At 46.6% G+C, this 72089-nt stretch overlaps 1 protein-coding gene across 1 annotated transcript; it reads right to left on the bottom strand.

Moving 5' to 3' along the window:
- Positions 1–30767: 30767 nt before the first annotated feature.
- On the bottom strand, positions 30768–65078 carry LOC146798770 (uncharacterized). The gene is made up of 4 exons (XM_085626064.1): positions 63988–65078; positions 48164–48479; positions 43652–43915; positions 30768–33733 (listed from the first exon to the last, which is right to left on the bottom strand). Exons 1-4 carry the CDS (start codon positions 64297–64299, stop codon positions 32355–32357), a joined length of 2271 nt encoding a protein of 756 aa, XP_085482190.1. The 5' UTR covers positions 64300–65078; the 3' UTR covers positions 30768–32354.
- Between the last annotated feature and the right edge of the window lie 7011 nt (positions 65079–72089).

Here is a 72089-nt window from a genome sequence, read left to right as displayed (position 1 = left end):
AGTTCTACACCCCTTCGCTCTACGACACTCTGTTCCACCCTACGTCCCTCCACAACAGTGTACTCCAAAATATGCCCCTCCATGACACTCAACTCCACTCTGACACTTGCCTCAACACCCCTTCATCCACAACATTCTACGCCACTCTACTCTAAAGACACTTTACTCCACTCTATGCCACTCCAATCCACAACACTCAACACATCCCTCTCTACAACATCCCACTCTACTCCACTCTGTTACCCTCCACTACACGATACTCTACAACCCAACATTCTGCTCCACCAAAACCCCACTCTGACACTCTACTCTAGGCTCTCTACTCTATACCCATCCACTCTAAGCTCCTCCATTCTAAGCCACTCCATGACACTCTATGCAACTCCTTCTACGCCACACCACTTTACTTCACAACACACTACTATATGCCACCCCAGTCTATGCCACTCTATGCTCATCTAATCTGTGCCACTCTACACCACTCCACACCACTCTACGACTCTCCACTCTGCTACACACCACCCCTCTCTACAACACTGCATGACACACTTATCCAATCTAAGCCACTCCGTCCTCCCGTTTATGACACTTCTCCACTCCATTCCACTCAATTCTACACCACTCCACTCTCCTCTAAGCCACTGAGTTGTATCTATGCTGAGCAGCATCCACGCTGGTGTACAATATGGCTAAAACACATTGCCAATGCCAATAGCTCTTGAATAGGTGAGACCTATTGGCTTTGCCAATGCGTGTTCCTCATGGAGTCAGCTCTACATTTTTCTCATAGCTGTACCCTGCTTTTGTGTAGCATGTTTGGATTATCTGTACTATCCATCATGCAGTGGTTACCTTGTTCACTGGTGAGCCCCTCCTTGCTGGTGCAAAGGAAACAAAGAACTGGCTTCCTCCCTGATTTGTTTAGTTCTGTCCATGTAGTACATACCTGCCCAGCGCATGTCTAGTATATGGACACTCCTTTCCGCATGTGTCTTTGGTTGTTTGGAAGAACCCTGGCAGCTGTATGATCTGGTTAACGTTGAAGTATGAAATAACCTTGCAAAGGACCTGTGGGTTTGTTTGCATGGCCACTCTGTCTTTGTGGATTTGCAAGTAATGTTCTTCTGTCATGAGCACTTGTTGCTTGCTGACCCTGTGCCACGAAATGATAGCTATTAAAAATGCAGTTTTAGTGTTCCAAATTTTAGTCCTGCTTTATGCATTTGCATCAATTTCAATTTTATTCAATTTTTATTTTTTTATGATTCGGAACTCTAATGAGTTCCACATAAAAGATATACAAGTAAAAGGAAGAAATTTCAATATAACAAATCATCCTCATGTTAATACCAGAATAAAATACAAGCAAAAGTACAGCGATTATAATTTCATTATACAATAAAATTAAGGGACACTATTTAGAAAAAGGCAAAGGCGGGTCCATTAAATCACATCATTTAATACATAAAGTGCAAGTACACATAAATAAGGACACTACTCAATCACTTATAAAATAATAAAAAACTACAGTATATCATATGCTAAAAAGAAAGTGTGCAATACTACTAATATCACCTATTCAGAACTACACATATAGTATAGTGGGGGGCAAACAAGTATTACATAGTATACATCTTGGCCTACACTCGTTTCGTAATGTGCAAGATACACTACCCATCTTGTAGACAGGTATATTTAATTTAACGGAGATGAAAATCGCATTATACTAATAATTAGAAAATGTTTTTAAAAAACTGAAGACTTTAAAACACACCAATTCAGACGGCGGGGCTAAAAGACAATTACGGGCCTCCTCTGCTGTTGTGATGATCTTCTTTAGAAATACAGGTCTTAATGAACGACGACGTGAGTGTTGTAATGGGGGACAAACAAATAAGACATGATTTAGATCTTGAACCCAGCTTCCACATAGATCACAAAGTCTTCTCTCTCTAGCTAGTCCCTCTCACACCCCTGTTATCATTCTTAATGGGAGGAGATTCATCCTTAATAACAAAATGGTTCTACGTACTCCATGGGGGAGATTCCATAAAAGATATGGTTGGGGTTTTTTCTCCATACAACTCACCACTGTTATATTGTTTCTCGATTGTCCTGCACACAGTATTATATCTCTCTTGCGACTAACTTTATATATTGTTTTTTTAATTTGAGTTTTCAGTACAGATTTTGGGTGAGGGCCACTACGACCAGTTACAAATAAATCTTGGGCTTTCTCATAATTCCTGAAAACAACGCTTTTCCCCTTTAGGCTAACAAAAATGTCATGCCTTAACGCAACCAAAATTGGATTTGCGTAATTTTCCAATTATACATTACCCCATCTTAAACACGCAGCCATGGCAAACACACAAGTTGAGAGAAGCCAAAATTCCAGGTGAAGGGCTGCTATGCTGGCTCCACTGTTCAAATTACATATTTGGCGCCAAATGCACCCTTCTACCTTCTCAAATAAATCCCACTGCTGTGCATCCACCGATTCCCATGCATAGCTCAGAGATGGCGGGATTTTAATTTTATAAGCAAATAAAACGTGCAAAATGCCTTTGCCTGCAACATTTATATAGCCTACCAAGTGCAGATGCCTGGGATATTGCTTTACTTCTGCACTGGTAAGTGTGGTCACTACTAGACCACTTGCTCGAGAAGATTACCGGTACTGCTTCACAACCTCAAGTTTACTTTTCCCCAGAAACCAGTGTAGATTTTTCCTAACCTTGCATCCCCGAGACCTGAAAACCATGATTTTACTTTTTACAATATTTATTTTAGTGATCATCAGAGAAATGAACTAACTCATTAAGTCGCCTTTGCAAGCCTATTGGAGTCCAATCCAGAATGATAGCGTCTTCCTCATAAAGAAGACAACCCAATTCCAAGGGGCCTAATTTAGGCAAATCTCCTTCGCACTGCCCTATCCTGCCTGGCAGATCACTGATGTACAAAGAAAAAATGAAGAGGTGCCAAAAGGCACCCTTGCTTCAGCCCGTTATGAGTTACCACTTTACTTGACAGGCCGTTGTTACCTTCCATCAACACCTGTGTCCATGTAGCGGTATGTAGTGCGATGTTCAGTCTTAGTAATTGACCCGGGATCCACAGTTCATCCAGTTTCCTGGTCAAAACGGTCGAAGGCTGTGGAGAAATCTATAAAGGCTGCATATAAGGTCATCCCTTTACCTATTGGATATTTTTCGATCAAAGTTTGGAAAACAGTGATATTATCCAAGGGACCACTGTGCTTACGGAATCCGCTTGTTCTGCAGGTACAAGATCATAACCAAATGCCCAATCCTGCAGGTGAAGAAGTACACTCTTAGCAAACAGTTTTCCGGTTGCATCCAATAGGGAAATCTGCCTAAAACTGGCAGGAGAAACCTTAGGGCCCTTTTTATATAATGGGACCACACCACTTCCTCTCCAGGAGGGCGGAATAATTCCATAAGAACAGCAGTAAGAAAACGCCGGAAAAAAAAAATGAGCCCATGACTGGCTGTCTTGTTTAATAATAGTTATCAGTATGTCATCCTGGCCCATTGCACCAGAGTACTGTGTCCCTTTAATAAAACTCTTTATTTCCCGACAGTAGGGAGGACCGTAAATATTCCGCAAAGAGTGCTCTCGGATTGACTCCAAATTAAAACTCCCCCCAGTATTTAGAGCATATAGCTGTGAAATATATTGGGTCCATTCTGCGTCAGCTATCAAGATGGCTTCTGCCTAAGTTCTAGTATCGCAGAATTCAGCGATAAGGGTCCAATATTTACGTGAGTCCCCAGAGCATGCAACCTCTCTGTTTAATCAATTTAGAGCCCTCTACCCCCCTACGTTCAGCAGCCTTGAGTCTAGCTCTAATCCTTTTTAACCTATTAATTTCCCTTTGGTTGTAATATGGCCTGCTTAAATTGGTCCCTTATTAAAGCATTCAATTCCTGATTTAGCATTTTTACCTTTCGTGAAGTAACCGCCAGTTTAACAATACCATTGCCTATTTTTTTACTTCCACATAATCTAAATTGGGCCAGATGCTTCTCATACCAATCGATTGGATTTTCCTGCTCAGGGCCAGAGCGCGCATTTTTAATATACCTCCCTAGACTTATAAAAATTTTATTATCCCAAAAGTTATGCACATTTGTTCTATTAAACTTTTTTATTGTATCATTTCTCGAATTCCAACAATCAGACAACTTAAACTCCAGATTAACATCTACAGGTAAAATACTGTGGTAACTCAGATCAGTACCCAGAATTCTAAACTGAGTACATGACTCAATTTTTTCTTTTGTGCATAGAATCAGTATTTCTGAAGATTGCACCCAGATAATTTTGGTGGGTGATTTTAATGCCAAAATCTCAAACTGTTCCTCTTGGGCCTTCAGTAACCAAGATCTGGAAGATGCATGGTCCATCCCTGAAATTTTGTTGTCCACTCAGATCCGATCAGATAAGAGAGGATTGAGGTTGCTGGACTGTTTAAGAACTAACGATTTGGTTATATTAAATGGGAGATTTCCAGAGGACTATCCTGCATCTTATACATTCCACGCTGCCCGGGGAAGTCATTATTAGACTATATGGTGGTATCATATAAACTCTTTGGAGCATGTACTCAGTTTTGAATTCTGGGTACTGATCTGAGTGACCACAGTATTTTACCTGTAGATGTTAATCTGGAGTTTAAGTTGTCTGATTGTTGGAATTCGAGAAATGATACAATAAAAAAGTTTAATAGAACAAATGTGCGAAACTTTTGGGATAATAAAAATCTTATAAGTCTAGGGAGGTATATTAAAAATGCGCGCTCTGGCCCTGGTCAGGAAAATCCAATCAATGGGCTCCACCTCCTCCCCCTGGGATGACTCCCGGTGGCCCGCAGTGCTCAGAAACCCCCCCAAACACCCACAGACCATGCACAAAATCTTGGCATCATCCTGGGCTCCTTGCTTTCAATAAACCGCCAAATCAACGCTGTGTCGTCCTCCTGCTTCCACACACTCTGCCTGCTTCAGAAGATTTTTAAGTAGATCCCCATGCACTCATCAGCAGCAGACTCAACTACGGCAACACACCCTACACCAGTACCACCCAAAAACTCCTAAAGAAACTGCAGAACATCAGAACACCTCAGTCAGACTCATCCTGAACATCCCCCGCTGCAGCCACATCACTGGGCACCTGAGAGACCTCCACTGGCTCCCGATCAACAAAAGAATCACCTGCACATCACTTAAGATCCTTCTGGCAGTCATAGTGGCGTACAGAAGGAGATACATAGGGAGAAGTTTTATCAACACACCGGTCATCAAGACATTCCTGAAAGGTGCGAAGAGGATTGCATCACCCAGATCTTCACTAACTTTAGTTACCCTTTGCTCCCCAAGCCCTGCAATATTAATGACACTTTCACCTGAATTGCCTCTAACCGAAATTCTGATAATCTCTTTCATATTTGTGGGGCCCCTACTATTCAATGTCGTTCTGCATAAGACCTGATGAGCACTTTCAACAGATTCATTCTGTGGTGTTAATGGCTTCTCATGCAAGAATACATCAATCCCATTTTTCCTAAACTGATCAACATTCGCCAGGAATATCCCTGCAATTATCCCAGAGCTAAAAATAACTTTGGAGTTCGGGAGCCCATTTCGATAGCCCAATAAAACCTGATCGATATCTCTACTTGTAATCAATCTCAAATCCTCAATTTCGGATAGAAGCTGCAAAAGGAAGCTTCTATTTAACGGGACTGGTTCTCTGTCAAACAGGGAGGCAAAAGTCAGGGTTTTAGATGCCTATCCTGGCTTACACCTTCTTAATACCTTATCACTATGTTTGCTCTGCCCCCTGTTCCACTATATTTGCTACTAGAGGAAGAGGCGCCGTAAGAGAGGACACAGAAGGACAACCCACCCCACCTTCATTCTCTCCTCCAAGACTAGAGTCTATCCCTTCATTGTGAGTATTAGTACGGGAACAATTTTGGCGAGCACTAACCACCCTTCGCCCTACATCAGACGTTGTGTTATTAATTTTATTTTTACCACTATGTTCTCCTTAACATCCGAGTCAGACCCTGGAGTTTGGTTCTCCCATTCATATCCCAATCTTTCATTATAGCTTCCTATTCTCAAATCTGAGTTTCCATCACTTTGTCCAGATCCCCCCCATAAAGGCACCTCTATCATACTTGAAGGGGGATGGGAAGGATTATTATCCGGGCATTCCGGTTCTAGACCACCATGGAGGCCAGCAACCTTATGCTCTTTCCCAGTTTTGGGCAAAATGGCATTATCGGGTACTTCTGAAGCCTGAAGAAACCTCACCTTTTTTGGTTTATGTTTTGTGGTATACCGGTTCTTTTTTTCTATCCCTACTGTGTTTTTACCCCATTATATTCAAGTTCGGAGGCACCTTCCCCTGGAGGATCCAGTGCAGTTTCAACCTTAGACTGTTTATTAAGAGAGGGAGCAGATGTAATTTCTGGATCGCCCTATGTGCGTAAATTCCCTTTTTAAATTTTTGAATAAATAGACAAGAAGTTTTTAAGAACTTGACCCTTCGTGTTTTCGCTTGCAACAACACCTGATAGTATATCCTCAGGCAGCTGGATTGGAGGGGCAGCATGACCCATATTGCTTAATGTTGTGGTTTCTACGTTCTGCCCACCTGAAGCAACTCCTGTATCCCCACAAGCTCCCACTTGGATTCTTTCCCTTACCACTATATTAGTCTGGGAAGCCTGAATATTCAAATCATTACCTGTTTTCACTTTTTCTAGATGGCAACCGGTAGTTGTAAGGTGCTGTACACTTACCCAAATTGACATCAGTACATCCAACAAATGGTCAGAGTTAATAGTGCATTTTTCTAATAAAGTTAAAATTGAAGAGAAAATCCTCTCTAAGGTGTTTAAGATTTCAAAATTATCCCTCCCTCCTCATTCATTAACTGCCATATGTCCTGTGCCCCCTTGCTTAGGGTCCCCTCAGAGTTCAATGTCTCCGATATACGAGAAAGACCAACACTTGAAGAAGTACTGCTATACATAGCTGGTATTCGCGGACAGCTAGCTGGACAGTCTGTTGACAATTCTCAATACTGCCTCTTGAGCGATCGGAGATTTTAATTTGGCCTCCAACTCTTGATTTTTCACCAAGGGTAAAGCTATATCTGGCAAAGTGATGTCCTCTAAGTCCCCAGGGGCCAAACTACATTCAGCGACGTGGTGATCGTCCTGACGCATCTGAGATGACCCCCTAAATGAAGACAATCCTACATTTAAGCATTTGCAGTGCCAGTTATAGCCACAAGCTCCTTGTCTTCAGCGAGGCAGCAATTTCAGGCGACGGCATTTTACCAGCTTCTACTATTTCAAAATTACCCTTCGCATCAGACATGTCCATTTCTATGTCTTCAACCAATGCGTTCAACGAGGGTTGCTCAATAAAATGGGTAGGTTGAGTAAAAATGGGAGATTCCACCAACTTCTGCGCAATGGACTTACTCTGGTGCGGAACTAATAACTGGGAGATGACCATATCAGTACTTGACTCTTCCACACTAGCCATACTAGGGGACATCCCCTCTTTGGTGATCCGCGATTACTTATTTCTCAACCCCATAGTGAACATTGCTAACACCGTAAGCTGAGATTTCAGTGACAGATGATCTTGTGGCTTCTTACACTTGGTGGTTTTGTGTAATTTAAGAGAGCTAGGGCAATTGATCTCGCTTTCAACTGGTCCAGAAGAAGGCTCAGCACCTACCTCTGTAGATACAATTGACCAAGCAGAGCGCAGGCATCTAGATGGTATCTTCCCGCCTATTTGAGCCCTACTTACTTGCCCCAGCAGCCCCATACCCCTGCGTCTCACCGTCTTACAAGTAGGAGATGCAAGGGTGCGGTTTTCCCGGCTTTCTCGCCTCCCGTCTGGAGATACAGGAGGGATCTTCGCGGCTTTTTGGCTCGGCCCAGCTTCCGGTGTGCGGCTTTGTGGTAGCAGGCACTCTGCTCTGTGCCGGTGCTCCGGCACTCTGTGCCACGCTGTGCTGATGAGCTGCACTTCTGTCTCAGCTGCACTTCCGCCTCCGTCCGCCTGTTGTTGCACCGTCAAAATAGTATGTGTTGAGGAGTTTGTTAGCAGTCTTTCCTGCACAACTCAAATTAGTAAGAGAGGTAGTCACAACAGCATATTGTTATGCCCAGTGAACCCGTAATCCCCTCTGAGACAGACATCAGGAAAGCTGCTGACTTCTGGTGCTCCTCCAATAGTCCCTCTGCAGTTCCCGGGCTATTAAGGAGCCAGCCCGAATTATGGGAGAGTAAACGAGGGGGAGTCGGTCTGGCTACAACCCCTTCAGCTCCTCAGCTTCTCGCTACTCCTCTGGTCTCGCCCCAGTCCTGCACTGCGGGGGGAGGGGTCTGGCTGATTTGGCGGGAATCAGCAGGGGCAGGAACACAGTGCCTCCACATGCATCCAGATGGTGCGTGGGGCAAGGAGGGAAGTGCAGGCAGGGGCCCACACCGACTCGCAAGCCGCACCAGCCTAGCACCGGCCGCCTCCGCAAAGTTGGGTGCAGCCGAGGCTCTAGCCACTAGGACACCCACAGGCTGCAATTCCTGCAGTTGTGCCGCGCAACACCGATGTCACCTGCTAACTGCCGGGGGTGGTGTTCCCCCTGCTGCGGCTACTGCTGTCATCAAGAGCGGGGGCTGGCTGCGGCGGTTCCTTCCTTCGCTCGCGCCTCCCTCACAGTCCCTGCACGCCCGGACTCCAAGCTCCGCACCATACTCGGCTCCTCGGGCTCGTGAACAGCATTTGCTTCAAGAATTCCTTCATTAATTGTGTCAGCACCAAGTTTAGATTCCACACAGGGAGCAGTGCTGATCTGGGTGATGCTGTCCTCTTCGCACCTTTCAGGAATGTCTTGATGACCGGTGTGTTGATAAAACTTCTCCCTATGTATCTCCTTCTGTACCCCACTATGACTGCCAGAAGGATCTTAAGTGATGTGCAGGTGATTCTTTTGTTGATCGGGAGCCAGTGGAGGTCTCTCAGGTGCCCAGTGATGTGGCTGCGGCGGGGGATGTTTAGGATGAGTCTGACGGAGGCGTTCTGATGTTCTGCAGTTTCTTTAGGAGTTTTTGGGTGGTACTGGTGTAGAGTGTGTTGCCGTAGTTGAGTCTGCTGCTGATGAGCGCATGGGTGACCATTTTCATGGACTCGTGGGGATCTACTTAAAAATCTTCTGAAGCAGGCAGAGTGTGTGGAAGCAGGAGGACGACAGAGCGTTGATTTGGCGGTTTATTGAAAGCAAGGAGCCCAGGATGATGCCAAGATTTTGTGCATGGTCTGTGGGTGTTTGGGGGGGTTTCCGACCACTGCGGGCCACCGGGAGTCATCCCAGGGGGAGGAGGTGGAGCCCAGGATGAGGACTTTAATCTTGTCTGAGTTGAGCTTGAGGCAGCTGTCCTTGATCCAGGTGGCAACTGCTTTGATCCTGTTGTGGAAGTAGCTCTTGCCAGCTATGGGTTCATCGGTGAGGAAGAGAATCAGCTGGGTTTCGTCAGCATAGGAGACGATGTTGATTCCGTGGTTTCTGACGATGGCTGCAAGCGGGCCATGTAGATGTTAAGAGGGTGGGGCTCAGGGAGGAGACCTGTGCATTCCACAGCTGATCTCTGTGGGTTCAAAGTAGAACAGTGGAAGTCTGACTCTGTGTTTGGCCGGTGAGTAAGGAGCAAATCCATTCTAGGGCTTTGTCGTGGATACCGTCGTCGTGAAGTCTTGGGTGTGGTGGGAGATGGTGTCAAAGGCAGCTGAAGGGTCCAAGAGAATGAAGGCTGCAGTTTCACCTCGGTCCAGGAGGGTGCAGATGTCTGCAGTGGCGAGTAGTGCAGTCTTGGTGTTGTGGTTATTTCTGAAGCCCGATTAGGAGAGATCCAGGATGTTGTTTGTTTCAATGAACTTGGAATGTTTGGCGTTGATGGCATTCTCAATGACTTTGGCTGGGAAGGAAGCAGAGAGATGGGTCTGTAGTTCTTGAGGTCCGTCAGGTCAGCAGAGGGTTTCTTCAGCAGGGGGTTGATCTCTGCGTGTTTCCAGTCTTCAGGGAAGGTGGTGGACTCAATGAAGCAGTTGATGGTGTGACAGAGTTCGAGGGCTATGAAGGTACCGGCTCTGTTGTGATGTGGGGAGGGCAGGGATCCGAGGGGGCTCCGGAGTGAATGCTCTTCATGATCCTGAGGGTGTCATCAGAGGTGACGGTGGTCCAGTTGGGTACGGTTCACTGGGGTCTGGAGCCACTGGGTGTGGTGGTTGTGGTGGGGTAAGTGGGTCTTGGGTTGTGCAGCTGTCGTAGATCTCCTTGATCTTGCGGTGGAGTAAGGTGGCAAGGTTGACGCAGAGGTCTTGGAAGGGGGGAATATTTGTTTTCTCAGTGCTGGGTTTGGCAAATTCTTTGACCACGGTGAATAGTTCTTTGCTGTTGTGTGCATTGACGTTGATGAGTTCCTGTATGGCTTCTTTCTTTGTTGTTCTGATGAGGTGGTGGTATGTGGTGACTGCTGTTTTGGAGGCTGCATAGTCTACCAAGATCTTGCTGCTCCTCCATTTTTGGACAGGAGAGTACTAGCTGGCTTTCTTGGAGGGCAGCTTGCCCGAGGGTTTCCTGAGGAGAGCCAGTGTGTTGGTGCAGTGGGTGATCCATAGGTGGAGGTTGCGTGCTGAGGCGTTGGCATCCGTGGATGTCAGCGGTGTGGTTTTGCTGAGGGAGGTGGTGAGCTGGTCTTATGTGACCTTGTTCCAGCTTCTGCGAGGATAGCGGTTGGTGTGGTGATGTATGGTGGATTTGGTGAAGACGTGGACGCATTGGTGGTCAGTCCAATGTAGCTTGGAGATGTGACTGACGGAGATGTTATTGCTTGTGGAGAAGATGGGGATGAGTGTGTGTCCTGCTGATTGGGTTGAAGAAGTGACCAGCAATTTGAGTCCGATGGTGGCGAGATTCTCCAGTAGGTATGAGGTGTTTCAGTCATTAAAGTTCTCCAGGTGGAAATTATAGTCAGCGAGGAGGATGTAATCCGTGGAAGCAAGAGCGTGGTGTGGGATGAAGTCGACTATGGATTCACTGAAAGGGGAGCGGGGTCTAGAAATAAGGGTGCCGCAGAGGGTGGTGTTCAGGTTGGTCTGGACTTGGAAGTGGAGGTGCTCCACGTTGGTTGAGTGGTAATCCGAGCTAGTTGTGAGGCTGAGGGTGCTTTTGGTAAGATGGAGTTGCCTCCTCCTGGTCAGATGGTGCGGTCCTTGTAGATGATTTTGTAGCGGTCGGGGATTGCCGTGGCGATGTCTGGGGCTGTGGTGGGGTTCATCCAGGTTTCCGTGAAGAAGGCAATGTTGGGAAGATGGAGGCAAGCCGGCCCCATATCTCCATGGCTTCCTTGTGGCGGGAATGTGTGTTGAGCAGGATGCAGCTGAGGCAGTCAGGTCCTGTTCATGTAGGTCATGCAGTTGGTTGGTCTGGTGTGCGGAGGCAGGCGAAGGTGCATTTGCAGTTGTGGCAGGTGAATGAGTCCTGGGTGCCATTCAGCAACGCGAGGTTGCAGGCAGTGGGACGTCGAATAGGACACGTTGCAACGCAAACTTTAACAACGCATGCCTTTACAACGCCGTTTTTACATCGCAACATCCATTACAACACATGATTTTATAACGCATGCCAGCACAACGCATTTTTAGAAACTACACTTACAACGCAGTCCATTACAACGCATAATACTTTCAGGGCAACAGTAGTGTAAGTGCTGGATAGTATAGGGGTACAAATTACTATTCCCATTCCAGTGAGTGCAACAGTAGGGTAAGTGTTGGATAGTGTAGGGGTAAAAGTTACTATTTCCCATCACTTACCTTATAATGCGTTGTAATGGCATGCGTTGTAGTGCCATGCGTTGTAATGGCATGAGATGTAAAGGATGTTGCTTTGTAATGAATGCGTTGTAAAGGTAGTGCGTTGTAATGGTTCTTTGCCGGGATGTCTGGTGTTGAGGGCAAGGAGGGTGCTCGCGTTGTAGTGGTGGGAAATCCGGAAAACAGGGTCTGTTGCGCTAGGCGCGGTCCAGGCGCAGATGGGCTTACCTTTGGCGTTCCTTCGGGATGCCAGTAGCACCCCCACTGCGTGGCCACCATTACGTAGTGTTGGGGAGGGAAAGGGCTGGGAGGCGGTACTAGAGGGGCGCGGGCCACGGGGGACGAGCAGTGACCAGGGCGGAAAGCAGAGGCACAGATTAAGAGGAAAAATAGAGGAAAATAGACAAAGTGCAAAAAATAGCAAAAAGGAAAGTAGAAAAAGATCAGAAGGCAAAAAGGCAGAAACAGGAGGAAAACAGGAACACAGATATACTCACCAGTGGACCACCAGAGATGAGGTGCAGGCGGGTGCCTGTGGGTGGAGGAGGGCCTCGAACACGAGACCTCAAAGCGCAAGGATCAACAGCTACCAGCTGGAGCTGTGTAGTAGAGGGAGCAATGCACTGACAAGGTCACAACCACTAGATACCCCCAATTTCCAATTGCCTGTGACCATTCTTGCAATTGGGATTAATAAGATGCATGAGGCCATTGTACCTATCAGATTCCCAACAGTCCTCACTTTCTGAGATTGCCCTTTGTGGTAATGACAAATTTGCTTTGTCAGTGCCAGGATCCTTCTGGTTGAGGTTTCTTTGGCATCTCTGAAATTGAGCCTTGCTGCTAGAAATGCCTTTTCGTTCTCTCGTACTAGGGACAATTTCTCGAAGTTTGATGAAAATCCCAGACTCTGTAGGGCAGTGATACTCGAAGTACGGCCTGGAGGCTGCATGCGGCCCTCCTGACCTTGAGATGCGGCCCCCTGGTCAACAGCAGCACTGGGCTACTGTTAACCCGAATCGGTCCTAACATTAAAAAGCTGTTAAATGAACAGGAAAGCATTTGTTTTCAGGTTACTTGAGGTTATAGAAAGGAAGTAACTAAGGGGCATATCAGCAAGGCGAGGCGATGGAATTATCGCCGCTTTTGCGGCCGTTTTCGGCCTAAAAGCGGCGATAATTTTATCACCTGATTAGCAAGTTCACGCTAACGCGCCAAAACTTGCGTTAGCGTAGGAATTCCTAACGCCCAGCTTTGCATCTCTAATGAGATGCAAAGTGGGCGTTCCTGACATGACAGGAGAAATGTCGCTAAGCGACATTTCTCCTATCATCAAGCCCCACGCTATGAAGCATAGCGGCTGGAAAAGTAGCTACTTTCCTTACGCCTGCTTCAGGACTGACTTAGCCATGATATCCTATGGAAGGTGGATATCATGGCTAAGTATGCGAGGCCCTATCATCAAGCTAACGCCACACTGCATGAGATCATCGCTGGGTATCCAGCGATAATCTCACGTTAGGCAGTTAACGTGAGGATTTTTATCGCTTTTGAGATAAGCGTTGCTAATAGCACGCTATCTCAGCGATTAAAATCCACGCTAGCCGGCGATAATTATCCTAGCGCTAAGTGCGCTTAGCGATAATTATCGCCGGTTGTTGCTGATATGCCCCTAAGTTTCCTGCACCACTTAACTTTATGAACACTTTCATTTTTAAATACCACTTGCATCAAATGTATGAAAATATGATCACGTCTCTTCAGAATTCTAAGTGTATTTCATTAACATGCATTACTATTTCACCGTAGAACATCGGATTATTTCAGTGCATTGAGAAGTAAATTTTTTTAAAGTAATATTTTTCTAACAAATTCAAGAAACATTCTTGCTTCCTTCCACCCACACTGACAACTATCGCAATAGTGAACTAAGGGACAAGTCAATTGTTATGTGCGCTCTTTGGGGGGCCTGGGTTGCTATTCTGTATGGACAACATTATAGTTTATTAAAGCATACACAGGAGAAGGCTTCGCACAGTGCACATCCTGAACGTATGTGTTTCAAGGTCATCTTATATGTGATAATGAAGAAAAGGGAGGGAAAATGAAATAAACCAATTGCTTAGAATCACACAATGTGGTCAAGTGGGGAAGCCAGGATTGATCACAGGTTTTCTGGTGTCACGTTGTGCAATTCAGCCACTAGATGTACATGCTTCACTTCCCCTACACACACCTTACAGTGCCCGTCCAGTACCCCTCCCGCCCCCACCTACCACTACCCTGCTGGCATCTACGCGGCCTCGGTAACATCACAGCCCAAACTTTTTGGCCCTGGGAACATTTTTATGAGTACCCATGCTGTTGGGTGTTCCTTACAGTGTTTATGCACATTTGGCATTGTTTGAAGGAGCTTGCCTTTACCAGCCAACTGTCTAGGTAGGAGTAAACATGTATCCCCTGCCTTCTCAAGTGGCTGCCACCAGAGTAAAACATTTCATAAACAGCCTAAGCGCTGAGTTTATCTGTAAAGGAAGTGCCTTGAACTGATAGAATATCTAGTTCATGGTGAACCGGAGGAATTTCTTGTGCTTGCTGTACCGGCAAGTGCACATAGGCGTTCTTGAAGACTATGGTCATCGCCATGTAGTACTCCATCCACAGCCGCAGAAAGACCCCTCCTACCCCCAGGCCATTGTCATCTTGGACTTCTGGATCTTTATGAATTGGTTCAAGAACTGGAGATCCAGAATTGTTATTTGTATACATTGCAGTGCCAAACCAACCTAACAGGGAGTAGATTCCTTGGTACTTCTCTTTCTTTGGTATCTTTTCTATTGCCAATATTTGTAGGAATTCCTCCACCTCCTGTTGCAAACGATTTTGGGCCCTATTTATGAGGCCTTGTGATGCGTTTTGTTACGCACCGGCGGCGTAAAAAATGCACCACATTGCACCCTATTTACAAAGTGATGCATCTAAGCAGACGCGTCACTTTGTAAAGCCCTGCACTACATTATACCTGTGTCAGGTATAATGTATGCAAGGTGGGCATTTACCAGCAAAAAGCCTTGTAGAAGTGGTGCAGTGAAGTCTATCAGATTTCACTGCACCACTTCTAGGACTCTATTGTGTCAATATCTTACGCCTGCCTCACAGCAGGTGCAAGACTGATGCAGGCACGGTCACACAGGGCAAGACCCATGTGAAAGGACACATTGCTGGAGTTGCGTCTGTTTTGTTCCACATATGTGGGACACTTTTTCCTTTCAGTGCCCAGGCCTAATTTTTTTCCCAACCTAACCCTGCCGATACCTACGGGGTTCTCTTTGTTTTGACTTCCCTTCTCTCATTGAGAGTTTCAGAGTCAAGGGTGTCTTCAGGTTCCTCATGTCTAAATGATTTGGCTCAGGCCTGATGTATTTCTAAGGCACCTTGGTACCCCCTTGTGATATCCTTCTCTTAATGTCTTCTTCGATACGGCTTCCCTCACAAGTGCGATGTCCCACTTTGATTTCAGACCCCTCCCCTTGGACCACCTTGGTTTGCTCTGTGTTTTCTTCATCATCAGCAGACAGGTCTTCTATTGGAACTCAGGCCCGGTTCTAGCAGGGGGGCCGAGAGGGCCAGGCCCACCCAAACATTACCTTTGGCCCACCCAGTCACGGCAGAAGAGGTCGTGGAGAAGGCACCTCTTAAGTGCTTCCTCAATTTCAATGTCGGAACCTGGAAATGTTTTTTCCACTGTCTTTAAAACTGAAATTGAGCTGTGTGTTTTGGGGGTAAGAGGTGGACAAGAAAACAAATTAATAGGTTAGAGCCGAGCTAAGGCTCTAGCTTGGCCCTTACAGCCCATGCACAAGCTGAGCCCTGAAAATGTTTGCTCTGTGAAACATACAACAAATAGCATGTCAAATATGATACAGTCTCTTCAAAATTCAAAAAATTGTATTTCTTTAAAACATGGAAGCTTTGACATTAATGTCACAATATGGAACTGCACTGAGAAGTGCTATTAAGTGAGCTTACAGTCATCCCTAACCCATCCTCACACTGGTAACAGTGCCATTAGGGAACCAAGAGGCAAGGCAGTTGTCATGTGGACCTTGTGTGTGGCCCAGGTTATTATAGAGCAACATTAGTCTATTAACTCAAACACAATAGGTTTTTGTAAAGTTGGTTTTCTGATTCAAGTATTTATGAATGTGCTTTCATGCGCAAATATGAAGAAAAACGAGTTTTGGTGAAATAAAATATTTGCCCAGGCTCTCACAAGTTGAGTGGGGAAGCTCCAATTTATCCAGGTTTTATTTTTTCACTTCGTACAAATCACCCACTAAATGGCTATCTATTTGTTTCTCCTTTTTATGTTAATGCTTTGTTTTTACTACTTTGTGCAGTTTTCTGCTGTTTTTATATAGTGTGAACTCTACCTGGCGATATTGAAGCACTTTACATGAACACCAGTTACATTATACATGGTCACATTCATTGCTTTTAGGCACTGGAGATTTTGCCCAGAATCACAGGATGTTGAGCCAACGCCGAGACTAGAACCTAGCTTGTTCAGTTCCAAAGTTGGAAGCTCTCGCCCTAATGCCACATCCTGGGTAGATTGAGGGTGGCAGACAGAAGGTACATGAAAACTCGGCTTGTTATGGGCTTGAAGTTCCAACAGGAGCTAAAGCTGAGCCAGGGCCAGACTTCAGGCTCAAGCCTTGATCAAGCTTTCAGTGGCAGTCTTCCTAGTGCAAAATGTCAAGGCTTCAGTGTGGTGACAGGGACCTCCTTAACCTTGAACTACCATTACACAAGCACGGAGATACCCCTTTGGGGGTGATTCCAGCGCTTTATAAATTCCATCATTCATTCATTCACTCTGCTGGGAATCCTAGTGCTGGTGCTAAATGCTAGCCTACTTGAAATTTTTAAGAGTTGGGCTGTTGAGTATAGACATCACCTCTTACTCTCAAATAACTCTCTAGACACTCTGCCTGTTTGGAAGAAGATATAATGAAAATCTTGGGTTTGTAGGCTACCTACAGAATTGACAAAAATTGGGCCCGCATTGGCCCACCCAAACAAACCCTTGGCCCATCCAGATGAAAATTCCTAGAACCGGGCCTACACTTCACAGCCTTCGGCACTGCAGTCTATGAGCAGATAGAGGTTACCGACAATGTGACTGTCTTTTTCTGCAAACTTATGGTGGCACTTGGGGTAGAACCCAAAGGGAGATTTCTCCATCTCCCTTGAAGGTTCCATCCCGAAGATGCACATTCTTTGATCCATGCCGGCACCCTTGTATCTACTTCTTTGGTGATGTTCGGTGGATATCCGTTATCCGGCACTATATACTAAAATACAACAATGTGACTCGCATGTTACAAGCTGTACTTCACAGCAGGCACATTATCCTTCTATGCTATTTTATGATGAGTCAAACGTGTGACTGAACTGCACACAGAGCTCTCCAGACAGTGCATTAACCACCTGAGTTATCTTACCAGATCGCTGAAGCAGGCGCTCCAAACCTGTAATATATTCTGAAATGCAGTGCCTGTGAAAAATTACGTATTCTAGAGCAGATTTACTATTTCATTTTGTCCTTGTCAATTTTTTTCGGGGCCTTTAAGAAATATATATATATATAAACGTACAAGTTGATTATCAGACTCCACTCCTCGTGACTCTGGTTATTATGACTCCGCCCCCTTTCTAATGCCACCTTCCGCTTTACCCCCAAATGTATGGGCTCTCTTATATTTTTTCCGTTTCCAACACGGATAGGAAGAGCAATACGCTAGACAACGTAATGCACTGCACGGTAAACTAGAACTTGAAAAATAAAAACAAAAACGTGCCTGAATGCAAAGTGCCATTAGCAAAACAATCCACTCCCGGATTACGGAGTCACGCACGACACTGGGACCTTTTGACAGCGCGAGTAGATTCTGCACGTGAAACAAGCAGACAGACACTCGTTGGTTTTGAAATGGAAAGACCACCTACTTGGAGTCCATCAGAGTTGAATCTCGGTAGAGCGAGCAGTGAAGAGATGGCTTACAGGCGCTTAAGGCCACATCTAAATGATAGTGGGACAACATGTAATTATACACTGAGACAAGGGGCTTGCTAACAAGCCTTATTGCGCAGCACAAATAAAAAGCCCATAGGGCTTGGGCACCACGCGCCCCCCTGCAGCCCCACGCAGAGCTAATTTGTAAATGTGAGGGGGAAAAAGTGCCAGGGCTCTCCTTGGGAGGCCACTGCAGCTTGCACCACGCATTGGCCAAACCATGCTGCCAATGTTACTACTAACCACCACACTCCTTCAAGTGTGACATTCGTACTATTTAAGCCCCCCCCCCCCGCCCACCCCCCAAGCTAAAAGAATGGATTGGGCGGCAGGTGATAGTGCTTTTAAATATATAAAGAATTAATAATTAATTGTTGTTGTGGTCATCTAAATTAGCCAGACAGCGCCACCTTGTGGCAGATTATCACAAGCGATTTAACAATTAAGAGCTGGCACCACCGCCTCAAATTAAGCACCCACCCCTTCAGTGATTATGTCTACAACAGAAGCGGGTTGTGATTGATCCTTTGTGCTGGTACAACTTTCCGGGTTCAGCGCAACCTTTGTAGGTAATTCACGAGCTGCAGGGACAATTACTTTTGACGAAATATAAGAAACGATATGTGATAGAAGAAGGCGCAAGAAAACCGAGCCCTGGATCTCCGCCCATTTCGACCTTTGATCGTCTGCATCTATAACACCTTTCTGTCCACCATAGTGCATTCTTTGTTATGTCATAACAAGTTCATTCGATGTTATGTTTCCCAAGGTCCTTTGCTGGTTTCTTCGTGTGACGCGAGATTACAATAACTCAGTGCTTTAATGCGCTATTCACAATAAAAATACATCCAATTAAAGCAGAGATGGCGGTAAGGATGTCTGTGCGACCTGTTCAGCTTAATTAATGGCCCCTTCAATATCTGTAGCTTGAGGGTGGTGTAGGCGTGCGTTTGGTGGTGCCTTTGTAAGAGGAGGTGGCCAAAACACGTCAAGAAAAAAAAAACACAGCCAGCAGCAGTGAAATAATGGTACACTCGGTGTAAAATGAGGTAAGCATGCCCACGCCTCCTGGGCAGGAGTGAAGCATGCATTCTCCCCTTCCAAGGGCTGTAATTAACCCCCCACCACCTGCCGCGCAGCTCAGTAAACAGCAATTAAGATAATCTCATCTTCCTGATTTAAACACCGGGCGCACCTTGGTAACCGACGGCTGGCACGGGGCGTGCCAGGGATCTGTGCCAGTTCACGCCGTGTGCACGACGGATCAGTGACATGAGGGGGCGTGGAAGGACTGTACGACAGAAGTGTGACCCGAGCTGGCCAAGGTTTGCGCGAGGAATTTGTGAAACAAAGGAGCATTGCACAGAAACGGAAATGACGACAGGGAATGGTTTGCTCTGAGCGCACAAGACTAACTCCATTAACTAACTGTAACCGATAACAATGGACTAACCACTAACTTTGGGTTCTGGAGCGGCGTGCTGGCCAGTGTAAAGCGCTTTGACGCCTCATTAGGGGTAATAAGCACTACATAAATACAATTACTATGTGAGATTCAGCATGCAGTGGCTGTGCGAGGACTTGTGACACCAGGACCATGCACTGAGAGTGAATTGAGATCACTGCCTTGGGGTGGGTGCCACTAGGATAGGGTGACCAGAATTGTAAAGCCAAAAACCGGGACATTTCACGAAAATAGAAGAAGGACTACAGTTGTACTTCAAGCGAGCGCACAGAAGGACAGCGCTCCTCAGCAGAGAAATACAGAACAAGCAGTTAGAACATACATAAAAATGCAATTTATAAACCCAGAAGTTGCCAGTTAATTAAATTGCTTTCTTGAAACAACTGCTAACTACCCCTGCTTTGTAAAACATATAAAAGAACCTCCCACCATTTTCAGTCGACCCTCTCTAAAAACTGGGAGCTAAACTTCCTGAAATCTGCCGGAACAGCTGGTGAAAACCTTGACCATCTGGGCAAATCCAGGACGCCTGGTCACCCTACACCAGGACCAGAGACCCTTGTGGAGCCCCTCTTTCCCGTGCTCTCGTTGGCACATGGCAGGGTAAGACAGGGATTGGGTCGCAAAGCATTTCCTGTTCCCAGTAATGCGAGGCCGGGGGCAGGAAACAGGAAGGTGAGAGCAAGAATTACTTAAAATCAAAGGGGGAAAGGAAGAGCAAAATGTTTTTATGAGGTCCTACACCCAAGCTCCTCCAGGGAACAGATGTTTGGGCTGTTGAGGCACGAAACATGTTGACCACTCTGCATTCAAAGCTATCCTGGTACATCAAGACCACATGATAGCACCACTGCTTTTATCTAGACAGAGTATCCTTCCTCTAAAACATTTCGTTTATAGGATACCTGAACCTATTTTATCTACCACCCACGTACATCACTAGTTACACTGTTAGTTAGCCCCCTTACATGCATTAATCTACACAGCAGTTTTGGATCAAAAGATCTCCGACAAAGAGCCCCCAGGCCAGTCAGGCATTGCAGCGCGGGCTTGATGCGGCGCGCCCAATTATGAAGCATGACGCCTTAACAGGTGTGTGAGGGCACCAAGATCTGACCAATAGGTTTTCCTGCGACAGGACATTCAGCCAGGTGGATCAACTTTTAGTGACCATCTTGGCCAAAGGGGTGCAAGAATTACACATCACATCTGCCCCAGTCATCGCAGTGGTGGGGCCAGGTTGCTATTTTAGGCCCAATTTGGCTGGGTTTCAGTGTTGCCAGATTGGGGTATTTCCCACACAAATGGGAGACATTTTTGCCAATTTGTGAGGGAAATAGCTCACCTAGCGGGTTGTACAAATTTGGGCTTTATTTGCCCATTTGTGCGCAATTCTTTTGGGATGCAGCGCCTCCTCCAGGGAAAATGTTCCTCAGGCCACTGTACGCAGCTTGGTAGGTCCTTCAATCATTGGCAGCGCAGCAAAAGCGCTACCTATGATGGCCCTACTTCATGCTGCTATCCTGCATCCAAAGTGTGTGGACCAATGTGATCATGAGGGGCGGGCCCATTATTCATTTTTTTGTTCTGATTGGGCCGCCCATGAGGAACGCTAACTTCGCTTGGGAACGAAAGGAAGCTGGGCAAGGGGACTGCTGACGATGGGAGAACAGCAAGATGGGAAGTGCAGCAGACGTGGGATATGAAGCAGACATAGCTGCCAAGTTTTTAATTTATGTATGACATTTACATGTTTTAGTAGGTGTATTTGTGACATTTTATCGAGGGTAAAACAAAGCAGTCATTTCCATATTTCCTTCTTATATGCAAGATTGTGGACCAGAAAGTTCCTTATAACAGCGGCAATAATCCATTTCCATGCTGGGTACATAGTCTTTGCACCTTTCATTTGAGACAGTGTGAATATGTGGAGGATAAAATTGACCAGTCGTTAAACTGTGTGTTAGCTGCGGAATGTATGTGCCATCTCCAAATTTGGGGATTCACAATCCCATAATGTTACTGGCGGGAGGGGCAACTGCTGACAAGAATGACTTTAGACTCCAGAATCGTCAATGCCTCATCTTTGACAGTTACTGTTACTAATAAACAAGCTTATAGCTCCTCGAGGTGTTTGGAAATAGTGTGTGAAGAGCATGCTATGCTATCTGTATCTGTGGTGTAACAGAGTTTGACCACACATTTATTTAGTAATATGTATTAAGACATAAAGGACTTGCATTGAACCACACCCGTTACCCCCACAGCCCACCCATCTAGCTCACAGTGGTGTTCTCTAGAGCGCTCTAATGATACCTCAATGCAGAATAATCCATAATATGATGTAAGGAGTAGCCTGCCTGGAAGAGGAAGGAGAATGTGGGAGGGAGTTAATGTGGACGAGAGAGGGAGCTTCCCCTAAAGTTTGGGAAATGTCCATAAAAATGGGGCATTGGTTGAGTGGGACATAGCGCCCTGAAGAACACAGATATATAGCTGGGGACTGGGCTTTCGCTAACTTGCTGGCTCCTGTGTAAAATAATGAGCTCTGAGTGTCCTGCTCTCACTTCCAGAGACAAAGCATGGGCCCTTCTGGGCAGGTCTCACTGGGCCAGAATCAAGTAAGCCTGAACTCTGAGATCAGTGGGCCCATTGTACTACTCAAACCAAAATCGTACCTGCTGGTAAAAACAATGTGCTTTTTTACTTTCAGTTTATTTGACTTAATGTATGAAAAGCCAACTTAGAGGACACAAGGCACAACTTGAGGACTGATTGGAGAGCCCCACTTTCCTTAAATTAAATGCACAAACTGACCTCAACTGGAGCTCAGAACAGGTTTCTTTCTCCCGCACAGCGGTTTTCCATCAGTCTCCAGATAGAGAAGATCGACTCGAACCAAATAAAGTTTACTGGAGGCTACAGCACCTGCCAGCATTTATAGCTGGTGCACGGTTTGTGACTGCAGGTGGTCACTTAGATCTCTCAGGCGCAGTTTAGGTGGGGGGAACTACAGCCTAACAGAGCAACTATAACCCCTGACAACCACTTTTCTTCGAGTCCAAGAGTTACATCAGCAGCTATAAGCGGTCAGAGCACTGAGCACTGAGCATCAGAGCCAGACTCTGGGAATTGACCTGTGCTAACAAATCATTAGGGAAGGCAGGGCGAGCGGCTTAATTTGCACGATATTTAAGTTTAGTGTGGTAATGCGGGAATAGGTGCCAATATGAGTTAATTTAACCCCTGAAGAGTGACACATGGCAGAGAGGGCGCTGCTGGCAATATTAGATGTGGGCAGGTTTCCAGAGGTTGGTTAAAGCATGTTTAGAAAGATCCAGACCTCCATGGAGAGCGGTTATTGAGGGGAAAGGTGAGGGGTGCATCTCTCCGTATCCGTTGACGATCTGTGATCCTGCTTTAACTCGCTGGGGCTGCACAGGGGTGCGACAGGAAAGTTGTACCAAGCTGTGTGTGCAAGAGTCCGGTAAAGGGAGCGTGAAGGTACCAAGAATTCAAAGCGCCAGGATGTGAGCTCAATCTTTTAGTTACCTTGCAGCTAAAAAGTGGAAAACTTTGCCTCTGAATTTGAGATCTGAACCCGCGGAATGGATCTTCCGTAAGGGATTAAAAACCTGGCTGTTTGCACCTTAACTCGTCTTTTAGTTCTCTGTTCTTAGTACTCTTGCTCTGTTAGTCTTGGTTCCGTTTTTGTCCTTTTGTCTCCTTTGCCCCTGTAGAACTTCAGATTTTAGAGTGGGGTTGGGTGTAACCAGGCACTTTATAAATGGTAAATAAATAAATACACTCAGACAATATTTTTTTTATAGAGAATGGAGGACCTGGGTTAAGTCCTGAAAAAAGACAGTAGTACTGGAGTGGTTAAGGGTTCAAGGGCATGTATGTTTGACTGCCTTAGAGCCAAGCTCGTCTTGTTGGCCCGTCCAGCAGCTTGCTGCTGCTCTGCTGAGCATGAGAGTCCATGTTTGCCCAGTAATTTCCAGGGGACAAAAAAAACAGCAAGGTAACTCTGATGGGTAATTATCTTGTTAGAGAGATCAATCTTTTCTCTAGTCACAGGTTTACCTGCCATAAAGTAGCACAGAGGGTTAATGTGTCTTGCACAAAACACAGCTTGTAGGATTGCTACTTTTCCTATGGAAACATTTTCACTTTTTAAGATTCTTCAGAGGCCCGGGTGTGACAGTTCAATTGAAGTTTACAGAAAATCCCATGTACTCCTTTTCAACATGTCGTTTCTGTCCTTTTACACATTAGCAGTCATTGATCGTTAAGGCAGCTCTACAACACATTTTAAAGTGATTCCTTGTAATATTTACTGTTTCAAATATGTACGGATGAGGGAACATTTTCTGGTTTTGGTGATTGTGTACTGGCTCAAACCTTAAAATACTGGTCATGTCAGTAAAAATTAGGGTAGGTGGCAACCCTATTTGATACACGCAGATTTGTATTTTATGTAAATCATTTAAATCGGTTACTGCTTTTGTCAAAGAGATCCTGATGTTACTTTAAAGTTAATAAGTTACATTCCTTCCAATATAGCTTATTGAGCTATAAACCAGCATCACTGAGCTTCATGCAAACTGCAAGGCATAGGTTTAGAGTATTGCTTTTTCAAAACTTTCATTCTTTTGGGTAGCAAAAGTCTTATTAGCACAGGCGACCACTGCTTTATGTTTTAGAGCCCAACTTCGTTTCTCTAAACCATGGTTACTAATAGTACGGCCCGGCAAGCCTTCCTTGGCGGCCCGCGGACCTTGCAGACATCCTACCTGTGTTTAAAAAAAATTATTAAATCGTGTTAGCAAACACTGCTGGTTGCAGCAGCCCGGACTCTGAGACTCTGCTCTGTGGGGGCCGGGGGATTCCAGTGATTGTCAAAGTGTAGATGCAGGGGCCTAAGACGTGAAATACAACAAAGCTTTATTAACATGTAAATGGTCTTTTAAAGACCTGTGAAGTACTCGGGTGTGGCTGTGTGTGCGCGCTGGGAAGCTGTCTCAGCCTCGGCTGAGGGCTGACACACACACACCACACACACACACGGGGTGAGATGACAGAGGGTGACGGAGGGAGGGAGAGGGAGACGGAGGGAGGGAGACAGAGGTTGACAGAGAGGCGCAGTCTGTGGGAGACAGAGGGAGGGAGAGGGGGGAGGCAGCTGGAGGGAGAGGAAGGGAGACAGAGAGAGAGACTGGGAGGGAGATGGAGGGAGGGAGGTAGGGAGAGGGAGACAGAGGGAGAGAGACAGGGAGAGATAGAGACCGAGGGCGGGAGATGGAGGGAGACAGAGGGAGGGAGACGGACGGAGGGAGGGAGGGAGACGGAGGGAGAGGGAGGGAGACAGGGAGGGAGACGGAGGGTGACAGAGGGAGGGAGACAAAGGGTGACAGAGGGAGGGAGGGGGACAGAGGGAGGGAGAGAGGCAGACGGAGAGAGACAGAGGGAGAGAGACAGAGAGGGGGAGAGAGACAGGGAGAGATAGAGGGAGGGAGACAGAGAGAGAGAGACGGAGGGAGGGAGACAGAGGGAGGGAGACGGAGGGAGGGAGACGGAGGGAGACAGGGAGGGAGCGAGGGAGGGAGACAGGGATGGAGGGAGACGGAGGGAGGGAGACAGAGGGAGGGAGGGAGATGGAGGGAGAGGGAGGGAGGGAGACAGAGGAAGGCGACAGAGGGAGGAGGCCGACAGAAGGAGGAGGCCGACAGAGGAAGGAGGCCGACAGAGGGAGGGGGACGACAGAGGGAGGAGGGCGACAGAGAGGGAGACAGAGAGGGAGGAGGGAGCAGAGGGAGGAGGGAGACAGAGAGGGAGGAGGGAGACAGAGGGATGAGGGAGGGAGACAGAGGGAGGAGGGTGACAGAGGGAGGAGGGCGACGGAGGGAGGGAGAGAGACAGGAGAGAGAGACAGGGGGATAGAGACAGGGAGAGAGAGAGACAGGGGGAGAGAGGGAGGGAGAGAGAGAGACAGGGGGAGAGAGGGAGAGGGAGGGGGAGAGAGGGAGGGGGAGGGAGAGAGAGGGAGAGGGAGATGAAGAGAGAGATGTGTGTATGCCGGCTCTGGTGGCTCAGTGGACGAAGGCGTCTGCTGCAGGGACCTTTGTTCAACCTCAAGGTCACAATTTTTTTTGCTTTAGCCCCGCCCCATCCCCTCTGACCTCGCCCCCACCGGTGTGGCCCCCGGCCACAAACCACACTGTAAATTTGGCCCCCGAGAGAAAGTTTATGAGTACCCATGCTCTAAACCAAGTGCTCATCACATATAGAGCTACATTACGATGGAGGCATCGTAGCGGGATGGAGACCGGCCGCCAAGTAGTCGGTGGTTTCCACCTGCCATATTATGATGAGACTGCCGTGTGGGCAGTCGGAAACATGCCTTTTACTATTCCGGCTTGTGCTGCAGGCCGAAAAAGAGCCGAAGCACATGACACAGTAGTAAAAGGCACAATTTTAAATATCCATGCACCAATCTTCAAAATCAGTAATTATTAATAAAATTTGGACATGATTTCAGAAGTTTATAGGTGCTCATTGAAACTCCTCCCATTATATACATATTGAATTGACATTAGATTTATGGTCAGGATGTTTCCTGTAGGTTGTTTTTGCATACTTGGTGCAGGTTTTTGGGCTGATACTAGTCCACGCCGGGCTGAATTTGGGCTTGAACCTGGAGAGCGTTGGGCTTGAGATGGGTCTCAAAATCTGGCAACACTGCTGGGCTTCCTCCTTTTATGAAATTGCGAGGACTGGAGAAGGATTGAGGCTGGTGGAGTGATGTGGATGAGTGCAGCAGTGTCTGTTGAAGTGGAGCGGCGCAACCCTGGCCTGAACCAGTTCCATGGCCCGACGGAGTAGCAGTATTCCCAGTCTGACTGAGTATCTGGCTGCAAAGTGGCCCAAGAATTCTGCTTGGAGCACGGGTCTGCCCATCCCCAATCCGCCGGATTAGAATCTCCTTATCAGGTAAGACAGGAGTTGTTGCTTCTTACGGTGCCATCCCCTATTTATCGTGATTTGATTTCTTAGCTTTAGCAGTTTGGTCTATTTTCGTATTCTAATCATTTGTTGGTGCTGTTTAGGGACACAATGTCAGGGAAGGGTGGGCAAGAAAAGGGTCAGGACCCGGAGCTAACTCATTTATTGAAACTTGTTCCAGTCAAATTGGGGGATGAGGGTAGGTCCTTCAGTTCGGGATTGGACACCGAGCAGGAACAAGACACCCAAGTTATTAGTTGTGCTTGGCGGTCTTGTATGCCCCCAAGGGTAGCCTTCCTGCTAGTCGCAGAGGTCCAAGGAACAGGCAGCACAGGTTCTTTTCTAGGGGATCACTGCCCCCCTGGATCAACGGCATCCCAGCTACCATCACATGCAGGGGCATCCAAGATAGGGGCTAGTTCCTCGGGGGGGGGGGGGGGGGGGGGAGTGGGCTCGAATGCCTAGTTTAGCTTCTGGTACACAGCTAGAGTTGCAGGCGCAACACTGCCACCCTCAGGGCCGCCCGTTGTTTCTCCGAGGACCAACGACTCTGACGAGGTGCTTCGTGCCCTGGGTGAGATTAGACAGTCCTTGAAAGACCTCACCTCAGCCCCTCTCTTTTCAGCAGACGTCAAAGAAAAAACTGGGGAAGTGACTTTGTCAATGTCTTTTCCCTGGCTTGGGTGAAAGGGAAGGGGTTTGGAGGTGAAGCTGTGGAGAGTAAACAAGTTTGTTTCATTGCCTGGTATTTATTGGTTGCTTACCACTCTCTTTTCTCTCTTAGGTTTTCAGTAGGTTTGCCGTCCAAGGTTGTTTGTTTGCACAGCCACTCCTTTGTTCAGTGGACCGGTTGAGACCGCTCCATAAGCCTAAGCCAGCTCCCTTCAGTATGATCTCTTCAGTTAGTGCAGTGTTGGGGACTCAAGATTACACAGCGGTGAGGACTGGTGGAGGACACGAAAGATGGTGCTGGACTGCAGTTCACAGACCTGGTTGTTGTGCACCTTGAGGGCAATGAGCTAATTCGACTGGGTAGGAAAGAACTGAGAGAGTCCATTCTGCAAAAGTTTGCTTGGTTTGGGTGTACATTTCCCAATGCTATTATCACTTGGTCCCACATGATGGCACGTTGTATTTGGGGTACGGAGAATGGGCCATGAATGTGTAAGTCTGGCAACTGAATGCCGAAATGGCAAAACTGTACCTGGGACCTAGGCGTTTATGGAAAATCCCTCACAAATTAATAAGGGGGTGTGCATATGTTTCACAAAAGAGTGCATCTGTCAATTTATGGACCAACTTCTTCAGTGATGGCATTTGGGGTTTTTCACAATCCTTGTTCTTTGGTGGAGAGGGCAAAGGACCTCATTGCCCTGGTCTCCCTTGTGGCATGTTAGCATCTCGGAACAATAACTCATCTGCGCAATAGAGGAACTATTCTTCCAATATTGTGCAGAGGTGACAGGAACAATAACCCAGATCCTAGTAGGGCCATTCACATGAGCTCATGGTTCATCAGTGTAGGGCATACAGCTGTTGCCCCTGGTCTCACATCCTAGGGGCTCCAGAGGCAGCTGGTGTCGGATGAGGGGCGGGACCATGACAGGTGGTCAATTGCTCGGTGTGGCGGTATCGCCCCTCAAGGACACAGGGGGTTTCGCCTGTGTGGTTCAATTAGGATTAAGAGTCAAGCCCTTAATGCTGTGGCATTCTGTTTCAATCAGGAAGTCCTCATTCAACTGATTCATCAGCCTTTGCACGTAGTTTGCACTGATTGCTTGCTGGGCATTTTATGTAATGCTATGTTCAATAAGCCGTAGACTAATGTTTTCTTTGTAGTGTGATAATTTGCCTTCTTAACAATGTCGCGTTTGTGATGTGTTGTGAATAAAGATAACCAATACCCACACCATGGTGCAATGTCTTGTCAGTTTCGTTTGGGTGCGGGGGGGGGGGGTTCTGGGGGTCTCTGGGTCTTATGCACGAGAAACTGATGAAGTGAGGTGTCTTACAACAAGTGTGTGCCAAACATCTACTAAATGTGGTACCATGCAACGAATGTGTGTAAAGGATGCGTGACACTGGGGCAGTGCAAGGGATGTATGACATGAAGTGGCTCTGCAAGGGGTGTGTGCAAATATATCCCTGGCATGAGGGGAGCAAACAAGACTCTGCAGGGGATGTATGATATGAGGGGACCGCAGATGATGTGTGCAACAAATTCATGCAATGAGGTATTATGCAAGAAGTGTTTGTTGGACATTCCTTACATGAGACCATGCAAGGAATGTATGTGAGGGATCTGTGACTCTAGAGGCGGTACTTATTCTTTGGGCGAGTGCTCGAAGACATGAACGGGCTGTGTAAGGAGTGTATGCGTGAGGTGTCTGTGGCGAGGGACTGTGTACGCCACACATGTATATATGTATATATAAGAGGGATCAATGTACTGCATGTCAGTGAGGGATCAGTGACATGAGAGGACCACGCTAAGAGTTTGTGTAGTGGACCCATATTAATTGATATCAACTGTGCAAGAGCAGCGAGGAGTCCATGATTTAGTCGCCATGCAAAGTGTGTGTGCAAGGAATCCGTTACATGAGGAGCCATGTAATGGGTGTGCACGAGAGGTTAGTAACACAAGGAGACCATACAAGCACTGTGTATGGAGGATCCATGACATGAGCTGGCCACGGATGTTGTGTGTGAGGAATATGATCACGCATGTACTGAGTGTGAGCGGTCTGTGACATGCGGGGACTGTGTAGTGTGTGTGCGAGAGATCCAGGACTCCAGGGCACAATGCAAGGACTTTATGAGAGGGATCTGTTTTTTTATTTATAGAGCGCACAAATCACCCCAACCAGGGGTATCTCCGCGCTGTGACTGCCTCTTTCAACCAGGGAGGGGAACATCAAAACAGCGTGGTTTTTAGCATCTTTCTGAAGGCTAGGTAGTTGGAACAGAGACGTAGGTGGGTGGGCAGTTGGTTCCAGTACAGTGGGGCGAAATAGGAGAAAGGTTCCCCACCCCACAACCGGGCTTGTTTTATGCAGCATCTATGACATCAGTGGACCGTGTAAAGTAAGTGTGAGTGTGTGTGTGTGTAAGAGCGTCATGCAGTGATGGACCATGTCAGGAGTGCATGAGGGACATCTATTACATGAGGAACTATGCAAGGAAATGTATGAGAAGGATCCATGATACTAGGGGCAGTGGGAGGAGTGTGTGCAGAGGATCGACGATATGAGGAACCACGCAAGCAATGTGCACTCCAGATTCATGATAGAAGGGGCTGTGAAAGGAGCTTGGCTGAGGGAAGACATGAACGGGTTGTGCAAGGTGTGCGTGCAAGGGATCCACTACATGAGGGACCACACAAGGAGTGTGTGAGGTATCCATTGCACAAGGACTGTGCAAGTAATGTGTGAGAGGGATCCATGCATGCTTATGATGGGACCACCATGCAAGGTGTTGGTGCAGGGTACGTGCTAGTTTACAGTGACAGTGCAAGGATATGTGGGGCATATATAACATAAGCTCGCATACGAGGAGTGTGTGTGAGGTGTTCAGGACATGAGGGAACTTGCAAAGGGTGTGCGTGAGGGATCAGTAATGTGAGGAGATCCTGCAAGCAAGAACAATCTGCGAGGGATCCATGACATCAGCTGACCATGCACATATTGTATGTGTGGTGGATCTGCAAAAAGGGGGAGGGGGAATTTGTAAGGAGGGGTTGCAATAGACTGATAGTGCGTGCAAAGGATCCATTACATGAGGGGACCATATTTGGACTGTGTGAGGCTCTCTGACATGAGCTGATCATGTAAGGGTTTGTGCGAGATCCCCGACATGAGGGTGCGGGGCAAGAGTATGTGTAAGGGATCTATTAAACAATGGAAGGCATGTGTGAGAGTAATCCATTCTAGGGGCCATGCAAAGGATCCTTGATATGAGGTACCATGCCTGGATTATGGGAAGAGATCCATACCAGTTTACAGCGACCACAAAAGGAGTGCGTGCGACAGGTAATGTTGAATGAGCAAGCAAGGGATAAGTGCTAGCCTCTGGTGAGTGTACAAGGGAAGGATACACACCAATATGCAACCAGTAAGGGCTCAGATGTACGATGAACATGCATTGCATGCACCAAAGCTCACGGTATGCTAAGCCTCAGCTCTCATCTGAGAGAACTCCGAAAGGGTTGAAAGACAAAACAAAACATCTCCACTCGCCTTCAACCCCATTACTGGAAACCCTTGCAGAAAGACAACATCGCTCACTATTTAAATAAACTCTTTTTTTTATTAAATACATGGCTTCACAGCCCATTTAATGCCCCTTATCAAGGCAAGAAAAATAACATTGATATGTATAAAATTATATAGTCGGTTTTCGGTGGTCAGCAATCTATTCAGGAGTTACAAGCCCTTTTAAATTCTTTGTATTTTTCTGAGAGGCAGCATGACATGTTGACAAGTGTCTGATTAGGAGTAAGCTGGAGTGGTATCCCTAGAGGAATACCACCTGGACCCATTCGATGTGGCCCAGTGTTCCTGCACCCAAAAGTATTGCTTGCGGCAAGACTGGGCACCGCTTTACTGGTACATTATTGTGGGTGTGTAAAATAACTTTGGGCACTGGCACAGTCAGGCCCCCACCATGCTCCTTCCTTCATCACAGGGGGAGCATGGTACTCTCCCTCTACCACAGAAGAGCCTGTCCATCCACGCCCTTTCGACCTCCAACCCAATGACCAGCATTGGCTCTCCCGCTCAATATATGCCAAGAGCCCCCCCCCCCGACCCCGTACTGTGAAACTCGTGATCAGCCCCTAACTGTGATGAGGACCTGAGTTGCCATCATCAGCACAGAGATTTAATGCTTAATCCCCCCCTCCCCCAAACTTCTTCAAACAATTGCACTGACCCAAGAGGCCGCACCTGAGCCAGCCCTCTGTCAATACGAGGTAACATTTCAGGAGAAGACTGGTAGAGTATAGTCCTGTGCATGAGGTGTAGGGTCACCGTGAAGGTCCTCCTGAAATAGAGTCATATTGAGGTATGCGTCTGGAGATTGGTCCCTCAGCTGCTGTTCTGTGAAGGAAAAGACCTGTTTTATGGTACACCTTCCATCTTACAGGATTAGGGTCCTTGAAAGGTGCACTCTGAAAGTTAAAGCTTTCTTGTGTGAGTCTGCCTGTGGAAGTTTGGGGTACCTCCTATTCGGTCCCATCTCATGGAAGAAGACATCTTCCACTCCTGGAGTGCGTCACCTGGATAATGCATATTGGCGAGGACCACGCCCTTGTCTAAGGGTGGGGTCTCATCTTGTAGTGTTAAATGAGAAGTCTCAATGAAGTCACATCCTGCAAAGGGATCAAGGGAGGAGAGGATGCACAGAAGGATACATGTCACTATGTAAGTTTCTCCCAAGCAGGCATCATTTTGAAAGAAGTCTTTGGAGGGAAAGACCTTATGTTTGAGAAAAGAGAAATTACATCTTATCACTTGGAAGATTTCCACTGGATGAGACGACTGATCTTGCAGTACAAGCTTCTTTCTGGCAGAGTCATTTGGATCAAAACTCTGGAGGAATTGTCACGTCTTGGGGTACACGTCTCCTCTAGTGATTTCACCTCTGAAGATTCCTCTAGACAGGATGATACGCCTTGGGTTATGTCTAATGTTGACCCCAAGCAGTCTTTTCTTGAGAGAATACAGCAGAATGGAAAACCTCCCACTCTAATGGTGTCATCTTCACTGTCCCCACTGGGGAGGAGTACCTATCTACAGGTACAGAATCCTGTTTAACAAACCCAATGAAGTCGCCCGATGTGGGCGTAGGGGAGAACATGGTTCTTTCACTGATGTCATCTAGCTGACCCCCTCGGATGGAAGGGTTTCATGGACCTGCACATCATCTTCTTCAGCTCCTTAAAGGATCTTGCACGTTGAAGCTTGCTTCTGGGACTGCGTGGGCCTGTATCATCCATCGAGTTAAAAGCATGGCAGGGAGCACCAATACACACATGCTGCTGGACGCTCCAGTCACTGTTCAGACTACAGTCGCTACAGGTATCCGCATCACTGATGCCAGAATTGCTGCACAAGTGGTATCCGACCTTCATGGAGGGCGGCGGCACAACCTGGCCATTCCCACTATGGCAGTCGGAGGAGAAGGCCCAGACAGCAGGACCCTGGCAGAACTCATTCCTCAGCCTCCTAGGGCTGTCACGATCCTGGCTGGCAGAAATCTCTAGCACTGATGTCCACGGGTGCCGGGCACTGGCATATACTTTCCAGCTGTCGGCAGTCAGGCTAAGTCGTGAACCACACCTGCACAAGGCCTCATGCCTTGGGAAAGAGATGGCTGCAGCACTTACATTCATTTCAGAGGTGCAGCGGGCGCCGCTGCGCTTCTTGCGCAGACTCAGTCTCCGAAAGACTTCTTTGGGGCTCAGCCAGCTCCGCTCAGAGCTGGGCAGTGCTGCCTTCACCAGGTCCCGTGAGGCATGACGACCTTTGTACAGATCGTCTGCGCTGGACACTGAACGCTGTGGCACTAGGACAAGGCGGCGAATAGGATCCGGGCTGACTAACTCCTTTAAGTCATCCAAAGCCGAAGTGTGCTCAACCTGTATCTCCTGGCCATCAGTGTATGGCCCTCCTTGGGGCCCATCTGCGGTGCTTGAGCTGGTGTCTACAGAGATAACAGAGTCGCGGCTGCGCTGTGAGTCCCGAACTCCAGCGGGTCCATCTGCAGATCTCATGTGGGTGCATGTTGAGATGCGTCTGCGGACCTTGGAGCCCGAACGCCTCAGCTGGGCGGCAGCAGGTGGAGAACTATAGACCGATGACATGGATAAGCTCTTCTGGTGGCTTGCTAGAGAGCTCGGCTCGGAGCGGCTTAAGGTGAGTCCACAGGCCACAGAGCGACACCGATGCTGCAGCACCAGCTTGGAGATGTAGCGGTCCAGCCGACAGCGTAGCAGCTCCTCGGAGCGTGGACGTTGGGTTGAGGACAGACGCCCTTGTGACTCGGGGGAACAGGCTGCGGCTGCACTCAATTCCTCATTTGAGGGGCTGGTGGTGAAGAGTGGGCTCTGCAGGGCGACAGCATGTAGTGGGCTCGGATAGTGGTAAACTTCACTGGTGTTGCGGGAGATCAGGTCACACTTGTACGGAAGGGATGAGATCCCTGGAGCAAGGAGGTCACCTAATGTCTGCAGTGGGGAGAAGTCCAGGTCACCTGCAATGGAACAGAAGAACGTTAGTGCAGCTAGAACCTTAAACACAGTAAATTATCAGGTTTGGCCATATCAAGCACCAGGGCACATTTCCCCCCCCCCTCCTTCCATCTGCTCTAAACACAACTTTGACAGTCAGGGCACCAAGCCCAGACTGAGTCAGTGCGTCCTATTACAATTAATGTACTTGCCCCAGTGCCGCCACAAACCTGCGTCTGCCCCCGGGGCAGCACAATAGTGAGAGGCAGACTGCCTGCTTGAAGCTGCCGGTCTGCCTTTGACTATGGAGGAGACAACCCAGCCTGCATTTGAAAGAGGGGCTGAGCTTCCCCTGCAAGCGAGTGCAGTGAATATCTACAAATATCCCCATCTGCAGGGGAATTTCTGGAGGGGTCATTAGGAGCCCCTTTCCAAAACGCGCCCTTGCTGGGGAGAGTAGGGTGGTGCGGTTAGAGCGCATTGACTGTGGGCCATCTTTTTATGTCACAGTCAGTGCACTCCATGACAGCTCCTTTGCGCCTCCATCTTAAATATGGCATGGGAACTGAGGCAAAGTGTTTCCTCATCTGCACGGGTCATGTCTTCAAGCAATTGAGGAAGAAACCCTTGCAACGCTATCTGTATTACAAAAGGGCTGCAGAAGCATCTGACGCCCCTCCTATATTACCACCGTGTCAGGGGCAGCAAAAGGCAGGTGCATCTGCCCGTTTTGACCCCAGGGCACTTTTGATAACACTGACTCAGATCACATTTTTTGGGAAACAATCTTAGTTACAGAAGATGCAATCACCCAAACCCACACATCCAGCACAGGTGTATAGCACAATCCACTTACACGACCATAGTGCGTCCAAACACTCTGAGCAGTTTTACGTTATTTGACTAATGAATAGCTATATAAAACTATTAATTCTGTCATCAAGCCAGGGTCAAGTACCTGATAAGCAACCAGCATTTCAAAGTTTGAATCCCAACTCTGCTTTTTAAAATGTGGAGGACAGTAAAATTAGTGGCACTGGGCCAGGTGATAACCGGGGCACCTGGAACTTTGCAGCAGAGAAGGTGCATACCCATGACATTAATATCCAGCTATCTGACACCATAATAGTGATACAGATGGGATCCGGGTACTATAAATATGCCCTCAGCTGAACAATCTTCATATCTGCACTTCATGCAATAATAGATGGTGCCTCATCTACTGCATGCACCCATGATATTGTCTAAAACTTGTTTCCAATTTTGGATTTACTCTACAGTCACACTGTAGGGCCTCCGTAACCATATTTTTTCCCCATCATAAAACCGATCTGTAGAATGGTATAGGATATTAGTATGTATTATCTAAGTCTCTAACCTATAGCTACGGTAGGGTTCAGGATATTGGACTTTCCAAAGAGCTGCAACACCTTTGGGAGTATTCTAAACTGTGATCGCTCACTTAACGTAACTGCTCCTTTGAGAATACTGTATGTGAAGTAAATATGAATTCATGTGATTAGCGAAACAAAACATTTCCAATGAAGATTAATTTTCCCCACGCATATTTTCCGAATATTTAAGGTCTTTGCTTCTTACTACAGACACTAGCCACTTCAACCAGCTCACTTGGGTGTTTACAATGGTCAGAATTGGTATCTCTTTCAATTAATGAATATATCACATATTCAGCAGTTAACTAGTTAACTTTTGCAAAATGTCAGGTGTAGCATTAGTCAGTGTGGACTTGAAACAAATGTGGGAGCACACTGCTTCACCTCCAAGCAGGTTCGCCCCTAACCATTATGGTGAATGCAGTTCGCCAAGCGTGTGTACTTGCAAAATGTCTCGAGTGTTTCACCCGGTGGGAGCAGATTGGAGCTGGCCATCTCTATACAAGTGTTTCTGGATTTTTATATGTCGTCAGTAGAGATTAGGCATTTCAAATATTTGGGGTTGCTGAGCAGGCCAGCACCAATCTGCACCCAGCGGGTGAAACACTCGAGAAATTTTGCAAATACACACGCTTGGCAAACTGTATTCACCATAATGCTTAGGGGCGAACCTGCTGGGAGTTGAAGCAGTGTGCTCCCACATTTGTTTCCTGTTAAAAAGGATCCCTCGAGCCAGTTGAGCTGACGAGATTGTGAGAGGCACTTGCGCGTCTTGAGAGGTACTGTGACCCGAGAATACTTTGGCAGCCTGCTCAGCAACCCAAAATATTTGAAATGTTTAATCTCTACTGACGACGGATAAAAACACGTGTATAGAGATGGCCAGCACCAATCTGCACCTACCGGGTAAAACACTTGAGAAATTTTGCAAGTGCACGCGTTTGGCGAACTGCATTCACCATAATGTTTAGAGGCGAACCTGCTGGGAGGTGAAGCAGTGTGCTCCCATATTTGTTTCCTGTTTAAAAGGCTCCCTCGAGCCAGTTGAGCTGACAAGCTTGTGGAGAGGCAACTGCGAGCCTTGAGAGGTACTGTGACCGGAGAATACTTTGGCAGCCTGCTCAGCAACCCCAAATATTTGAAATGCCTACTCTCTACTGACGACAGATAAAAAATCCAGAAACACGTGTATAGAGATGGCCAGCACCAATCTGCACCCACCGGGTGAAACACTCGAGAAATTTTAAAAATACACACGCTTAGCGAACTGCATTCACCATAATGCTTAGGGGCGAACCTGCTGGGAGGTGAAGCAGTGTGCTCCCACATTTGTTTCCAGTCAGTGTGGACTTACATAGCTCAAAAATAAATGTAATGAGCTAGAATTGTTTTTCCAACAAATTATGCAGCAAAAGATGGATTATGTGGCAAGGGTGGCATATTCATGTCTGACAAACAGATTGATTTGCGGAGTCACCTATTTTTGAAAGTACTGTGATGAAATGGGAGGGTTGATTCCCCAATTTTGTGTCTCCTGGGGACTTCTCCTTAGGATATCCTCAAAGTCCTTCTCTACTCCCTTCTACTGTTCTGCCAGCAGATATATTTTTCGACATTGTGCCCAACGACAAATTGCATGTGTATTTTTTGACAGCTGGGGGAATGATTGCTCCAAATTCACATGTCTCACTCTGGTACATGGCTGTCATGGCTACGGGTATAAAAACAACTTTGTTGTACAGCTTTTTCACTGTACAGCCTTGGTGAGGCCATGTGTTGTGACTTCTTGCCTGTAATTGACATTCCTGGCATATAACATTTCACCTGTGTCTTTGGTTTTAGAAAAGATCAGCCCAGTAGGAAATGTGTCTTGTTCCACCACTGAAGCTTGTATTGTATATAGCTGGACTCCAATACCACTAGAACCTCCCAAGCTCCAGATGCCTGTGACAACTGTCGTTCCAAGCATTACTGTGATTTACAAATGAGTAAGCATGAATTTGGAACCAGAGTAATGCAGCAGGCACCCATCATACATAGTAATGTCATCACCTTCTGCACTGTAAGAGTGCGCACAATCAGTTAACGGTACACCAGTATGTGAAACACAAGTACCCTATCCATGTTTGGGTATGTTTAGCCTCCAGAGAATGTATCCTGGACCCTAGAAAGTTTTGCATTTCCTGTGGTCGTAAATGGGATTTCTTTACATGAAACCCAAACTAGGCAGTAAGTAGGTCATCTCTTATGCAAGTGAGTTGACATTTCTGCCATGCTCTCACCATACCAGCTAGTTGTTCAAATATGTGCAGACATTGACTTGGTATGAGCTTTGTGATTTGTTTGAGTGGAGCTAGAAGATCAGTATATGTTAGTACTTATCACTGAGATCTAGTGTCACCATTTAGAGCTACTGTTGTATTTAGCATTAGGATAATTTCTTGTAGCATTGCCATTTTGAAGTGTATTGTTTTTACGTATATGTTGAAGAGTCTAGGGTTGAACCTAACGTTTCTTCCTTTTTGGACACCACAATACACCGAATCCACCACATCCATTTTAATTCAGGTAGCACATCTTTCAGTGCTCCTTCTGTAATAATGCGATAATGTATTCCATAAGTAGTGGAAGATGAGCTTTGGTTGTATTGTCCTTCTTTTGAGGGTGTCATACAGGTGTTGCAACAAAGCTGACCGGGGCTTCATTTGTTAGAAAAAAAAAAGTGTACAGGGGGCCAGGCTTTGCCATAGTAGCCTGTCACAGTGCGCTATTTCTTCCACAACCCTAAGCTTGCCTCTTTATTTCACTCGTCTTTTCTTTCAAATTGCTGCTTTCTCCCTTTCTCGTTTTTTTCTTCATTTCTTTGACTTCATCCTTTCTTCTTTCTCTTGATTTGGGTCAAAGATAGTTGATGAAAAATAAGTCCCGTCCCCAAATACGAGTGCTGGTGCCCACCACCTGAAATCACCAGCACAATTTAGGGATTGAACTAGCAGCAGTACCCTTCCTGGTTGCAGAACGCACCCGTTTGTCTGAGGTAATCGTCCTCCTTTGATATGCAAACAACCGTAGTCTTCTCTCCACAGGTATTGTGGCATGGGAGGAATCGGTAACAGTCATGTTTTGGACACAGGGGCTTCTCTTCCTTGAGCACGCACCTCTTACACTTATGTAGGGTGACCAGAATTTTAAAGCCAAAACCGGGACATTTCCCAAAAATATAGAAGAGGGACTACAATTTTACTGTAACCCAGCGCATAGAGTGACAGTGCTCCTTGGCAGAAAATTACAGAGGAGGCAGTAAGAACATACATAAAATGCCATTTTTAAAGCCAGTAGCAGGCCTTTTAATTAAATTACTTTCTTATAACAGCTGCTAACTATCCCTGCTTTGCAAAACATAAAAATATACCTCCCACCGTTTTCAGCCGACACCCTCAAAGAACCGGTACATGAGCTTAATTTCTTGAAATCTGCCGGGACAGCTAGTGGGAAATTGTGACGGACCCGGCAAACCGGGACGCCTGGTCACCTTATCTTATGTTGCCTCACTAACGGCCGTGCTGTGTTTTTAAGGTGCTTGAGATGTTTTTGCTACTAAGCTTACAGGTACTTAGTTTACAAGCTGCCAGACACCAGTATCTCATTATTTTAAGACTGGATTCCCTGTTGTAGCGTGGCCTTGTTAAACCTCACATTGCCTCTCCAATGCTCTAACCGTTTCCACTCAGATATCTCTCTGATAATTTCTCTCACTTCTCCTTGTATCTCTGTTTTTGTGGCTCTGGTCCTTCTAAAAACAGTTTATGGATGTTTGACACTGCCCCATTAAATCCCTCTATCGTCTTTATCAAATGTTCAAACCCAATTAGCTCCCACTAGGCTGCCATTTTGCTTGAGGAATGGGTCGGCTAGTGTTTTAACTCCTGAAGTCTAATCTTTTCAGTCTCTTATCCCATCCGTCGCCTTGCTAGTCTTAATACCTATCATCCCTTTGTCAACAGGTCTGCTAGTATCCCACAATTTCCCTCCTTTCAGGAGTTGTACACATTTCCCGTGTATAGCAGGATGAAGACCCCCTTTTATAGATGGGCGTGGTCTCTTTTAATAGCGTTTAATCAAGGCGTCACATTGGTTTGATTTCTCAGGAATTCACATCTGACCCTGCCAAATGTCTTTCTGGCATCCAAAGGCAATAGGGCTAGTTGGATGCTCCCGTTATTTGCCTTTTCTAAGTTGTGTTTTGTTGTCAAACATTTGCCGCTCTGGGATAAACCAAGATTGATCTTCATTTATGATGTCCGGACGGATTAATAAGAGTATGGTCACCAGTAGTTGCATGTATATTTAATGATCAATATTCAAGGGCTTTGGGTCTGTATGACAATCCAAGAGACGCGTCTTTCCCTTGTTTTGGGAGGAAAGTCACATTCATTGTTCAGGGCAGCAGACACCATTCCTTTCTTTGCTATTTCTTTGACCAGCCATTTCAAGGTCGATATTGAAAAACATCCTTTAATACGAAGCAGAATCACGCTGTGCCTTTACAGCACCAGAAATAGAACAAACGTATCATTACCACCCAATCGTTTAGCACGCAAGTCATTACAATGACTTGCGTTAGGGGGCGCCTTGGTAAAGTGGTGGTGGGTTTAAAGTTCAACACCTTCACTACTGTTGCGCAGACTGGAGTTGGATTAGTAAATGATATCCAGCGCCCCCTTAAAGCAAGTTGTTGTAACGACTTGCGTACAAAATGAACGAATTGTAACAATGCGTTTGTTCTAATGCCAGCAGTGAAAAGGCATGCGTGCTAAACGCATGCATGATTGGGTCATACAACCGTCGATATTAGGTGGCCAACGGAGGCTTTATAAAATTCCACTGTAAAGCCAGTTGGTTTTTCCACCCTATGCGACTTTAATTCTTTTATGGTCTTCCTGACATCTCCTTGTTCAATGGGTGCTATCAAACTCTATCTTTGCTCATTGGTTATCTTGGAAAGTTCAAGGTTTGATAAAAATGTCTCCCAGTGCCAGTGTTTTGGGTTCCCGTGTTGTGTACTTTTTTACGATGTAGTTCCAGCAAATGTTCCAAAAGCTCCTCCATTACATCCGACTATGGTGCAGGTCTAACATGGTGAATTAAGGGATGGTGTTTTTTGGTAACATAGACACTAAATTCAGGAGATATTGTTTTTTCAAATGCTAACTTTTTCCCTTCCTCTGTGGAGGTTTTAACATAAGTTGCCTTTCTGGTAACTCTGCAATAATGTGTTCTGATCTGTGTATATCCTGTGTGATCTTGCATCTGTGGTTGTTCTATGGTGTGAGCACGTGTCCCTGTTCAGCTCTCATATTTTTAAGATTTCCATCATTCTTTGGAGGAATCAAGTTAGTAATCACCCAAGAGAGACGTGGACAGATGGAAGGCGCTCTCGCTCTCAAGGAGAGCGGCATTGTTTAAAATGATGGCATTGCTGCGTTTCCTCTATGCATTACAAAACACCCAGACATAGTCCCAGCTAGATACTTTGGTGAGATAGAAAGTATACAGCGAGATTTACTGTGGGAAGGGAGACCCCGAATAGCATTTCAGAAACTGACCCTGGGCTGGTACGACGGGGGAATTGGACTGCCCGACATCAAGAAGTACTACTGAGCCGCGCATCTGGCAGCGATTAACCACTGCTTGTATCGACACGACGATGACCCGGCGTATAGGCTTGACAAATGGCTACTCCCAGGAGGGACATATCACAGAGCTCTCTACTCCAGACCTCAGAAATATTCCCCGACGGGTCCAACCAAGCACTCCATATGGGTCTGGCACATGGCCACCAAATGCCTGGGGTGGGATAAAAAGCTCACACAAGCCATCCCACTATGGGAAACACGGAAGCTGGGCACACTAGGCAACACAAAGGGGTTTGACAAATGGGACATTATTGGGATCTCAAAAATTGGGGACCTATGGGACAAGGGAGAGGTGGTCACCTTCGCCGCTTTACAACAGAGCCCTGAGCTTGCTAACTCAGAGCATTTCTTCTACTTACAAGTCAGACACACATTACTGTCAAATATACTCAGATGCACCACCTTGCCAGACGCTTCGCCACTAGAGGACATGTAGTTGGATGGGTACATGCCCGATAAAACTATATCCCTGACCTATAAAAAGCTGATCAATAACTCTCCAATCCCTCTGACGAAACTCGGCCAGCACTGGGAGAGGGATGGGCTAGACATAGATAACGAAGAATGGCAGGAGGCAGTCGCATCCCCAAGAGAGATGGCGATCTCATCCCGGTTCCGTCTCGTGCAGCTGAAAATCCTCCATAGAATATATGTCACCAGACCAACCCTAGTCAAAATGGGGAAAGTTGACGACGGTAACTGTAGACAGGGATGTGGTCAGCTGGGCTCCTTTATGCATATAATATGGGAATGTGAGTACATCCAATCCTACTGATTGAAAATAGATGAATGCATGAACAGGGTGTTGGAGATGCGATGCTTATTGAACATATGGGAATCCACCGATCTCAGCAGCAAAGACAAAATATGATTCACACTTGGTTTAATGGTGGCCAAACGGAATATTGCTCATCTGTGGGGGCGAGAGCCGCCCTTGGTAGTATCCTGGAGGGCAGACATGGACTGGTGCATGTTCCGTGAGAAAACGGTGTATGTCTCCCGGAGGTGCCCCAGAAAGTGGTCTTCCATCTGGAATAAATGGAACAAATACGGAAGAGATATCTGTGTTCCTCCCGCTGTCCTAGAGCCAGAACACCCATAGTCATTGTTAACTACTACGATTTACCTATGCACTCTGTAATCATGATGGCATGTGATATTGGTTTCTGCCTCAACTACTGTATCTTGTAAAGTCGACCTAAGTTCTGTTAAATAAAAAGATTTATAAAAAATAAAAATTAAAAGTTAGTAATTACCAACATTTCTTGTTTTGACACCTTGGGGCAGCATTTTCAATGCATGTTTTCAGAGCCACTCGTCTGGGTTGAACTACCTATTTCTAGGTTGGTTGCTTGGTTTGTCAAGGGCAGTCATCGCCTCAACGACAATACTCCAACTGGGACGATAGGGTGAGGATCTTTTTGAGACTGACTCCTTATCATGGCGTGGAGACTGCTTTTGAAGCCGAACTCTCAAAGCCGGTCTTCAGTGTTTTCAAAGCCACTTAATAATGTGCACTTTTTAGCAGTTTAACTGGTGTAGATGCAGTATCTGGCCTAAGTATTTTATTATTCTGCAGGTGCCCTGCAGATTTATAGTTTCCGGAATTGCAGCCTATTCATGGAAAGCCTATTGGCACCACTTGTTTAGATTTATGACGCCTGAAATCAATGCTATGCCTCTCGTTGCCAGTATTGGCCTCATCATATTATTTCTCAAATGTATAAAGAGGTGACTCAGAAGATGCCGAATAATCCAATTACTTTCATAGATGTCCCTTGGTAGACATACATTTCAAATCCAATAAAATTCCAACCAAGAGAACCATTTTACAATTTGGAGTGTTTTCCATGACCATCCTAAACCAGCCATTCTTATCCAACCTGAGATCTGTACGTGTAAATTGTTGAAAGTTCTCTCAAAGGCTACCTCTTTGCATATGTTGATCTGCAATTGCAATTGTTTTGTTGCTGCATTGCTGGTCTTTAGTGTGGCGTATTCGTGAAGGAATAGCTTCAATCTGGAGCCTTTGGAAGCCGCTTTCGGGTGGTGAAAAAAATAAATCTAAAATGGTCCAAGAGTATTTTGGCTTTTGGGGACATGATTATCAATCGTTCAATGCATGCTCAGAACAAAAACAATGGGCAATATTCTGAACACAACCCTATATGACAGAAGGGCGCAAAACACGTAATTTACAACGACACACGCTGAAAATACATTATTCAGAAGGTTTTCATATCCTACAAGTTCAATATATCAGATAAGTCACAGATTGCTTGGCCTTCAGGAAACACACTTTGAAAATAGAAAAGTCACCCTAAGAAGACCGTAAGAGGACCTGCTCAGACAAGGATAGAACAGAGGAAGTGGTAGGGATATGAAAGGACAAGGAAAGATGGAGGGGGTAAGAGCACATATGGAAGGGGCAGGATAGAGCAAAAGAAGCAACACAGTTAATAGGGCACAGGAAGGAGCAGGGGTACGAGAGTGATGGGAAGATGCTTGGGTAAGACGGGGGTACGCTACATGGATGCGAGAGGGCAGAGAAAGTTGCCTAGCTATGAGAGCAGGGGATACTGTAGATCTAAGAGATATGGGGAAGTAACCGGTGTAAGAGGGCATGTTAGGGCAGCAGAAGTAGCAAGGGTAATGAGGAGAAAGGAAAGACGCACAGCGACATCAGGAGTAGGAAGGTGCAGGGAAAAAAATAATGTACGGGTGGCTGTAGAAAGGCGGGTGAAGAGGATCAGGGATGATGCTACAAGGCAGGTGAGAGGAAAAGGGAAGCAACAGTAAAACACAGGTAGGTAAGCGGCACAGAGGCACAAGCGGATTCAGATATACATACCGGTGGAGACGGGCCTCCGGGAGTCGGTCTGCAGATTTCTTGTGGGATGAGTGGAGGACATCATCAGCCGTTGCAGCCGCAGGTCCATGAGCCGGACCGCAGCCTCGTCAGTGGAGTGTGGACGGGCAGACTTGCCATCAGGGAAGGCTGGCAGGTGGCAAAGAGAGTCCACGCTCCAGCATGACCCCTGGGGACCCTCACTGTACACGGATGTGCAAGAGGTGGAGAGCGAACAGGAGTCCATCTCGCTGGTCTCATAAAAGCCTGCCGGACAAAGGGAAAATGGTGAGAAATCTGGAGTCCCTCTCACACGCCTGCAAGACTCCCCTTTCCAATGTTATCATTTGGCTTGAAAGGATTTTATGTTTCAGCCAGTGGGTAGCGGTGCCCACGAGTCTGGACAAACAGGAACAGGATTAGGACTAGCAAAAATTATGATTTGCCATGCCGATTTCGTTCTGAAGAATACATTTCTTAATTCACTACAAATCCTGTATTTTCCAAAATGTTCAGAAAAACTTTTTATCTGCCTGAATTTCTGTGGCTGAAAGACAATATAGAGAAAAATGAGAAATGAGGGATGAACACTGCAATAAGTTCTAAGGCCTCTGTTGCATCTAAGCTAGCACAGACTGAAGTACTAATTCACTCTAGTGGCAGCTCAGATCAGATGTGAGCTGGTCTAAAGAGAGGACATCTGCATAGAGATTCTTACTAAGGGAGTCACCCACCCTAACTCCCCCAGTCATGTGCCAGAAGCTTTTTCTTATCCCCACTTGAATTTGGGCTGAGGCGAGGAATGTTAAGGTGCAACAACCCAGGCATTGGATACCCCGAGGCTGACAAAAGATGCCTATGGGGTCATGGGGAACAAACACATCATCACTGTACATAAAGAAGGACTATGGAGAGATGTGCACACATGGGATAATGTACAATGGAGGAATTAATACAAACAGGATGGCAACGATTTATACACCAAATGCTGATCAAAGCATAGGTTTATATCAGGTGCTCAACTGACACTTAAATAACTGTAATTAAGTATAGATGACCAAGCCTATTCGGACGGATGTATCAGTAGCTGCCAATGTGCACCAAGATTGAAGGGTACGTCGTTTTGCAGGTGGCTATGCACAAACAAAGTGATCCCTTCTCCTGCACTTTTCAATTGATCCCGTCTCCTGCACTATTCCATTTTATGGAGACTTTTGTGCCTACAGGGAGCCTGTTCCCGGGATCTGCCCCCTGATATGAGCACAACGTACATTTATGGGTTTTTTTAGTCTAAAATTCTTTAACAATTTCACATTCATTTCCTTCTGTTTTGTGCATATGATTTTGTATAAAACTGCTACATATTTCTTGAAACGAGACACTGGATAACTGTATTCCTTCTTCTCTATTTCTACAGCTCAATAAGTTGTGATAGAGCAAATTTAGTGGCACCAATTAGCACAGTCACTATTTTGTCCTGAGGGTGCCCCAATAATAACAGTGGGATTGCCGAAACATATTGACATTCAGTACATGATGAAAAACTGTAATATGATGAAGACCTGCTTCCCTGTTAAAAACGATTGCCTCAGTTTCTTATTTTACACATGGCTTTGGGCATCGAATTTAGGGGAAAAAACTGACAACTATTTTGCTTCTTCTTTATTCCTACGTGCTCAACAGCACAAAACCAATTACATTTGGAACTGAAACCAACGTACATGAAAAAGGTTATAAATGAAGTCTTGAAACAAAATAAAGATTGATCTTTCCTTTAAAATACATGTGTGTGTATGACATTTAAGATCAATTTTTCAACTTGCATGCTAAATTACCATTCCTAATAGACTATGATTTTATGACCTACTCAACGACATACAAGTCACAACAGCATGTAAAATAACATGGATACGAGATAACAATACTGTATATGCAAGACAGCCACATGGCCTTTTAATAAGATGCAGATTGTCTCATGGGGAATGCCGGGCTGTCCATTATAATTTTTTTAATTATAACTAAGCATGTAATAATCCCTTGATGCATGCTGGAGTTTTCATACTTTGATGGAAGCTAGCCTGGAATCCAAATATAGTGCTCAACTTAGTTGCATGTTACTACAAAGAATTCCAACCGAGAGAAGCCGTGTATTTAGGGATATGTGATGTTACCCTGCATGCATTTACCCTGCATGCTTTTACCCTGCAGTTTTTACTCCGCAAAATCTTTTACAACGCAGGGCTTTACAATGCAATTCGTTACAACACATTCCCCATTCCAACGCAATTACTATTCTAACTCCAGGGGGGCGTTACTTTGGGGAATGCGATGTAACAGTTTTGCAGTGTAAAACCCTGCATTGTAAAAGTTACTGCGGAGTAAAAAAATGCGGGGTAAAGCCATGCGGAGTAAAAAAGGAGGGGTAATTGACGTTCCCATATGTAGAGGTAAGAAAGGGGCTTGATAAATAAATAAAAAGAGGCTTTATAAATAAATTAACAAAAAAGGGGTTTTCCCATTAAGTGGTTATGGAAAAATATGTTAACATATATGATTCTTAACATTTCAAGTTGGTAATCAGTTCTAAAAATCCCAATCATGGCTCCATTCCTGAAAACGTAAGTGTTGTTTTGCAGCATGAAACTGGGGAGATTAAGTAGTGAGAAGAGACATTTGCAGGATTCCATTTCACATGTACAGACTTGCTCACCAGGTAAGGCCTTCCTCTTCTCTGTGCTTTCAGATAAACAGCGTGCTTACATCTGCTCACTTTGACTTCACGGTACTGGACCAGAACCTTCTAACCTTAACGTTCAAATGTCTCACTTTGTCCGCTGCCTGGTACTGGTTATCTTCTTGGGTCTTGCTCTTGAAGTGCTTCCACCCTAATTCCTCTGCCTCTCTTGACTGCATTGCAGTGTTGACCTATATCACAGTTTGTCAACAGCGCCTGCCACTGTAGCATTTCCAATGGCGGAGACTCTTCTAGGGTGGAGGAGCGACGCCGCACTGCCTCAAAGCTGCAAATGAAAGGAAAAAAATAAAATGATAATATCTAATGTTATTTATCATTTTATTTAGTCCTCCTGCTGCGGCAGCTTGAATGAGAGGGCCGGGCTGAAAAGCAGGGGAGGAGTGGTCCAACCCTCCTAAGTGCGCAATGACTGTTTGGTCGGCGCTCTCGGGCCTGGTCTTGTGGCTAGGCCTGAGAGTGACCAGCATCCTAGTTCCTCGACTTGCATGACTGTTAGGTAACAGGACACCTATCAATTTCCTGGTCTTACAGATTGCCTTTAAGTGCTCGCTTTGCTTTATCCAGAGAGTGGCTAACTGTGCTTGACGTCTTTGGTCCTTACACATCTGCCAGGATTCACATTCTGGATTCCTGTTTTTTTTCTGGACTGCCTGGCTAGCTTACCTCGTCCCATCTCAGCTTGGCCATATCAAATGTTTACTATGGTAGGTTTTCATGCTTTCATTCGGCTTCCATGATCTCTGCTGCCTCAGTAACTGCAGCATTTCTGTGTCCTTTTTATAAACAAAGCCCAGAGGTACAAGCCCCCCCATTTTTTACTGCACCGAGAAGCAGTACTGTTTTTCTTCAGGATAAAGAGAGCACTTCCTCCTCCCTGTGAGATATTTCTTTCCTAAAGTATAGTGTTTTGCACCACCTCTGTTATCCGTTACTGCCAGCTATTTAATTATTTGCTTCTGTTAAGGTCAATCAGTTCTCTCCTTTGTCACTGTGCAAAGTCCAGTGTTAGTTTGCTCGGTTTTATGGTCTGTTTTCTGATTTCTTTCCATACTTTTTGAGCGCATTCCTAACCTTCAGCGCCACCTGATTCGTGGAACTAAAGGTATTTTGTTTTGCTTTCTCACCGACATGACGGTGCATACTGCATTTACAGATTTATGGCACGATGCTATCTTTGCAGGAGTTGATTCTAGTTGGTGCAGACTAGGGTCAATGCTCCATGGTTATCATAATTAGTTTACTTGTCACAGAGTGAAAATTAACTTGATGGCACAAATCTTCCTATGGGCTTTTCCTCTGGCACTACTTTCTGTGACTAGCAAGATTTTCTGTTGCTTACCATTTTCGTTTTCCCCATACTTTGATCTGGAGTGGCTTCCTTATGCCAGATACTTACACTGACTGTTAATGGTAAAGTATATGAACCATACTCAGTGCCACAAGACACAGTAGAAGCTTTAACCCTAAGCTGCCACCAGAGCAATGAAGAAGCTCTCATCTCCAGTTCAAGTGTCAGTGACGGGTTTCTGCTCCACCCGTCACTACAGGAGCTACAATCTCTGGCTCCTAAAAGCCAACAATGGAGCTTATACATCACTACTGAACCAGTTACTGCAGGAGCTCCCATCTCACTTCTGTCACCAGTTACTGAGAAACATCAAGCCCCTGGCTCCCACCGTACTATAAAAGAGATGTCAATCCCCCCCTCCCTCCATAAAGCAGTAGTAGAACACAGCCTTGCTCTGTGAACTGCCATTTACCTGAGCTTGGTCTCGAGTCAGTGTCCATCACCTCCCGTGGGTCTTCAAGGGTTGTCCCAGACTCTGCCGCCACCATTAGTCGCTTCCCAAGCATGAGGTGATCAGTCAACACGCTTGAACTCCCGAGACGCAGCCTCGATCCTAAACTGCTCTCGGCTGTCCTCCCAGTGCTGAAACCAAAGGCGGCATTCGTGGTGCCATCTGCGGCCTGCTTGGTAACACTGTCAGTATCGAGGGCTTCCACTGAGCAGTTGAGCTTCTCGCTGCCCTCCAGGATATCTTCTGAGAGTCCGCACTTCAGTTTGGACCCCTCGTGCTGCAAGAAACAAAGATGAAGACAGTCGTGAACTGTAGAATTAGCAGCCTAATGGAGTCACTGTTAGTCTGCCACATTTAGCGCCCCCTATTGATTGCAGGCATGAAACTCCACAAGTATTTTATGTTATTTCTATCTGTATGGTGCCAGCCATCATTGTAGTGCATGCTCAATCTGGGTACCCAATCTTGTGGGTCTCGAAGGCCAGCATTCGTACGTTTGATACTTTGATTTTTTTCCATTTTTGGTTATAGAGTTTGTTTAATCTCGAGATGGACAATGATTTGTGGGAGTTGGTGTTGAGGTACAGTGAATTTGAGCTAAGGTGATCTCTGTGGTGTTTTATGTGTACAGGCGGGTATGCCGAAATACTTTTCTCTTGATAGTGGGATTGGGTTGGGTGGTCCCACTGGTCTTTTCCAAGCCAGAGCCTAGTGTTTTTTGAGCAAGCATTACAAGTCATGTCGGTATCTTATAATGCCATGTGCACACGAGGGTGTTAGGTTTATGCTAATATTATCTGCAGGTTTCTGGGGTCTGGTGCACAACAGTGCGTCATTTGGCTGTGCTTTCGCAACCATAGGACTTTGGAGCCACGGTGTGCTTAGAATCTTGAGGTAGTCTGGCTAGAGGTAATGTTTCAGTTTTACCATCTGTAGGTGAGGATGGGATGATTGTGTTTGGCGTTTCTGTCGGCTGTAGAGTGCTGCCGAAGGTTCGATGAAAGCTCAAGAATAGGTTGTGCGAGTTGCGGGGCAGTCTATACTGTTTTGAATGCAGATTTTGTTACTTTTCAATTTGGACAGCTGAAGCGATTCGATTAAAACTATTTAATCCCCAAAACCAAAGTCATTTAAATACATTCTAGGGGTGCTGGAGAATGCTTCAATGAGGCTTATTTGGATTTGCCTGTGGGAGAAATGTACAAGAGAATGAAATACCTTCTTCAGTCACACATATACAAACCTTACAGCACTCGTATAATTAGGCTCAAGGCCATACATAAATAACGGATAATAATAAAAGAATAAACTGAATTAATGAATATCAGGGCATTGGTTGTTGTAGGTTATTTAACTTTTTAGATGGCACTGTAGCACTTTCCTAATGGAGGCATCCTTTTTATGCAGCCGGTATGCTGGTTAATAAGAGAGAGGTAAGAAGAAAGAGAAAGGCACTGAAAAAGGCAGAGACGGATGGAAACAACAGGGTGTGTGAGTGCATGAGTGTCGATAGACAAAAGTTGAGCCTGTCAGATGATTGAAATTAAAGACAGTCGGTTAGATGGTTTCTAGGCCCAAGAGAGTCCCAAAGGTGGAAGAGCATTGCTTCGTCCCTCTCTACTCAGGCTGCAGACAGATGCATCACCCCAATTGATAAATTTGCCTCTGGGGCGAGATCCAGAGGTGGAGATTAAGGAAATCAAAATGGGGGGAAATGATGCACCTTTCGTTTCTCTGGGTTCTCTGACTTCTGGGAGGGCAGAGGTGTCAGGTTTCCAAGGATGAGCGCCCCTTGGATCCAGATGGCCCTGCCTTAGCATTAACCAATCTTGAGGTGGAGGCGACCAGAGTGCAAGGCCTAACACTAAGTTGCATAGAGTGCTGTTGTACTGGAGCCCATATTATTCTTGGGCCCACCTAGGCATGTGCCTCTGTATGGTCTGTTAGGGATGCAGGGTGCAGACCCCAGTCCGTTAAAAGATAGACATTCAGGATCATGAGCTGCTAGGAGAGAATGATGTTATGTTATGCTGGGTGAGAGAGTAAGTGCAGGGCAGAATGGCGTGGCACAGTGTACTGTGTCTGTGGGTTAGAAATGACCCGGGCCTTGGGGTGCTACTGATGCAACCATAGCCCTTACTGTTAAGTAAGACCTTACCAGAGATCTCTACTGGTCTATGACATACACTGCACCTCCTCCAGGTACAAGACTTCCAAAAGTGCCCGCTGTTGGTCAGTGAAATACACACCATCACCTGCTGGTGCCAGGCATGCACATCACCAAGTGTTGCCAGCAGTAATATAAAAATATGCAATATATCATTACGGAAGGCCTCTACTTTGGTAATGCATAACAGCCATAGATGCAATGCCACTGGCAACAAAGTAATATTAGTAATATCTCCCCAACACAGCGTCATCTATCACTCCAATATCAGTGTTCAAATATTTTGGAAATTCAAGCATTTTTCTCCAAATATCAGTGTATGAGTTCTGAAAATACACACATTTTCATTTCGAATGAACACTTTTCATATAACATACATTTATTAATTGAATCAAGCAAAGGCGTTGCATTTAATTAGCTGGGCGGCTCACAGGTGAGCTACTTACAGGTAGCTGGAGAGCTACCAGTAGCTCACAAGCTACTCAATGGAGAAGCCTGACTTATAGCTACCCCTGCAAAAAAACCAACAGTACAAACAGTCCCTGCTATGGGCCAAGAAAGAGGGAACTGATTTTCATTATTTTGATCGCATTTTCGCAAGCAGCAGACATTAATATTACTGGTCCTCATCTTGTGTGTGTTGTAAATATCCCTGGCACTCTACAGGGTGGAGGGACAGTTTTAGCAATGATACGAGCCAATTAGAAGAGAGTGAAACCAGAATAGGTCTTTTTGGGGAAAAACATGATTAATATGTACATAAAAGTCTAGATTCAGAAAAGGTATGGACTGTGAAGTTCTACTTTCTTGTCAGGGAGTAATCAGCCATGTAATTTGAGCTGGCAGAGTGAAAAGGAAGTCAGGAAGTGGGGGAGATAGGGATGTTTAAACCAAGCTGTTTGATTGAGAGGTCCTCTTTCAATAAGCGCTTGAAAAACTGCAGAGATGGCGCCGGCCTTATCTGTGTGCAGGTAGGGCGTTCCACATTTTTGTGGCATTACCTAGGAAGGGTTTGGCGTCTGTGGTTGCTGCTTGTACCCGAGGACTGCTAGCCTGAAGTTTTCTTTACCATACACTATTAATATCTGCCTTTGAACCCACATGCTTGCACTGTCACCATCACACCACCTGCCCCTCACCCTGACAGCACCCTACACGCCCTCAACATCCCCTGCCTCCCGGCTCACCTCGGCATGCGCTAACACAACCTACCCCGACCATGCCCTGTGTGTATTATTAGAATGCCTGCACCTGAAGCACATCAACCCTGCACTATAAATAATACCTGCTCACGCTTAAGGGCATCACTGCATGCGCCATCCAGAGCACCTGCCCACGCCGCCTCTTCTTGGCGCGGCCTGGCTGTTGGCCCAGGCAGATGAGGTACTCCCTATGCCTCACCCTCACCACACCTTCATGATGACAACAGGAAGCCAACAAACAAAGAGGCATTCAGAAGAGACAAGATTCAGGAGAGTGATGGAGGGACAGAGACATTAATTACCAGAAAGGGCTCGCCCTATACCTTTCTGCCCTTTAGTCACAGGCGTTCCCGGTCTACCTATTTGCTTTTTATTTTCAAGGCTTGTGTAGACTCAAATGTTATCCTTGCTTAATTAGTGATCCTGGTCCGATTCGGTATGCCTGTTTCCGGTCGAGTCTTTACCCACACATCCTAAGGTCTTGATTTCAAGTGAGCTGGAAAATGTGTCCCCTGCATAACCCCCTGTTTACGCACATGTCGGAATTATGAGTTGTGAAACCTTTATAGTAACCCAGCAAGTACCAGGTACAATAAGGTCTGGACCCCCGTTAAATGTCTTTAAATCAAACCTGCCAGAATTAAACAGGTGAAAAACAGCCCGTGACGATTTTGATGTCCCATTTTTGATGGGTGAACTTGTAATCGGTGTTAATTATCACACCCGATAAATACCAATCTATGGGGAATTAGATTTTACTAGGTGAAGTAGCTATTGCCAGTCCATCCATGTCACTCATCATACAGGACTACACAGTCTCCAACCTTCGACTATGTCGAAGTTGTAGTAAGTCCTAATGTTTCTCAAGACATATTCTCAGCCTACCTCTGGCCTGCAGGTCACAAACTCCTTGCAAACGCAAGCTTTAGCCGTGCATACCTGATGTTTACCCAATAGCCATGCAACATGTCCATCTTCTACATTCTACCTATAACATAGACAGATCATGCGTGGTCTCCAGTAATGCCCTTATAATGTACTGTAGTTTTAGTACAGCCCAGTCTTCTATGTCAAGAAGCCTCAAAGACTTTACGTGATGCAGCAATTTTATTTTATAGCTGAATTCCAGCAAGGTGTGAGGCTGAAAGATATGTGAGGAAAAAGGCCTATTTGCTCACACCTACAATGATGATTACCTTATCACATTTCTGGCAACCGGCTAAGCTGACAACAACTTGATTTTTTTTCATTACACAGCGCTTCACACAACCCTTCTGCAGTCTGTAAACACTTTAAATTACAAATGTTATTTTTACCCACTTTTGGTACTCAATTTTCTGACTTTCAAAAGGATGGAAGGCTGAGTTAGCCTTGCCGGGATTAGAACTCAGTTTTGCTACTCAGCAAGCGCTCAGTTTACTGAACTATAACTACAGGGGTGAGGAGAAGCCGGTTGAGTCCCTCCAGTATCAGCAATTGTACAACCCATGGAGACAAGCAAGCGCTACTTGTATCTTAAACTGGTCTACCCCAAAGTGGGGATGGCAGGACCTCAGGATATCAAGACACTACACTATAGGGATCTAGGGGTACAGGAATGCTAACTGCTTTTATTACATGTTCCAGGCTCATCGGGTCTACTCATTCCCTATCCTTTTTCTAAACACAGACAGTATAGTACACTATGCCATCCCCAGCTTTACACTTGTTTTGTAGAACTATTAGACCGTGTACCTAAATGGGCCCATCCACTTTGACCATTGACGCCAGATTTCTTCCATCATTCCGCTTCCATCAACATAGTCTCCAACTTTACTTTTGAAACCAAGGTATGTTACATGTCTGTCTAACCTGCCTATATCTGGTCTGCCCACACACCTTTAGTGGTCTAGAAATGTACCTTTTCTTGAATTGGTGGAATAGGCTGTGGAAGGTACCAGCGAGCAAAGAGAGGAGAGGTAGCTTTGAAGAACATCTGGGATATCAACCTTGACGAACAGTGCAGCGGCAGGGGGGGAGGGGGGGGGGTGTCACTGGCATGCGAGGAGCCACTGTCCCCAGTTAGCCCTGTCGTGTTTTTTGCACCCGGGCTCAAGGAACACCTACCACCTCTGGCCCCACCACCAGGCGGCAGGTAATCCAGGGCCTCAGTGGAGCAGGCTGTGAAGATACAGTGTGGGCTCTGAAGTGCCTCGTGGGACGGTGACCAGGCTGTGAAATGGTGTTAAGTGTCTCCGCCGTCAAGAAGAGCTTCGACGTAGCAGTAACGGAGGGTTGTTTGTGTGTTGCCTGTGTTTCTCATTGAGGGACTGACTTTTGGCTGCTAAAAATATCAAGCGTCAGCATCCCCCCTACCCCCCTCCCACCGCGGCTGCTTCTCCTCCCCCAAAACTAAGCCCAAAACCAACAGCTCAGAAACTTCTGCGTCAGCCCGACCGACCCCCGCTCCCCCCCGCGTGCCACGGCTGACCCTTTCTCACAACCTCTGTCAGCCGCACAATCAAGCCTGGGGCGCCTGGAGCGTCACGAGGAAACGGCGGGACATTCCGAGCAGTATCCCAACACAAAATGATGCGGTCCCGGCAGAATGTGGAGAGGGTCCCGTGAACCTCTCGTATCTCACAGTTATCAAAATACTTTATACTGGATTGGGAGTCCCTGGATGGAGCCACCTCTCTCCCCCAACCCCACACACGACTCCCGAGGCCAGGGGCCGCTGCACGCGCTGGAAACTGGGGACGCGGAACTGGCAACAATGCGGGGACTCGGAGCAAAGAAAGGAATGCGGAAGTGGAAGGAAGCAATGACGGATAGTGGAGCTGGGAAAATGCAGGGAATAGGGAGGGAACTGAGAGAAATGCAGGGTCTGGGAGTACCTGGGAGCAATGCAGGCTCTGGGGAACTGGGAGCAAAGGATGAACTGGAAACAATGCAGGGTATGGGGAACTGGAAGCAATGGAGGAACTGGAAGCAATGAAGTGTATGGGGAACTGGAAGCAATGGAGGGATTGGAAGCAATGAAGGGTATGGGGAACTGGAAGCAATGGAGGGATTGGAAGCAATGCAGGCTATGGGGAAGTGGGAGCAAAGAATGAACTGGAAACAATGCAGAGTATGGGGAACTGGAAGCAATGGAGGAACTGGCAGCAATGAAGTGTATGGGGAACTGGAAGCAATGCAGGGATTGGAAGCAATGAAGGGTATGGGGAACTGGAAGCAATGGAGGAACTGGAAGCAATGAAGTGTATGGGGAACTGGAAGCAATGGAGGGATTGGAAGCAATGAAGGGTATGGGGAACTGGAAGCAATGGAGGAACTGGAAGCAATGAAGTGTATGGGGAACTGGAAGCAATGGAGGGATTGGAAGCAATGAAGGGTATGGGGAACTGGAAGCACTGGAGGAACTGGAAGCAATGAAGGGTATGGGGAACTGGGAGCCCTGGGGGATAGGGGAGCTGGGAACAACGCAGTGAAAGGGAAACTGGGAGAAATGCAGGGACTGGGAGTACCTGGGAGCAATGCAGGCTAAGGGGAACTGTGAGCAAAGGATGAACTGGAAACTGCAGGGTATGGGGAACTGGAAGCAATGGAGGAACTGGAAGCAATGAAGTGTATGTGGAACTGGAAGCAATGAAGGGTATGGGGAACTGGGAGCCCTGGCGAATAGGGGAGCTGGGAACAATGCAGTGAAAGGGGAACTGGGAGAAAAGCAGGAACTAGGAGCAAAGATGGGACTGGGGAGGTGAGGCCGATGTAGGAGATTGGGAACTGGGAGAAATGCAAGGACTGAGAGCAATGCAGGGACAGGGAGTAACTGGGAGCAATGCAGGGTATGGGGAACTGGAAGCAATGGAGGAACTGGAAGCAATGAAGTGTATGGGGAACTGGGAACAACGCAGTGAAAGGGGAACTGGGAGAAAAGCAGGAACTAGGAGCAAAGAAGGGACTGGGGAGGTGAGGTGTAGGAGATTGGAAACAGGGAGAAATGCAAAGAGTGAGAGCAGGGCAGAGACAGGGAGTAACTGGGAGCAATGCAGGGTATGGGGAACTGGAAGCAATGAAGGGTATGGGGAACTGTGAGCCCTGGGGGATAAGGGAGCTGGGAACAACGCAGTGAAAGGGGAACTGAGAGAAAAGCAGGGACTGGGAGCAGTGAAGGGATTAGGGAGGTGGGAGCAATGCAGGGAGTAGGAAACTGGGAGAATGCAGGGACTAGAAGCAATGCAAGGACTGGGGAACTGAAAGCAATGCAGGTAATGACAGACCTGCATGGCCTGGCAGCACTGCAGCAATTGTAGATCGGAAAGCAATTCAGAGTTTGGGGAACTAGGAATTGCAGGAAATTGAGAACTGTATGGGTGTCGATACACAGACTGAAGCAGCGCAGACACTGCCAAACTAGAAACAGAGAGCACTCCACGGACAACTAGCATTACAATACCTAGGTAGCAGCATCCCTGCGTGGACTCTAGAAACGAAAAGCACTACATGGTCAGGGAACAGAAAACACTACCGACTTTGTAAGATCTTTCAGGACTGGACAACTAGGAGCCCTGCGGCGTAGCTTTAGGAAACATTTGCAAATCTGACTGTATTAACGTTATTCTTGTTCTCTTATGTTGATGGGTATTCATATAGCTCAGTGTTCACTAATCACCTGGCCTTCTGCACAATGTGGCAACCCTAATGAAACCACTGTGACCCAGGAAAGAAGGAAAACATGTCATACACGTTTCTATGGAGTTCACCACGGATCAGAAGATGTTGGACCCCAGGATAGTTCACTGGTATCATTCTAACACGGATCCACATGCTTCACCCCATGGAGGAAAGCGTTGAGCCTGAAATCTATTAAACACCATTTGCACACAGGTCTACGGGCTGTGCCGGAGAAAATGTGGTTAGTTTTGTGGAGAGGAGGCCTGCCGGTATGGGTCAGACAGGGGGCTGGCCCTTTCCATCAAAGTGCATCTGTCAGGGTCACCCCGTAACAGCGATGGTATGACCCACGGGCGGGAGTGCTACAAGGGTCTTGAGGTGAGTGATGTGTATGGTGGTCAAAACTGAGGGATTCTATAAGCTTCCTGAGGCCACTCAAAGAGGTAGGAAAGACAGCAACAGAGCTTGACTGATGTAACTCAGGGAGTGGGGCAGGAGTTCCAACTCTAGGCCCTAGCTAACCCAAACGGAATGTGAACTTCAACTCTCACCTGAATACCTTGGATGGGCATCCTGGGGGGGGAGCAGCTAGAGAATAGGGGGGGGGGGGCGGGGACAGACTTAAGTACTACAGTAAAGAAAGGACTCCCTGTAGCTTGGATAGTGACAAAAGGATTAGGAATCAGTGTCTCCCAGACAGCTTTGAAAAGAAAGACAAACTCACCAAGGGCAAAGGAAACCCACCTCAGAGACAAAAAGTAAACCAGGTCTGAAAAAGAAAAAAAGGCACCGCAAACACAAAGCACAATCTTTTTTAAGATAGCCATGTACTAGCAGGCGGCAACGCCCACATTGTGCATGTAGTCCAAACAAATGCTTTTCAAATGATACAGCTAAAATCAGTTGCGTGAAGAAATTAAGTCACAAAGTGCATTCCCCTGGGAACTGTTTAATTTTGTCACATTATCTTCCTAGGTGGGTCACGATACATGAATGGCCCTTGCACCAGCTGAAGCTGGATACAGTGCCCTTGCAAAGACCTAGGTTGCTGGAAGTCAAAGTCTTTTCAGTGCAGTGTATGTGAATGATAAATCAATTTTCGAGTCGTCGTGTTCTGTGCTTAGTTTAAGTGGAATAGAGACAGGGATCTAATGTTCTAGTCTAGTGTTATGTTTTTTAAAGTTTTGTTCTCTAAATAGGGTACATATAGGTGAAAAAGTAAAATTATACATTTGTTTTACCTTTCCTCTTTTATAAGTTACTTTTTTATATTGTGCGTTTTCTTATTCTTCTATTTGTGCCCTCTTTTATTACAATATTTGTTCAACTATTTTATTTTTTATTATCTGGATCTAGAGTCTATTAACAATTTACTTTGGGGTGCGGGATCTGGAAGTGAACAAACTGCGTGCACTTAGGAGCTGCGACCACTGCACAGGATATATATATTACAATAGGGTGGGGCAGGGCCATTGCACGTTGACAAAATGGCAGTCCTGCTGGGCCCCAGCCTTGGTTCATGGGAGTACCGCAGAGGTGGGCAACTTTGAACCCTGCACTGAATTGGTGCAGAAACTTCAGGGAATGGCAACTGTAAGCATAGCATGGACCGGGCCACTCTGCGCACTGCATGGGCCTGGTGCTCTGGAAGGACTGAGGCCGCTGTACTCAGAAAACGCAGCTAGGAGTACCGCAAAGGATATTGAATTAGCAGCAGCTTGATAGCCAATTCCATTCTTGTACTCTAAACTATAAATATGTGATCTTAAAAAAATCTAATATAAGTTTTTGGCTGTCCTCTCAACACACAGCAGACTCTTTGTACATCTCTGTAACCCAGTCTGGCATATGTCACACATTCAGTCCGATCCTATTTGTACTGTCATTACCCTTACCTACGACTTTTCTTATCTTCAAGCTGCATGAACAAATAAATAAGGCCCGGAGCGAATGCTAGCAGCCTGGCTAACAGGAACACCTGCAGGAGACCAGCCAACAGCACGACCCTTGTGGCGAACCAAAGCCAAGATGGCCGAAAGGCAGTGTGGGGTCACAGAAAGGACCCACAGGCAGGAGGGCCTCACAGGGCGAATGTATGATGTTACAACGCATACATTTACAACGCAGTTTTTACATTGCAACATCCATTGCAACGCAGTGGCGTAATGAAACTTGAGGGGGCCACCCTGCACGGTACGTGGAGGGGCCCCCTCCAGACTCAAACTTGAGCTCCCTGGCCGAAGTACGGTGTTTAGGGGGCCCCATGGAGGTTGGGGGCCCCCGCACCGCAGAGGCTGCGGGGGCCTGTGTTACGCCCCTGTTACAACGCATGATTTTACATCGCATGCCATCACAACGCATTTTCAGAAACTACCTTTACAACACATTCCATTGCATAGCATTATACTAGTACAACGCATACCATTACATTGCAAATAAGTTAAGTGTTGGATAGTGTAGGGGTAAAAAATTACTATTACCACTCCAGTGAGTGCAACAGTAGGATAAGTGTTGGATAGTGTAGGGGTAAAAATTACTATTCCGACTCCAGTAAGTGCAACAGTAGGGTAAGTGTTGGATAGTGTAGGGGTAAAAACTATGCGTTGTAATGGTATGCGTTGTAGTGACATGCGTTGTAGTGACATGCGATATAATGGATGTTGCGTTGTAAAGACTACGTTGTAAAGGTAGTGCGATGTAATGACTGCGTTGTAAAGAATGTTTCCCCACAGGGCTTGCACCACAGCGCCTCGATGAGCTAGACCAGCGATGCTTCCTTGGAAGATACACTGTTATGGCCCGAACCTCAAAGATGTTGCTGCGAGTTGCTCTGGTAGTGCTCCTGGCCAAGTTGTGAACTCTAGGAATAAACCAGGAGCATTCCTGGAATTCAGTAGCTAGCCACGAGTTCTACAGGAGTACGTCTCACTTACACATCTGCTGTTCAGGTGAAAGAAATACCATGTCTCACCAAGCTGTAGCAGAGCATGCATGTTTTCGTCTTTACAATAAAGCATTGGTATTTTGAATGATGGCGCTGGCTGCAAGGAGGGCCTCGACAGAGACATGGGTACCGACCCTCGTCAGTACAACGATATCTTTATAGGAAACACTTCCTTCAGAGCAGCAAGTGGGCTGTCCGCCCCTTAAACAATCCTTGTACAATGAGTTTTATTACCCAAGATAAACATCTCCACCTCAGCAAAGTGCACTACGGGCCTTTAAAATGCAAAGGCCCTCCCCTGTGATTAAGGCCCCGGAGAGAACCAACCCGAGGTAAACAAGAACAGGTCCGGCCAGGCCCGAGGGGCTGATGCTGGAACCGCCATCTGCGAGGCTAGGAGGCACTCTTAATGATAGTGTATTGTAATGGTATTTTTATAGCGCCTTCCTATCTCCTGTGATGTCAAAAGCGCTAAAAGAGTAGTCCCCTCGCTGATATGGAAAAGACACCCTGGAAATGACGCATCCCTTCCCCTGAATGAGTCGCCCTTTGAGGCATATCAGTTTAAATCTAAAAAACAAACTGCAAAGTAAAGACAATCGCGACACATGTGAAAGGGTACTAAACACGAGGAAGACATTACGTCTGATGCAAAAAACAGCTAACATCTTACGTAACCCACTGGGAAACTCAAACACTGACAACGCACGACGAACAGTTACAGCTGGCTGAACAGCGGTTCGTATCCTGGAGAATAGCTAATGAGGCCTACAAATGCTCGACATGGGCAAACAGGGAACAAACTGAGTGAGTAAGCAAAGCCGTCACACAGCGACACACTGGACACCGAGGAAGGCAACCACGGTAACCAGAGCAACAAGGGTCTTTTAAAAAGATAAAACTAGCTCATTCCTGGGAGGGGGGTGAAACACATACGAAGAAACGATGCTCTTTGAACATAAATCACAGCCTTTCCAAAATCAAGCGGCTTAGGAGAGAAAAAACACTCTTCCCTGCTGGGTGAAACCTGAGATGACAGAAAAGGCTGAGAACTGGGATACCAGGCGGCTGTGCGAGACGGTATAGGTCAGGACGGGCTGCACCATAAAGCCTCAGTATGGTTTATGGACCCTAAACAACAAGACCAGCTGCTATCTTGCATCAGAAGGGAAACCGTGTTTGTTTACCAAACTGAGGTCCAACCAAACTTTGGTATTCTGGTGATGACAATAAGGCAAAAGGTTGAAAATGTATATCCGTCACACTAAAAGTTCCTGAAATACACGAGTCCCCGAAAACATTTCTTTACATTGGTCCTATTATGTATTTAAATTGCTCCAAGTCTTGTGTAGTCCACGACAGTTTTGACTGTTTAAAAATCGTGTCAACATTGTTCTGTCTGACTTAAAATACTACTTATTTAAAACACTTTGGTTAATTATGCTTGTATGAAGTAATTTCGTTATGTATACAGTGTAATATTTCTAAGAACGTTAGTTCCTTATATTGGACAACGAAAAATTGATGTTCAAGCCAGTATACATTAATTGAGAGAGAGGCAACTACTGACAAAAGGAATTGTGGAAATGGTAAAAATAAAAACTGTCAGGCTGCTGCTTTTGAAAGTATAAGTGATACACATCCCATTGAACTTTTTCTCACATGGCTGAGGAAGACATTTGCGAAATTATAGAAAATGTGTTCCCATTTTGGCTTCTGTAGCACTTACTAAAACTTCCAAGAGAAATTCAAAACAGAAAAAAACATTTTCTCAAACATATTTAATCAAATTCCAGTGGAAGGTCAGCATTGTTCACATTGGGAAATCACCTTAGAACTCACCATAATTTCTAGAGTTAGTATGGCAGGACCAACAAATGATCTATAATGCGATTAAAATCTGTCTCCCTTTCTATATGCAACTTTCTGTGACCCTTAACTCTAGGGCCTTTGCCCCCAGACCCCGCCCCCTCTTGTTTAATAACTAACTGTGAAGCTCCTCCTTTTTTCGATAATATTGTGAACTGTTCAGTGGAGGTGTTAATGTGGCAGGATTCCCCTCTACTCTCCTCAGATCAACCAAGATCCAGTTTGACCTTTGAGAACAGATTCCATATGTAAACACCACTCACAAACCAGCAACTAGCAGATATGAAGAACAGCTTTGAAACTATGAACCACCCCCTAGACAGCACACTGTACCCATGTTTATCCTAGAAGGCATCAACAGTAGGCCACAATATTATCACTATGCTGCTCAGCCCTTGTTACTCCCAGGTGGTTCCACTTGCCCTCTGTAGACCCAGTGGCCTTGACTAGTAACCACACTGGGTAATATTCCAGTCGAAAAATTAAAAAGATGCTAACTGATCCAGCTGCACACACCTGCCACGTGGACCCATATTGCATCTTTAGTTTACCCAACTGCATTCATATTCAATTAAGCATAGCTTTAATTTAGCCATTATAAGCATACAAATAAAACTCCTAGCATGCCAAGTGCTGCTGGTTAAAAAGATTATATTGAGGAAACAAAGGTAACCCTACTCACACGGAACCTGGACATATGACATGTACAAGAGAAAACAATGGTCCTTGTAAACATACAAAAACACTTGATAATTATGCACAATCGCTAATAATGCTAGAGAAGGATTTTGAACGAGAGACGCTCACAAAATACAATCAGGAAACCAAATGCTGTTAGCACAAATTCATATCTGTATTTTGAAAACGCATATAAAAAGTGCCCAGTGTCCCGAGTGAAAAATAGAACCAACACACTTTGAGTGACAAAAATATAAGCTACACCTTGGTTTCTCAATACAAGGAGACGACCATTATAAATTAAACAATGATAACTTAACAGCTTTGTTGTAATTTTCAAAGACTGGAAATGGGTCGTTTTGAATTACATAATGGTCGTCTTCTTGTATTGAGAAACCAAGGTGTACATTATATTTTTGTCACTTAAAGTGTGTTGGGTGTTTTTTTTCCCACTTGGGACACCGAGCACTTTTTATATGGGTTTTCAAAATACAGATATGAATTTGTGCTAACAGCATTTGGTTTCCTGATTGCATCTCTCGTTCAACATCCTTCTCTTGCATTATCGGAGATTGTGCACAATTATCAAGCCTTTTCCACAAGAACCATTGTTTTCTCTTGTTCTGGTAAAATGAGAACATGGAATTACTTCGCTGCAGTAGTTGCTGACTATGAACTTTTTGCATGTCCAATGAACTGCAGTGGCGCAAGTAGGAGGTGCAATATGTTGCCTCTACACTGGCTTTTCACAGGTAATTAATGGGTTTGCTTGATATTTAATACAACCATTTAGAATGTACTTTACTACTATCTTCTGGGCATACGAAGTGCAAAGCTACAAATTCATATCCCTTGAGGAGCAGGGTCACAACTAAACTGCATATGGCTGGGTCCAAACTGAGGTGGCATGGTGAGCAAGAGAACGATGGGTTGGAATGCTACCCAGAGTGATTGCCAGTGGTTAGACAAATTGCAAGTATTCCTCCCATCACCTTTTGTGTGTTTCATGGATTCAGTCAAAAACATCATTTGTAATTGGCCATCTGGAATTGTTGCCATGGCAGCCTTTCAGTAAGTTTCACTTGCCACCTGTAGGTTACAGTGTACCATAACAGGCCCTTAGCATACTGGTGAACTACAGTAGTTCTGTATACCATTGGTAACATCCTCAGAAAGGCAATGAGCACATACAATACGAGTGAATTGTTTTTGGGAGGCCATACTTGGTGGAAGACGATGGACATGTAGCTCACGTGTTTAATGTGGCGGTGGCCTAGATGAAGATGGTTGGTAGATTGGTGATGGACACAGAGGTGCCCTGGATGACAACAGGTTGGTACAGAGTTGGGCGTGTGGGTTCCATGGATGATCGTTAGTTGTGTATCGATGATTGAGGAGGTGGCATAGAGGAGGATGAAAAGTCTGTAAAACATGGTTGCCTGTTGAGCTGCCTGGAGGAAGATGGGTTGGCTGGTCGTGCTTGGTGTGTAGATACTGTGGACAATGATGATGAGTCAATAGATCAGTGTTAGATCAGTAGATGCAATAAATGCTGATGGGTTTTGTAGTTCACGATTTGGTATGTTCATGCAGTGGACGATGATTGGTTGGTAAATCAGTGCTGGGTGTTGAGACACGTTGGAAGGACATGGGTCGATTGATCATGCTGTGTAGATGCTGTGGGTGACTGTTGGTAGATCATGTTTGGTGCGAAGATTCAGTGGGTGATAATGAGTCAATGGATCAGTTGGTGACTAGACAAAAGAGATACTGGTAGGACAGTGTTAGGTGTGCTGACATTGTGGACGATGACTGCCTGGTAGATCGATGTGGCAATAGCCTGAATTAAAGATGGACTGGTTCCTGAGTTTAATGAGGATATATATTATGTATGAACTAGTGGATCATGTTTGGTGTGAAGATGCTCTAGAGTAGACTAGAATGGATTGGTTGACCCGACTGTGTATGTAAATTCTGTATATTACAATGTGTCGGTGAATGGATGTTGGCTGTGGATTGCCGTAGGGGATGGTAGTTCAGCGTTGGATGAGTACAATCCGTGGATGATGATGTGTCGGTAGATCTGCGTTTGCCTTGGTGATGTTGAACGTGACAACAGGTTAGTAGATAAGTTGCAGGTATGGAGGTGGCTCAGGTACATGTCATAACAATAAAGTTTTGTTCTGTGTTGGATGCGTTTGCTGGTGTGTTGATTATGGGTTGCATTAATATCTATGTATAATATTGTGCAATCTTTCATATATACCTGGTCCATCTGTCCTCCTCCAGGTTCTGGTGGTTTCTGGGTCGTGGGCTTACATTCCTGGCTAGCGGGTTCCTTCTGCTGGTCGTCCTCTTGGTCGGTAGATCCCCCGGACGCCTCCTTCACGACCCCCCAGCTGTCATCTTCAGGGGTCCCTCCCTGGAGCCCCGCAAGGGCCCCACGTACACCATTCGCGTGCTTCTCTCTAAGCACCTCTAGCTCCAGAAGTCCTGCTACGCTGGCCCGCAGCCGCTGCCCGACCCGGATCCGGTCAGTGCCGGTCCAGAGGGAAGGGGGTGTAGCTCTACGGGACATTGGGGCTGTCCGATGACTGGGACCTGGAACCTTTGGTACCCCCACCTCCCCCCAGGCCCGTCCCTATCTGCTCCGGTCTACCTCAGTCCCCGAGACTGGATCCGGTGTGACACTCTCTGGTTCCCCAGATCTGCCTAGGGATCCGGTTCTGGTCCAGCTCTTGCCAGACTCTTATTTCTACTCTATCCCCGGTTCTGTCCCCAGTCCCGTACTCTTGAGCCCATCTCTTACCCGGTAACCTCGAGGTTTCCGATTCGAGTCGTGACGCTGATACGGGATCTAATCCAGTCCTGTCTCGCCTCCGGGTGTCAATCCTGTCTCGGTTTCGGTCACGTTTCCGCCTCTGCTGATGTCCCTGGTCCCTTCTGTTTTCAACTCCCCAGCTCTGCCCCGTCTCTAAACTCGTACTCTTCTAGTTCTGTCTTCTTTATCTCAGACTCGGGACCCCATGTGTCTTTCTCTCCTCTAGCTGGACTCACTTCTGTTTTCTGCCCATACCCTGTCTCTCTGTTTTGTTTTTTCACAATCTGGCTGATTCGTCCTTGGTTCTGGCTGCACTGTCACTTGGTTCGGTTGTGGTTCTCTCTTCCTCCCCTTGTTCCGTCTCTGGGTCCAGTCTCTCTATCACTCCTGATTGTGTTCCCTGAGCCCCTTCTCTCCCCTCCGCCTCTTCCCCAGTCCCGAGTACGTTTCGGTTCCTGGTTCTCTGTTGCTCTTTCTTCCTCCACTGCGCTCTCTCCTCAGACTCCCTCCTCCTGTTGCAAGCAGCAGCTGGCATTAAACGGGGGAGGGTGGCGGCGGAGGGGAGGGTCACGTGTTGTGGGAAAACCTGCCCGCCTCTGATAGGCCAGTGTGAAGGACAAAAGGCCCAAAGTTTTTCAAACTTTCTTGTAGGGGAAGAGGACAGTGGGGGTAGGGGCGAGGAATATGCCTGTAAAACAGACTGGAAAGGTGCAACAACAGTCTTAATATGAAAGCTTCGGACTTTGGAGCTGGGGACCCAGGTTCGAGCCTTGGCGTCGGCACAGCATCCTGTGATTCTGGGCAAATCACTTAATCTCTTCGTGCCTACCAAAAAATGAATGTGTTCGTGTATAACGTAACTGGTGTTCATATAAAGCGATCCAATACCGAGTTCGCGCTATATACATTTGCAATAAATAAATATAATGTGGTGCATTGAGCTTTTCGCTTCCAACGTGCCTGTTCGTCTGATTTGTCATGCCAAATGTAGCACGTTTTCATGGTATTGCGTGATGGAGGGCGCCCCATTGTTGAATCCAGTGACTGACTGTCACATTGATTGATTGATGGGGAAAGATACGTGTGCCTTGGGAAGAGTAAAAGAGACACTGCTTATTACTCAACCTGAAAAAAATGTTGGCGTCAGTTTGCGCTCTAGCAGTACGATAAGATATCCGACCTGCCAGAGTGATCGACCACGTCTGAGATCGCCCCCAACCCCCCCTAAAAACACTCTCAGACTCCTTTCAGCTCGCATCACCCCTCACCCACACACTTATCCCTCAGAGGTGCACAGGATTATCTCCGTGCCCCCTTCCTCCTAACCCCTCTGTCGATGTGCAGTCAAGAGAAAGAACCCCTCTATGAGGAATCACAGGCCCCGTGACCTTTAACCCCTCCTACAACACAAGCCTGCCTATCATTTACCCCCTCCCCCACCTCACAAAGGGATGTCATTACCTGGCCCGAAGCCCCTCCAAGCTTTCGTTACCTGGTCCCACCCCCTCCATATCTGATTCCGCCGACCCCGGGGGCATCACTGTCGGCCTTTACCACCCCCTCCCCACGCATGATGCCTCCACCGACCACTCTCCTGCCCCCTCCCACGTCACCTGTCCCCTTCAATTTACCCCCCTCTGCGCCTGGGATCACCCTTCCAATGAGTGCATCATTACTCACTGTAGAGCATCAATTACAGTGGCGAGCCCTCATCACCCATCGGGATGCAGGAGCGCTGAATGGAAAACCAGCCCACGTCATGTCCACCCTGCTGTGCCAATATGGAAGCCGCCGGGGGGCTGCCGTAGTGGACTGTAACCCCACTCCTCCCCCCACAGCTGGGACACGCAGAGGAGGGGGTCGCGCTGGGCTGGTAGCTGCAGCTTCATTGACTTACAGAGACTTTGGGCTTCACACTGACCCAACTCAAGCAGATGAATTCTTGAAGACGAACTCGCAGCAATCGCGCTAAACGCCCGAGTAACCTAACTGCGGATCATACGTGTACAGAGCAGGTGGGTTAGCACAGGAATCTGCAACAGGCACGTTAACTACAGATTTCCAAAACCCGTGCCAGTATCCAACTGAGGATGCAATCTCTGCGCCCCACAGTTCATGAAGACTGCATGATGCCAAGGGGCCAATGGTCCTGCCCCAGAATTCTCTTCTAAAGTGGTGATCTATTAATCGAATTGTATTCACCTAAAGTCAAACTTCAGATACCCGAATGCATTTGGTTATAAAAAATAAGCCCAAGACCCTAATTGGAGAGGATGTGGCCTAACGGCCAGAGTTGCCGACTTCCAGGTTGGAGCCTCAACGACGGCTCAAGATCCTGTGATTCTGGGCAAATCGAATAATCTCCCCCTGCCTCCCAAAAATGCATGTGTCCTTGTGTAAGGTAACTGTCGCTCAAGTAAAAGCGCTTCAATCGAGATCGTGCTGTATAAAACAGCACAAAAAAGACCATAACATGATGAACTACTTTGTAAACTGCAGCCATCCGGTAACCTTAGGTATGCTTGACATAGGGTTATTAGTCCCCGCCCCCCGGACTGCCTTCTCACGCTGCTGCTAATTGGATCCATATCATATGTGACACCTCTTGGCAGGCCTGGATTTTAAATAAACAACATTTGCATGCTTTTAGATCTAGTTACCGTAGGCATTATGGTTACAGTGACCAGGTGGTATAATACTAGTGTGACACCACTTTGCCACTGCTGGACTTTGCCTTACATATTCTTGTTATCAGCTGTGTTGGTCCAATTAAAATGAAATCAGACTACAACTCCCAGAATGCACTGATATGTAAAAGAAAGTTCAGGAATGCAAACATGGTGTCCTTTGACATGGAGCTATCTGATCACCCTGTTAATGGTAAAAAGCGTCACTGGACGTCCCATCATGCTAAGTGCTGCTACCTAAAAAAAAATGCAGAAAAAAACCCAGAACATGCTGAAAGTATCAGTGTGTTTACACTGTGTACTGAGCTGAAGTAATTTTAAGAAAAGGTCCGGGACGTTCTCTGACAAAGGCTCAGAGAAGCAGGACACGTTCCTCAGGCAACAGTTGTATATTTCTGGTATGTGCTGATTTTGCCCTATCCCACATTTTGGCCTTGATTACTTACTGGTAATCCTCATTACTCTTACTCAGTGGCCGCTGGTACAGAATGCGGGTGGCAGGGCGTGGGGCCCAGGGGTGGTGAAAAAAAACATTCACCTCTGCATGGCCACCGTCTCTCCTCCCAGAAGCAGGAAGCACACAAGCTCCCCTAATATGACCAACCAGGTATTGCAGAGTCCCCTACCAGTAGGTTGACCCAAACCTTCCCTTCAGAGACCCGGGGGTACTTCCCGCCCCTTCCTTTCCCCCCGAGGCATCGATAATAAATCATTCAACACAAATCTTGGATTAGGGGTCGTAGATCCCGGCAGTATTTTATTAAAATTAAAATCATAATAAAATCTTTAATAACACATTTCAATACTCAGAAAACCCACACATATTTAATAACTTTTTACATTTCATATACAATGTATTAAACACATGTTATGGCTGATACATAGCCATACCTAACCTAAACTGAAATATGTACAATTTGTTTTCTGCGTATCCCAGATGAGCCTATGTGCAACTTCATGACTGGTCCCAACTACTTGTTAGGTCCCCCTTCTTACTGGAGTGACCTTGCGCAGGAGGCCCGGTTGCCCATCAGATTCCTTCACTCAGGCACAGCCTACACCCTCCAATACTACCTCCCAGGGACTGGTGTTATGCCAACTTGGCGCCCTTGCTTGGGGATTGGCCCAAGGGCCTGCCGAAAGCGTAACTTCCTACCCCCGCACTCCCCCTAGAGTGTGATGAGAGAGCACTGCCCCCCACCCCACCCCCAGACGTCCCCATTAAATAATGGGATGCCTACTAAAATACTAAGAGATGGAAAATTTGACCGACCAATCATGACCTTACTGCCACAGGCCAGAATAGTTGACCAACTATCTGGCCCCCCCTCCGCCTGCTGACAAAGGTCATGCCCTGTCCATGGCCCCTAACATCCAGGCTAGTACGTTCTCAATGAAACACTCATTGCCCAGTTTAGAGAGTTGAAACCCGTCCTGGTGAAAAAAACGCTCTTCCCGATGCACCCATGTGCCATCATCACAGAGTGATTCAGAGACCATGCTGACTCGCCCCCCGCCATTGAAACCTCGGGATCATGTGGGACCACCCCAGCACTGCCTGTGGGCACCTCTTGGCCAACCATCCCATTTCTGCGATCAGGGCCCCCACCACGCCTTTCCTACCTAGGTGTACTGGGTCATTACCTCCCAAGTGCACTATTATCACAGCGGAAGACGCCGGAGTCCTGGCTAACCAAGCACCAAAAACATTACGAAACTGGCATAATTGCAGTCCCCCTTGTCCATGCAATGACACCTTGAAACCCGCCTGGCTGGCCCTGTCCGCGAAGTCTCCTGTGAAGTGCTGTTTCAGCCTACTCACATATGAATGACCTACAATCCAGACTTCTTTGAGGCCTGGCCCCCAGGCGAGTTCCTGGAGTGGGCACCGCTCTGATGACCGATGGACGACAGCTAGCTCCCCTCCTGCGGCACAGGACGTGGAAACTGCGGGAAATTGAAACAAAACCGACTATTAGCAAATTACACTTAAAGCAGGTGCAAACGCACATATCGCTTATAACAGTCAGAAGACCAACGCCCTATTCTTTGAACTTCATGTCCCTGAGCCGTTGCCTTAGTGGCTGCCACAATCCTAAAAGAATGGGTACCAAATTTGGATGTATCCAGGCCTGCCGCCCTCAGCGCCAGTGTCAATATCCTGCCAAACTGAAATTTCGTGAGGGGGGTCCCATTCTGGTGGATGTATAGTGGCGCTCCTGCGCCTTGTGGCCTTTAGGCCAGATAAGGCTCCAGGTTGCCTACCGGACAGCATGCGCTCCCTTGAGCTTCGTGCAGAATAACATGATCCCCCCTCCCGTTCTGGTCAGTCTGGACTTGGGAATTGATAAGGATACCGACCCTCCCTGCAGGTGGACATGTGCAAATTGCATCCCACACTGCCAATCATGCTTGTTACGCGCCACCAGTTCCCCCACCCAGAAGGCACCATTGAAGGCGAGGGAAAAAGCAGACCTGAAGAGCTGGACCTGCCCCATGGATCTCCATACTGTTTTCAGTGCCTCCACAAGGGCTGGCAATACCTCCATGCTAATCGAGTGCTGGTTGTCTGGCTGGGGACCTTGCAGGCGTTGTCACCCTTTCAGTGCCCTTTGTACTACAAATGAGCCAGTGGGATCCCTATGGCCATGTTTCTTTGCAAAAAAGACTATTGCTGCCATGTGGCGTTGGGTGCAGGTCACCGATCGCCCCCCATCCCTCAATTCCTTCACAAGGAATATTACAGATGTTGGCTCGTGCCATGCCTCCTCCCAGTCATCTCCTAGAAAATTGCAGTAAGTGTTAAAAGCCCCTACATAGGCCCGCCTAGTCCTGAGTGCTAGGCTAGCTGCCACAAGGTCCGATAGGTTGGGGCACCAAGTTGCCACAGATGCTCTTGAAAAGGTGTTGGACTGTCCACTGCTCCTGGGTGGTAGGACCTGAAAACCTGCATCTTGAAACAAGATAATGCATCAGCAGCGTGATTGAGTACTCGCAGGACACGCCTAGCCTTAAACATCACATTTAATCACATGCATTGGAGCACTATCTCCTTTAACAAGGGAAGCATCATCTTACAATTGACGGACTGCTGATAAGTGCATTCCACCACTGCCATATTATCAGACCAGAAAACCACTGATTGATTGCAAAAATGGTGAAGCCAAATGGTCAGGGCCATCAAAATGGGAAACAGTTTCAGGATTCCAATGTTACCTGTTATACCGTCGTCAACCCACCAAGTTAGGCAATGTTGCGCTGCCCACTGTGGGCCCAAAATAGCACCAAAACCCTCACTCCCAGCAGCGTCTGTCATAAGGACGAGGTCTGGACTGGACCTAGCGGGCTGGACCACAACACAGTGCCATTGAAATCACGCTGGAATGCCATCCAAATCCACATGTCCTGCCTAACCTCGCTGGACAACCGAGTGTGGTGATTCCGTTCCTTCATACCAGACATTGCTTGTGCAAAAGAAAGTGAAAAGGGGTAGACCATTGGAATGATTCATAAAGCAAAATTATGAATTCCCACTGCCTTCTCCAGTTGATGTAAAGTGACCTTTTCTTTCATCAGGCAGTCTTCCAATGCTAGCGTGAAACCTTTTACCTTACTCAGTGGCAGGCGTGATACACCCTCCACTGAATCCAGCTCTATGTCCAGAAACTCAATTTGTGTGGCTGACCCCACTGTCTTTCTTGCCGCCAAGGGGACCCCGGACTCGTGCATGAGCACGCAGAACGCTCCCAAAGCCCTGTCACACTTCTGTGACCCTGGTGCCCCCAACAACAGGAAGTCATCCAAATAGTGCAATACCAATTGGTGCCCAGTAACCTGCCTGAAAACCCACTTTAGAAAAGAGCTGAATTTCTCAAAATATGAGCAAGAGACCGAGCACCCTATTGGCATGCACTTGTCCATGTAGAACTTCCTCTCTAACTGGAATCCCAACAGATGGGAATCTTGTGGATGAACTGGCAGTAAACGGAAGGCGTATTCTATGTCAGATTTCACCAGCAACATGCCTGGGCCAAGCGACTGCAACATGGCAATCGCCTGATCCAATGTTTCGTATCTCACAGTGCACAGGGCCCCATCAATAGCATCGTTCAATGATTGACCCCTGGGGGCGGATAAGTTATGGATCAAGCGGAATTCCCCAGGGTCCTTTTTGGGCAACACCCCCAGAGGTGAGCAGACAAAATCATCAACTGGTATTGCATCAAAAGGCCCTGCCAGTCTCCCTAAATGCAATTGCTTCAAAACCTTAGGTATTGCCACTGACTTGTTGTCCCTCACTGATTGCTGATTACGGCAGTAGGAGACCCCAGAGTAGCCGGGTGCAGAAATCCTAAAGCTATCTCTGAAACACTCTAATAGAGTCTGGGCTGTGTTTGGGCAACATAATTTATTTAACCAGGGTATCAAAGCTGTTATTTTTATGGGTGAGTGCGCTTTGCTCAGCAACAAGCCTGTATTCCTGTTTTTTACCTCCCTTATCTTTTGATTTCTTGAAAAATTGGGATTCTGGGTGGGAGGATAAGCCACAGAAAGAAGAGGCATTCCTGAACTTGCATGAACCAGCGGGCCTAGTGCAGGTCTGCTTGTTGAAATCCCAACAAGCCCCTTTTTTGCCACTCCCTCCCCCGCTATGGGGTGTACAAGACCGAAAGGACTGCCCCCTTGGTGTGTCCTAGCCCTGGTTTGGGGTTTTCATGTGCCGCAACCACAAGATGACACCCATCTGATCCCAGGTTAAGCCTGGCTCAGAGGCCTTTGCCCTCCGGAAATCCTTGTCATACTCCTTCCATCCCACCCCTGTGTATTCATCATGTGCACTTGTGATCCTATTCTGGTAGC

The sequence above is a fragment of the Triturus cristatus genome, chromosome 9, assembly GCF_964204655.1.
Source record: "Triturus cristatus chromosome 9, aTriCri1.1, whole genome shotgun sequence".
NCBI lineage: Eukaryota > Metazoa > Chordata > Amphibia > Caudata > Salamandridae > Triturus > Triturus cristatus.
This window is presented reverse-complemented; position numbering and strand designations above follow the sequence as displayed.

Coding starts and splice junctions, on each gene's coding strand:
- LOC146798770 (XM_085626064.1), bottom strand. CDS start 64,299: ATGTCCCGTAGAGCTACACCCCCTTCCCTCTGGACCGGCACTGACCGG. Junction 48,480..63,987: donor GAGGAGGACAGATGGACCAG/GTATATATGAAA, acceptor TGTTTCTTGCAG/CACGAGGGGTCCAAACTGAA. Junction 33,734..43,651: donor CCGGAGGCCCGTCTCCACCG/GTATGTATATCT, acceptor GTTCCATTGCAG/GTGACCTGGACTTCTCCCCA.